General features: G+C 40.7%; 3 protein-coding genes, 1 long non-coding RNA gene and 2 pseudogenes across 4 annotated transcripts; 2 read left to right on the top strand and 4 right to left on the bottom strand.

Moving 5' to 3' along the window:
* Positions 1–7,558: 7,558 nt before the first annotated feature.
* LOC134204044 (uncharacterized) lies at positions 7,559–8,201 on the bottom strand. Its single transcript, XR_009977760.1, has 3 exons — positions 8,156–8,201; positions 8,033–8,097; positions 7,559–7,971 (listed from the first exon to the last, which is right to left on the bottom strand). It is a non-coding gene; the product is annotated as an uncharacterized LOC134204044 (long non-coding RNA).
* Positions 8,202–10,583: 2,382 nt separating this feature from the next.
* On the top strand, positions 10,584–30,240 carry LOC134204042 (uncharacterized; annotated as a pseudogene).
* Positions 30,241–30,280: 40 nt separating this feature from the next.
* On the bottom strand, positions 30,281–31,222 carry LOC134204043 (uncharacterized; annotated as a pseudogene).
* A 132-nt stretch (positions 31,223–31,354) lies between these two features.
* Positions 31,355–32,565, bottom strand: LOC134204040 (N-acylneuraminate cytidylyltransferase-like). Its single transcript, XM_062678871.1, has 2 exons — positions 32,346–32,565; positions 31,355–32,283 (listed from the first exon to the last, which is right to left on the bottom strand). Exons 1-2 carry the CDS (start codon positions 32,510–32,512, stop codon positions 31,581–31,583), a joined length of 870 nt encoding a protein of 289 aa, XP_062534855.1. The 5' UTR covers positions 32,513–32,565; the 3' UTR covers positions 31,355–31,580.
* A 20,764-nt stretch (positions 32,566–53,329) lies between these two features.
* On the top strand, positions 53,330–54,442 carry LOC134204037 (uncharacterized). The gene is made up of 2 exons (XM_062678868.1): positions 53,330–53,889; positions 53,951–54,442. Exons 1-2 carry the CDS (start codon positions 53,539–53,541, stop codon positions 54,317–54,319), a joined length of 720 nt encoding a protein of 239 aa, XP_062534852.1. The 5' UTR covers positions 53,330–53,538; the 3' UTR covers positions 54,320–54,442.
* A 5,397-nt stretch (positions 54,443–59,839) lies between these two features.
* On the bottom strand, positions 59,840–60,715 carry LOC134204039 (uncharacterized). The gene is made up of 2 exons (XM_062678870.1): positions 60,120–60,715; positions 59,840–60,047 (listed from the first exon to the last, which is right to left on the bottom strand). Exons 1-2 carry the CDS (start codon positions 60,638–60,640, stop codon positions 59,840–59,842), a joined length of 729 nt encoding a protein of 242 aa, XP_062534854.1. The 5' UTR covers positions 60,641–60,715.
* Positions 60,716–65,497: the final 4,782 nt, after the last annotated feature.

The following is a 65,497-nucleotide window of genomic DNA, read 5'->3' as shown; positions in this document are numbered from 1 at the left end:
TTGCAAGTCGCAAGTCGCTCACATATATTGAAAGAAAGTTGAACCTGGTCAACTTTTGTCAAGGCAGAGTTTCTCGATTAACTTATCTGATCCCAACCCAGCATAACACGATATTGCGGTTTTCTGGCATATGTTGCCAGGCTATTATATCGTACAAACATGAGCGGTAATTTGACTAATTGGTTCATCAAATGTTCAACAATGATCTTGACCTATGAATACTAACAGCAATCACTGCGTTTCCACGTAACGAATTAGTTGATCATCATGATTTATTGAGTCATTACTGTCACTGAGTATCAGTTTCTTAGAAACATTTTAATACACGGTCATTACGGTCAAGCCTTCACTAACGGTCATTCCAATCCATCTAAAAAAGTACTCACTTTTCGCATGGCACATCGGTTCATCGTGAATAAATATTCCCAGCATATGATTAATGGCCTCCTCGAAACGGTCCTCCGGTAAATCCTGCACCACGTAGTTCACCAGCTGGTCGCTGTCCACATCCTTAGCGCGGAAGGTGTGCCACACCGAAGGAAACGGAACACTCGCCGGTCTCGTCCAAACCATCCTCGTCGATCTCGCACTACTTTTCCGCAATACCTACCACAAAAAAAATCTACGGAAAGAAAGAAAGAGTCCGCTTTGGCTACGAGTCAAGCTGATAATGGCGATAGCGGAACCGTGCCCGGTGTTGTCAATAGAACAAGTGCTAATATTTGGCGGTTGTATTTCAGTCGTGATGGAGAGCTCCGCAAACACCAGCGTACGTGCCTAGTTAGTATAGCGCCCTGCATTAGCGGCGAACGAATGGAAATAAACCAGCATCATCAGCGCTATCATCAATTGTAGCGTCATCACGCTGGCGAGGGAGCTTGGATGATTGATAAGACAACGCTTAGGGACTGCAAGTGAGAGTGTTTCAATGTGTTGATTGAAGATGCGCGCAGCCGCCGTAGGGGCCGTACTGTTATTTAGAGAATAAGATTCTGTTCGTATGATTGAGATTCTTGATTACATCAATGATGGTATACCAATCTCTAACAAACTTGTTGAGACACTTTTTTCATTTTTTTTATTTGATGGTCCAAGCACCGTTGGGCGAAATTTTAGTTGTCCATTAATATGCTGTTAACTTGCTTGAAACACGAACTAATTCTATCCGATTTTATTCCATCAGTTGATTATAATTGCGCAGATATGTATTTTTTCTAGACCTCAAGTAAGGTCAGTTTCTTTACCACACATTTGGTTTGACTGATAGTGGCCAGACATGCAAAACCCCGTTACTGTTGAGGACAATTAATTAAATGAGATAGTACTAATAATAGTTTTATGACAGGTGAAGTTTTCCAAAAAAGCCCCCAATTTACTATAAAAAGTTGTTAGTTAGGTTAACTGTCAACTTGCAGTTGAATAGAGGTTAAATGCTCTCCCAGACTTAAGAGATTTTATCGCCGCGACAACTAGTCGCCGCAAATCTATCGTCAGATCGCTGTCGGTAATGTCCCATTTACGATTCCATACCAACCGCGAAAGAATCGCAGGCGCCAAGCGATAGGTATTTGAGAGAACCTTAAATATTAAATACTACTAAAAGAAGAAGCGATTTCTAATTTCATACTTAACTGGGACATTGCCGCCCCGCAAATAAAAATTCATTGAGGACTTCCACTGCGAAAATTCTAGGTCAAGATACCATTTTGGATTCTTATTCTTATGAAATATAGGGCTGCTTAACGATGAGTTGACTTCTAGAAAGGAGCTCTGGTTCGTTCAAGTTCTTATCTCACACTTCCAAAGGTCGACTGATAACAAAAGACCAACAGCTAAGGGTTGCGTACTAAGCTTATAATGCAGTCTGGATTCCGTTGTCCTTCTGTTCTGACATCAGATAGAGTAAGAAGGTGCATGTGTTTGAGGAGGTGTGTTTGAAAGCGCGACTGCCTGGTGTCCAGCGATAAAGGTAACGCGATCCCGGTAGGTAACCAACCTTTTTGGTTTAGTTCACCATTTTCTTTATAACTTTTAAACGCAATGACCGATTGTTATCAAATTAAATAGCAATCAACAAGACTTACCACCTTTCGAATGTAACTTGTTACGAGAAAATCGTTTGAGAGTTACTATATGAAAAGTTGGTTACAATTTTTGCCATGTTTTGTGCACACACGCACGGACATACAGACATTTGCTCAGTTCATCGAGCTGCGCTGATTGGTAAATAACACTATGGATCTACGAGCCTTCTATAAAAAGTTCGCTTTTGGAGTGAAATGATAGCTTTTCGGTATCACTGCAAGGTGAATTATTTGGGTTTTTACATCTTTATTAAAAAGATTTACAGTCCTCAGCTGGCTCATCTGTAGACTAAACCTTTGTTAATCAACCTTATTCTTGTTTATGTACGAACGCGCTTTCGAACAAAATCAAAAAGAGAAACGATTCGAATGAACTACGTTTGGTGCATTAAGGGTGCATAATTAAACTGAAATTAAACTTAAAAGTGACATTTCAAGCTCGCAGAGCAAGATAACTTTTGACAGATATTGAATCATTTTGCATCGATGTCTTATTGGAATTTCTGGGTAGCACCAGGCATTCTTATGACCGGGTTATTTTCGAACTGTCACTTTTAAGTTTAATTCTCCAAATGAATCAGACCCTAAAGAATGTAGTGCCATAATGCTTGAATATCATAAGTTAATCCAGAGGTGAGCAAGGCAATGACTGAAAGCCTCTTAAATAAAGACAATAATAATATTCATAAGTTAATTAATTTGATTTCTTATGTTACAAGCCTTGATGATTGGTGGAAACAGAGATGTTCTACACAGTTGGCAAACAATCTGCTCTTCTATTTTTCACAATTTTTAACAATCACATAAAAATCACTCCATCTATTAGTGGCACTCACTGAATGAATTTTATTTGATTGTTAAAAATTGTGAAAAATAAAAGAGTTGTTTTTTGCCAACTGTGTATGACGTCTCTGGTTGGAATCGACAATTTCAAACTTCAACTTAAAAACCCTAAGTTTATTCCCCAGTGGTAATGACGTATTTATCGAATCTATCTGTTGGATTCAACTAAGTATGGTTCATGCATCGCAAAGCTATTTTCCTATTTCACATTTCATGCAGAAAAGCAGCATGTATCCTATAATTAATTATTCTATTCTTCTATAGAAAGTAGCATGTATCTGCGAGCAAGCCCTACCCTGGTGTGAGTTAGAGTCTAAACAGACCTGACACGACGGCGAGGAAAGGCCAACGCAGAGGCCCAATAAGCCAACTCGAAAATCAACCATTACGAACAAATTACAATTCGAAACAATTAGGAAGGACCCAGGTATTGAAAAATAATCACTGTAAAAAAGTTGGAACATGGAACTACAAAGGCAAACGGTGCGTAATTTTTTTAGGAATTGTTAGCCGAAACACCTTCACTCCTAGCAGAAATATTCACAAAGGTTCCTTGAAGTTGACCTATCCAAGAAATGGAAATCAAAATCGCCCAATTGACCTTTCTCGTTGCAAATGTTGTCTCATTTTATTGTATCAGTCGATTATTTGATTAATTTAAGGTCAATTTTTGCAAAAAAAACATATTTTTTAAACCTTTAGCTATTTTAAAAACCGAAAAAGTGCCGCACAACTGGCCTGATAATGTCTCAAAATCGGAAAAAGGAAAACGGTAGATGGAATAAGGAAGAATAGAGAAAGTATAAAGACGAACGAAGAAGAAGGAAGAATGAAAAAAAGGAAAGAGGAAGAAGTAAGAATAAAATGAAGGAATGAAGAAGGAAAAAGGAGAAATAATGTAAAAGTTAAAAGCTTGAAGAAAAAAGAAAGAAGAAGGAAATATAAAACGGAAGAAGGAAAGAATAGACGGGAAAAAGGAAGAAGGAAAAAGTAAGCAGGGAGAAGGAAAAATAAAAGAGGAATAAAGAGAAAGAAGAAAGAAGGAAGAAGAATGCAGAAAGCAGAAGAAAGAAGGAAGAATGAAATAGGGAGAAGAAAAAAGGCGATGGCAGAAGTAAGAAGGACGAAGAAGGAAGCTAGGCTGAAGAATAAAGGAAGAAAAAAGAAAAGAGGAATAGGGCAAATGAAGAAGTAAGAGAAGAGACGAAAAAAGGACGAGAATAGAGAAGGAAAAAAGGAATTATAAAATTGAACGAAGAAGGAAAAAGGAAGGAGAAATGTAGAGCAGAAAGCAGGATGATAGAAGAAAAAATGAAGAAAGAAGTAGAAGGAAGAAATAAGAAACAGGAAAGAACAAAGAAGGAGGAAAAATATGACGGAAGAAAAAAGAAAAAAAAATGGAAAAAAAGGAAGAAGTAAGCAGGGAGAACGAAAAAGCAAAGAAGAAGCAAGGAAAAGAAGAATGAAGAAAACAGAAGAAAAAAAAGGAATAGGAAGTATGAAGAAGAAGTTATTATTATTTGTATTTAATACAGACGTTTAAACTCTAAAGAAAGAAGAAAGAAGGAAAAAAGACGATAAAGGAGGCAAGAAGGACGAAAGAAGAAGCTAGACGGAAGGAAAAAAGAAGAGGAAAGAAAAAGGAAAAAAGGAATTGAGAAAAGGAAGAAGTAAGAAGGAAAAATGAAAAAGGTACAATGACGAGAAGGACTAAAGAAGAATGAAATAAGGAAGAAGAAAAAGGTATTAATATGAAATAATGAAGAAAAAAATAATAACAAAGAAGGGAAAAAACAAAAAAGAAGAATATTGCGTAGATTCCGCCTTTTTATGCGCAAACATTATTTGCGTGAATATTTTCCCCGTGTCAGACACACAAATGAATAAACACTGTTTGTCCGAGTAAACAAAAACACGTGTGTTCGATGAATAACAACAACAAAAAACAATTACAAAGAAAGCTTGAATGTATTGGCGTGTACGCTGCAAATTCAAAGCAAAACGAAGTTGCGCCAGAGTCTAAAAATTGATGCAACGGGCAATAGGGTAGATATAATTTCTTCATTCATTCTTTTTCCTTCTTCCTTTTCCATCCTTCTTCTTTATTTTTTTTTACTTTTCTCTCCATCTTTCTTTTTTCTTCTTTCGTCTTTCTTCCTTTTTTCTCTTTCATTATTTTTTTTTCTCCTAATTTCTACATTCTACCTTAAATCTATTTTCTGTTTTCTTTATTACTTCTTCTTTTTTTATTTTGTTTCCTTCCTACTTCTTCATTCTTCTTTTTCTTTCATTTTATCTTTTTCCTTCATCCTTCTTGCTTCTTTCATCGTCATTCTTCCTTTCATCTTTTATCTCCCTTCTTCCTTATTGCTCCTTCCTTTTTCCATTGATCTGTTTTCTTCTTCCTCATAATTTTCCTCCATCGTTCTTCTTTCTTCTTTCGTATTTCGCTTTCAAAGAAAGAAATACAAAAGAATAAATAAGAAGGAAGGAAGATGGAGGAGAAAAGAAAAGAAAATAGAACAAAGGAAAAAGGAAGAAATAATAAGGAGGAAAGAAGATACAAGGAGGAAAGAAGATACAAGATGAAAGGAAGAAGGAAGAATGACGATGGAAGAAGCATTAAGGACGAAGGAAGAAGAAAGAAGAAGATGGAAGGGATCAAAATAAGAAAAAAGAAGAAGTATCAAGGAAAAAGGAAAACAGAAAAAAAGAAGAAAAACGGAAAAGGAAAATTGATCTAAGGAAGAAACTTGAAATAGGGAAGAAGAGAGAAGCAAGAAAACCCCAAAAAAGAAGAAGGACGAAGGAAGAAAGAAGAAAGATGAAGGAAACAAGAAAAAGAAGAAGAAAATAGAAAGAAGCAAGAAGGTAGATGCTAGAAGAAAAAAGAACGCAGAAGAAGGATGGAAACCGGAAAAGGGAAGAAGAAAGAAGTGTGAATGAAGAAATTACATCCTTAGTTAGGAGCTATAAACTATGGAAAAAGAAATAATTAAGGATTAAGAAAAGCGGAAAAAGGAAATATAAAGGAAGAAGAAGAAAGATGGGAAGACGGAAAAGGGGAAAGGAAAAAGAAAACATAAAGAAGGAAGAAAAACAAAAGAACATGTAATAAGAAAAAAGGAATATGCAAAAAGAAATAAGGAAGAAGGGAGAAAGAAGTAAAAAGTACGAAGAAGATACAAGAAAGAAAAAATAAAAACGGAAGAAGGGAAAAGTAAGAAGAAAGGAAAATGAATTAACGAAAAGAGAAGAAGAATGAAGGAACGCATTTCATTTTGCATATCTCACTTCTTACTTCTCTGTTCTTTCTGCTAAACTCTCACTCTTAATTTATTTAGCTTACATCTAAACAGATAACACTGAATCAACAATTTTATGCTACAATACACACATCGAGGTCACATCTCTCCATCCTCTATTGCGCCCCATGCTCGCCAAGTGCTTCTGCAGTCTATACCTGGTCAGTCCACATCTCTAGCTGCGCTCTACGCCTTCTTGTACCTGCTGGGTCGGAACCGAACTCCATCTTTGCAGGATTGCTGACCGGCATTCTTGCAACACGCACCTTCCCGGCATTAGCTACCCTCTGGATGCTGCGTTCGCCGTAGAGCTGGGCGATCTCGTGGTTCATACTTCTCCGCCGTCTTCTTGCACAACGCCAAAGATGGCCCTAAGCACGCGTCTCTCGAATACTCCGAGTGCTTGCAAGTCCTCCTCGAGCATGGTCCAAGTTTCATGTCCGTAGAGGACTACCGGTTTTATCAGCGTTTTGTACATGACACATTTTGTGCGGTGTGAATCTGTTTAGGCCACAGTTTCTTCTGGGACCTGTAGTAGGCCTGACTTTATAGTCGCACGAACAGAGCTGTTCGTGACCGGACATTAATTCCCGATATAATTTGCTACTGTGGACTGGTAAAATTGTTCTTATAAAAAAACAGGAAGCTTATGCGCCACCTCGTGAGAGGACTTCCCGCTCAAGTTGATTTGTTGCCCGGTCTGAGACCCACCTAAGTAAGTCCATTGAGAGAAAACCCCTTTAAGAAAGGTTCGAAGAACAATTCCGCCCCTCCACTTTCCTAGCGTCCGACTTACTAGAACTTCACAAAACCAGAACCGAACATTACTCACTCGACCCTAACTTCCCCACTTTCAAGAAGAGCTTTCCCACATAAAGTTTAGCTTATCATCACTGGGAGATTCTGCCACTGTTTCCTAGATGGCGACACCGACTCGAAAGCATGGGAGATCATTCATCAATCCCTCAACTAATAACGAAGACGCGATAAAAGGAAATAGTTCGAATGAATGAATAGCAGCTTGAAGACCATCACGAGAGGGGGGATAGGGTTTACACAGGATGGTAGAAAACGAGGACCATTACAAACATTTCAAATTTATTGCTTATCTACACAGTTTTCATCGTTATTGGCCTATACATCTACCACTACCTATGCGTGCGTGCTCTCTCCCTGTACTCTATCTACCCCCAACATCACATGTGCACATGTAGTTAACTCTACTCACGTAACCGCCTTCTAGCGCCGGCGCGGCATGGTGGGCTCAGCTGAAGATGTCCCTTTGTTCAACGGCTTGGCTTGCTCCTATTGTCCACTAGTTGCTTTTGTCTATCGGCTCGGCTTGCTTCGCTTAGCACAGCGTGGGAATGGTTATTGTTCGCCGGCGTGGGAAGAACGTGACGATGAATTCACCTACCAGAGCGGGTGAGCCTTTCTCGATAACCGATTTCCGTTTTCTCGAGCGATGGACGGTGAATTCCACCGACGATGAACTGTTAATAGGACGATGCTCCAACGTCCGTTGGGCCCGACAGACACGTGGTGGCGGTACACCAGAAGGAGATTTGCCAGTCGGGTGCGTACTCACGTGGACCTCGATGTAGAACGGGCTGGGGCGCGATGTTGACGACGCGGCCCTTCCGGTTCCGGATGGATATGGGCCGGCGGGTTGCCCGTTGACAGTTGTTGGCGGATGCTGTCCGTGTTTCCTAAATCCGAGAGGAAAAGCCGTCGAACGGCTGTGCGACAAATAAAAGGGTTACGAGAGCAACGCCGACTATGAATGCACGACTTTACTACCTTTCTTGCTACCACTTAACACTTAGATAGCACAATATTCTACTCGGGGAAACTGATTGGAATTTCTGCAATGATCAAGAACTATTTAACACTGAACTACTTCCTTTAGATTAACTTTCTCACTCTCAAGATTAAACGGAACGCGGGAAAACTTCCTAATCGTTTCAACTGTCCAGGCAAAGTGAAAAAGAATCTTTGGGCCCTCAGATTAAATAGCCTTGGGAATTGTCTACTTTTGGCAAAGAGTTTAAAGTCGATTTTCATGTTCTTGTTCTGGTTTCTGACTTCTCGCTCCCACCAGTAGTCGCAAAGCGAACTTCCTTGCCCTTATCCCCAATCCGCCAAGGTCTTCCTCCGAACTTGACCTTCGGCTCATCTCTGATCGCGAGCAACCAATTAACTCTCGCGAGAGGGTTAACAACTATTATGTACCACCTCAGGTGTTGTTAAGCGATAGCCTATGCGTAGGCGATTCGTAAAATATGTTTCAAGCGCGCAATATTTAAGACGGTTTATGCTTCTCTTCGGTCGTTCCATGTATCGATGCAAACATTTATCTGTACAAGATGTTTATTTAAATAATATTTACAAATTCTTCTTCGTGTGACGGGCTACCGTTACAACTTCCACAGATGATGTGCCTTCGTATTTACGACTAACATTGTTATCAACATTTAGCAAGGATCCAAGGTAAAAGAATTCATCGACTACCTCGAAAGTATCCCTGTCTATCGTAACACTGTTTCCAAGGAGGCCCTGTCGCGCTCGGTTCCCCCCACTACCATGTGCTTTGTCTTCGATGCATTTACCACCAGTCCAACTTCTGTTGCTTCACGTTTCAGGCTGGTGTACAGTTCCCCCATCTTTGCAGATGTTCGGCCGACAATGTCCATGTCATTCGTGGAACAAATAAACTGACTGAATCTGTTGAAAATCGTACCCCGGCTGTTACATCCGGCTCTCCGCATGACACCTTCTAGTGCAATGTTGACCAACAGGCATGAAAGTTCATCACCTTGTCTTGGTCCCCGGCGCGATTCAAAATTTCGTTAACGAACTGGAATGTTCGCCTGAAATCTTCACAAACTAATTAATGATATGAGTGTATTACTTCTACATGAAGTTAAACGATTTACAATGATAGGGAAATGTTAATATCATCTTCCAAACTTAAACGTACTAGCTAATGGGGGGAAGCCGGGGCTCCACTCACCAGTCCACATCATCATCCTCAAAGTTGACTAGTTGCAATTTCTCAGAAACTGATGAAAAGTGCAATACGAAAAGTCTTAATGAAATTATGATTTTTGATAAGGTGAGTTGAGTGGAGTCCTCCTTATTCTAGCGGTAAGATGCGCGGCTATAAAGCAAGAACAACTGGGTGGCTGGGTTCGATTCCCAGTGCCAATCTTAGGCAGTTTTCGGTTTGAAAATTGTCTCGACATCCCTGGGCATAAGATATCATCGTGTTAGCCTTATGATATACGAATGCAAAATGGTAATCTTGGCTTAGAAACCTCGCGGTTAGAAACTGTGGAAGTGTTGAATGAACACTAAGCAGCGAGGCGGTTATGTCCCTGTGGGGGATATAATGTCAATAAGAAGAAAAATAAGGATGTGAGCTGAGGTATTATAAGGTGCATTAGACTCTAGATTAACAAAACTTAAAGTTGCAACTGTTTGATTAATGTTTATTATAACAAATAGGTTTATCTTACGTTAGACAGTAAAAGTTTAAATTAAAATTATATAAATTCTTCAACGGTACTTTGTCGCATTCGCGTTAACATCGCTATAAATGTATCGATGGAGAGACAATGTCATTGTTATATGACACACACAGGTTCCAATAATCACCGTTGCATGCTTCTCTTCTAATTGTTCAACTAAGTGAGGCGGTTGCGAGCCAAATTGGCGAGGCACATGAGTGGAATCATAATGGGTTTTCCACCACCACTGGCCGAGTCGCTAATAAATCATGTATCTCAGAACCTTTGCATTTGATTCATTTGTGTGCGATTATAGCAGCGACTGCACATAGCAGTCAATCGGTAGAAATTCCGACCAAAACTGAAAAAAATGCGCCCATCGTATTGAAAGTGTCACATTCATATTGCGATTTAATGTATTTTGAAATGAAGTTTCATTCCATAAGGTCTTGATAAAATTGAAACAACGTCTCTAACAATTCTCTTCTGTGTGACGAGTGTAGTATCTCTCTTTATTTCTGAAATAGTTTCACTTTAAGTCAATTAGTTCTTTGAAAAAAAGTTCCCGTGGGACAGCAATAAGGGATAATTAATTTTGTTCAATTGTTGTGCAATATATTTGCTATGATAACATATCGATAATATCGAAATCAATAATGCAACCATTTCCAACAAACATCGCATTTGACCGACTTTTATACCAACCAGTTTAATTACACGGCGGTTTTTCTGTTTTTCGTGTTGACCAGTTTTCCCACAAGAATTCACCTGTGTGCATGTCACAGTGCAAACAGGTTGATTGCATAGATAGCGTGCAATGCCATTTAGTTAGTTATCGTACGCCTCCCGAACTGGCATCAGTTTCGTATCGCCCGTTAGTCCGATAGCAGTCCGTCTCGCGTAGCTAAACCCCGCGCAATGAGCTCCTGGAGTCGCCCTACGGAAATCGAATGGCCTCGCGTTTGGTTGCGCTTCCAGGCGCGCGATTTGGACAGTGACCGCATGGTCGAGTACCGAGTGCAGGATCTGCCGGAGGATCGCGTCCGGGATGCGATCGAGCACATGAAGACGCACTTCCTGCACGATGAACCGATGTGCGGAAGCGGTACAAGGATCCGGACGCGCTGGAGGAGTTCGACCAGATGTGGCAAGATATCGCGCGGAAGCGTGTTGCCATCGTGTGTTTCCGGGAAGGGTCGGACGAAATTGTCGGCCTTAACATGTTGACGGTGGTGTCGAAGGGCGATTCCAAGGAGTTAAAGGTCAGTTTTGTGATCAAATTTTCATTTGCAGCGGTGTACATATCGACAACAATATCAAATTTATCGTAAAAGCGTGCTGTATGTTTGGGCGGATTATCATGATTTATCACATTGTTCAAATATGTTAATTGGAACAATTAAGTGAGGCATCATCTACCACGTATTCATCTACGGAGAGGAACCTTGAACGAAGTGCTATATCGCTAAATGTGCTTACATTTAACGAAAAGACGAATATCTATAGATTAGTAGCTTATAAGTTATGTACATATTATGTAGAGACTTTTGTGACAAATAACTTCTAGGCCAAACGGATTTATCGATGATTTGTTAATGCAACAGCTGAACAAAGCACTAAGAGCACCGATTTTTTTCACACCAATGACTAACTACGCTATAATAATGATTGGTTTACGAAAAACTTGTTGCAAGAAGAACTGTACTAAGAACTAAGCTCCAGACAGTGCATGATTTTTAGCTGGTATACATAATCATCATCATAATTATAATTAGTAGCCATAATTATCATCAAGTCAGCGTTAATGCCTTTGGGAATTTCAAGTTTGAACTAAGTCTTTCTTGTCATTCGCTTCAAGTAGCAAATTATTCTTCTGGTCATTTTTTTTAATTATTTTTTTATTTAACTCATCCAATTCAATAAGTCAATCAGTTGATTTGCTTAGAGTTGTTCTATTAGATCTGTTGACAGATGAAGAAATTAGGTCGTTGATTAAAATTTATTTTTTTCAAGATTTTTTTCGAAAAACTATTGTTATTTTAAAAGTTATATTTTTTCTACAAATTTTGCTGACAAAAGATTTAGATGCAGTATGAGCATCAGTTGAAAAAACTTAATTTCTTATCAGGGATGTTGCCGCCTCACAGATATCCAACGTTTTAAAACTACACAGTCAAAATTTCTAAGAATTTCACGTTATGGAAATATCTGAACCCATATTTTTGTGTTCCATAGCTTAGAATTTTTCTTGTTCTTTTCTTGTATGCAACATTGAATACAACCATGGAGCAATGACAGCCTGTAATTTTAAAATGTAATAAAAAAATGAGTCGAATCGAATGGAGCTTTTTGCCCTTCGCGTATACTAAGTATACGTAAAGGATGGATCACTCCAAAACCGAACTTTTGATAGAAGGCTCGGAGACCCATAGTGTTATATACCAATCGACTCAGCTTGACGAATTGAGGTGATGTCTGTATGTGTGTGTGTATACATAAAATGTGAGACACACATTTTTTTGTACTTATCCTTATCCGGTTTTCTCGCAACAGGTTGCATTCAACGCGGATTGCGGTCTAGTTGTTTCCTATTGAAAATTGGCCTGATCGGTCATTGCGTTCCAAAGTTATTGAAAAAAAAAACATTGTTTTTCTGCCAAGGGTCCCCTTGAAAAAAAATTCAAAACGGAGTTTTTTTCAAAGGTGGCAGCAATGCATTCAAATTACCGCAAATGCATATGAATTGATGTAAAAAGTAAAATCTGTCCCCCTAAAGTGCTATTTCGACCTCTCTTATGCGTTTTTCTGTTTTTTTTTAATGCGCGAGAAAGGCACCACCAACGCTAGGTGGATTGATCTGGGTTTTTACTGTAACATTTACTGTGTAGTACGCCGGGTTGAAGCGCACGGGAGAAAACTTTTTCATCAGCTGTTCGAGAGGCATCAGTCAAGCGCGGGAGCACGTCACGTATCGATGTACAACTTGCCACACCAGGTGGCCCGCCACAAACGGGTCAGTAATTTTGACGAAGTGACGACCTGGACCTGTTTTCTTTCCTGGTATTTGGTGAGTAGCAATGAGTTTAGTCAGGCAATGCTTGAACAGAAGTACGATCGGATGCTTTCCGTCATTAGGAATATGGATGTTGAGCATGAGTCGTGGCACAAATCTCGGTGAAGTTTACAGAGTAGATCATGCGTATAGCTAAAGCCGTGGACTTCCAAACGTGCTTAGCCTGGACTATGCACTTGACAGACAGCCGGTTAACTTGAATGTTCCAGTCCAGTTGAAGTTTTCTCCAGCCATGAAGTACCACTTTCGCTTTAACTACCAATGTGATGAGTTCCGGTGGACCAAACGAAAATATTTACCACTTCATAAGCAAGGAGTACTCCTGCCGCTTCGGTCTCTTGAAGGAAAGAAAGTCAGTAGCTGGTTCTCAGCGTAAGCTGAACGTGGTAAAGGCCGCTTCGTGATCCAAGTCGAGTAGTGTCTCCCGGTGCTCCAGCTGTGTGGCATCCAATAGCTACAGTCTGATTATTGGCTAATCATAAAAGTGGGGCGCAGTTGTATAGGAAAATGCAAACTTCATTCATTATTATTTTATTTATTCAGACTAAGGGCGAAGCGGCCTGTGCAGTATATAAGAGTCTTCTCCATTCGGCTCGCCCGTATAAAAAATACCATTAAAATATCATAAATTTTATTTTTACAACACCATTTGAAACATAGTTTATACCATTGATTATAATGGAATTTTGACAATAAAATCACATGAGAAATAATGGTTTTGCACGATAAAATGAATGGTAAATGGAACTTTTACAATAAAAAAAGGGGGTTGTTATGTATCTTTACAATAAAAAAATCGAAAATTTTCCATACAAAATTTTGAACAACACAATTGATTTTACGGTTCTTCAATGGGATGATTTCGAGCGACAAAATAATAGAAAACATTGTGTTTTAAATGTTTTCAATTACTGTTTCTATTGTTTTACAATAGAAATACAACAGGATTTAGAATACATTATACTCCAACATTACAATAAAAATACAAAACAATTATTTGTTTTACAAAAAAAGAATTACTTTCAATTTAATTTTAAATCAGTTTAAACTTCATTTTCACTCATTCATATCTCGCTTTGCTGTCGGGATTTCCGAACCAAACTTTCTTCCAAAGTTTCATCTGTCAAACTAATTGATGCGTTATTTAGCGCATCTTAAGGCGAATCATCCTAGGACGAATCCAGTGCACTACTTCCGAACTTGGGTAAGTTGCATGTACCTATCTGGAGAAAAATCCAACTTCGGTATAAAAAGCTTACTAACTTCGCTCCGGATAGACCAGGGCTGCCCAACGTACGGCCCGCGGGCCGGATGCGGCCCTTGGCTCCATTTTTTGTGGCCCGCGGCGTGTAAGAAAAAATACCTCATAAACGGCCCGAAAGCTTTTTCATCTGGCTCGAGAAGCTCCTGTTCATTATTTATCAATAAATACTAGGTTATTACTATTTAAAAGAATTAAATGTGGGGAAGCACGGAGTCGAATAATGTAGCACGGGTCAATTTTGCTGTTGATGAGATTTTGGCAACATTCTCTTCTGCCGGTCAAATTCATAGCTTATCATTTTTTTTGTTTCTATTTTTGCTTCTCTGAGGCTTATCATTTTCTTAAGCCTCATATATCATGGCTTTCCTTTCTTTTTTTGCCATTTTTTCGTTTATCCATCTAGTCAGTTGGTGATTTTTCTTACCTATAAGGGAGCAACGACTGCGCCATTGTCGTAGGCTTACAAATCCTCGCTCTTCAATCAACGGAAAATTTGTCTTCAACTCCGAAAATTGGAAAGTGTGCTTACGCTCCAAGAAAGGAACACTGAATGATCATCGTTCCTTTATCCATCAATGTAACCAAAAATACGAATGCTTTTTTCCGCACTTTATTCCCCACACGGATGAAACCTTTCCAGGGCGGAGAACTTGTTAGAGAATACATATCGGCTGTTGTTAACATGGTGTGCTCTAAAGAAAACCCTCCTTCAGTAATGTTAGTTTACGTCGTAAAGCACGGTGAAGAATTAGAGTTCTCACAGAAGACTTGGAAACTTGAAACGCCCCCTTCTTCTGAATCGGGAAGGGAAATAACACGGGCGTTGTGTCACTTAAAAATTAAAGCAATTTGTTGATCAGCCACAAAAGTCAATTTGTGATATTTCTCAGTAAAATTGTAAGTTTTTACCAAGAAAAGATCTATGTGCGAAAACGGTCAATATTCGTGATGTAGCGACGCTCGGTAATAAAAAAAAAATCAACTTTACCTACGCAAGGAAACTTAACCACCACTAATTTCAAATTATGTTGGTAGAAATGGAAGCAGAATACGGATATTTTCTGAGTTAATGCGACGTTCGTAGGCTAACCCGTGGTTCCTTGCTTGAGAGATTTTATTCTCTTCGAAAGGAAATCACATTATTTTTACAAGATAAAGCAAAACCAACGCCCAAGCTGCTTGATCCTGAATGGATGAGCCTTCACAGTAGATGTCATCAAACATCTCAATGACTTAAACATAAGGCTTCAAATCAAGGATCAAGACGTCGAACTTTTATTATCCAAAATGCAAACTATTAAAACAATTTGGCGCAATTGCTTGTCGGAAACTGATACATTTCTCAGATTCTGGTAGAAAACAGTCGAAGCCTTTCAACAGATATTTTCAAGCTCTTTCGGTAATTTTTGAGAACACATTTCCTCAACACCGTTTACTGATATAAATAATGTACTTGGAATGTTTCAAATGAAGATAATTGACCTCCAATGCAGCAACGTGCTCGAATCCAAATTTCAGAAAGACACATCTTTCGTAAAACATTTTCTCTCTCCAGAAGTACACAACTGTTTATCAAGAATGAAAGCAGTAAAAAGTAATTGTTTGCTCGCAAAATTCGATTACTGATTGTGAAATCAATATGCGTCGAGTATTGGGAAGAAGCCAACAATTCCATGTCCTGTTACGTAAAAACAAAAACAAAATAAGCACATGAAAAGGTCGTTCAAACGCAATTAAATCGTGTTTAGCCATTTCTGTAAAACTTAATGCCATTTTGAAGAAAAAAATGTATTTTACTTTGGCTATTTAAAAAGACAGGGCCACCGTCTTCGACCAGAGGTCGCACAGACTGAACACTTAACATCTAGCATGAGACAACGGACAGGACATTTACACAAACACCTAGTGGAACACTGTAGAACCTTTTCGCTTTACGAAAAGCTTTCTCCTTACCGGGGCGGGAATCGAACCCACACTCCACAGCACATGCGGCTAGACGATTGACGTCGCTAACCGCACGGCCACGAAGCCCACAGGTTATTTTGAAAATGTATAAAAAATATGTACCGAATATTTTCTGGCCCGCCAGCAAGTGACCATTTTGAAAACCGGCCCGTGGCTTGAAAAGGTTGGGCAGGCCTGGGATAGACATTACATGTAGTTATAAACCTGTGAAAAATGTAAATTATAAAAGAATGTTAGTTTTATTAGAAAAAGTACGTCGAGAAGAAAAGAAAAAAATACCTGCATCAGTTCTTATTATATCCCGTTGGTGAGATTGGCCAAGCATCAGTATTTCATCATAAGCTTCATTTCTGTAAAGGAACAAGGATACATGTTACCAGGTATTTTTTACAAGGGAGAATGCATTTACACACTTACCCAGCACACGTGCATTGTAGTTGCCAAACTACCACACGGAAGTGTGCTGGAGTGTCGGACTCGACCGTACCGGCAATGCCGACTAAACTCCCTTGGGCTCCACCATCGTTGCCCCCAGGAACTACCTCCCAGTACTACTTCTGGGGGATGGCAGTACTAAACGTACTCGCTCATTCTCGCTCACACAGGCACCCGCCCCATGCGAGTCTTACTTGGGTGCTCACTCTATCGCACCCTCTAACACACCCTACATGCTCTGTTGCACCTCTATCATGCCATGTGGGTCTGACTTGTGCCCCCACCCTTCTCATGCCATGTGGGTCTGACTTGTATGCCCACCCCCTCTCTCATACCGTGTGAGTCTGACTTGTGTGCTCACCCAAACAGTTGATACACGCTCATGCGCTCCATGCTTGCACTCACGCTAACGCTCCTATGAGTCCGACTTGTGTGCTCACCTCTATCATGCCATGTGGGTCTTACTTGTGTGCCCACGCTTCTCATGCCATGTGGGTCTGACTTGTACCTGTCATCAGGTATTATGACGATATTTTTTTTTAACTTGAAACGGCTACGCAATCTGTAAGGATTAAAACAAGGTTTATATTTGTCCAACGTTTCGACACTGGGTTGGTGCCTTCATCAGGGGAAAAATATTATGTTTGTTCCTTGTCTAATGTTTAGTCTTACAATAACTGTCAGGTTTGGAAATTTATGGTATTGTACGTTGAATTGAGGACTGGACCCGACGGTTTGAAATCGCCGGTCCATCTAATCGACGTTGAAATTGTCGGTCGATGAAAGAGTGAGAGAGCTACACGGCATGCCCTTTGAATTGACACTTTCTATTCACTGCTCGCATCGGCGTAAAGCATATGGAAGATCCTTGCACTGTTCCCGCACTTTCATCGCTGTTTGTTTTGATTAATTTTGACAACTGTCCCACGTGCTTTTGCTGCCGACTCTGAGCTCGGCTGGGCGTCGCGACGTGTCGAAGGGTAGAGTACGAAGGTTTTGCAAGTGAAAAATTTGCAAGAAAGTTTGAAATATTTATAAACAGTTTCGATAGACGGAAAATGTGATCTACTTTAAATACATATTGCACATGCATTGTGCCAGGTATTATGCATTTACAATTACATAGCTTCATTTTCAAACAATAATTAAAATATTTGTAATAGCATCTGCATCAGTCGAATGCAAGGACATTCTCCCTAGATTTGAACGGTGATTTGAAACAACCCAAGGCAAAATTTCGTTGGAATCCATCCTTCGACTAAATCCACAATACATTATTTTGGAAACACTTATTTTAACATAGATGACACTACTGGCAACAACACAGATTTTCTTTATCCAGAATATTATTATTTAAAGTCACTCCTGACGGAATCCAAGTTTCAAAGTGCTCGCAGCTGGGAGCCACTCGATATGGAGGCGGCGCACAACTGCCATTTTTGTTGACTTAGCTTTGCTGCGTCACAGCATGCGTGTAATAATAAAATGACAGTTGTGCGTTGCTTCCGTAATCGAGTGGTGTGCCCCGAAAACGTGAGCACTTTGAAACTTGGATTCCGTCAGGAGTGACCTTAAGTTAAAATAACAATAAACAGTCGATCATTCGAAAGGATATTTTTTTTATTTTGTTCGGGATGAACCACTGCATCCATTATGTACATTGAACTTTTGTAGTTGTATTACGATTACCGGTGTAAGCCGTTTGCCAGCCCAGTATCATTACTTAACACCAGGGTTGCCACATATACAGATTTTTCTGTATTTTACAGATTTTTGAGGTGAGGCTGTGACTAAGAATCTGTTTATACAGATATACAGATTTTAGGAAAATTTACAGATTTTACAGATTTCTTGAGTATTTTAGTACCGAAAATTATTGTAAATTACTTTTATGCTACTCTAAAATGATCTTATTAAAAGCCATTTTGATATTTACAAAATCAGAAATGTGATCTCTGGTAGGTTTTGTTCTTAATTGTCAATTGATGCAGATCAATGATTTTGAAATTCGATTTTATTCGATTTTATGGTTAAATTTTGATACATGTGGTCTCAGAAAACGCTCTAATAATAATACTAAAGAATCAGGTCCAATCATTATTTATCATATCTGAAATGCTTTTAAACAGTTTATCAGTGCTTCTTTTCAGGGCTGAATATTAATCCAATAAAGTTGTTGTGCATATGGATCCATGACATATGATATTCGTTAGTGGTCAATTATTAAACCTTGAGAAAGCAAACATTGTTGCTTGTATTCCTTTATTTGTAATCCTTTGAATGAAATATGCAAAAAATTTGCTTAATGTTAACATGTATGACTTGCAGTTCGGCAGAGTATTTCTGGACTGTATCTTTTCAAAACTAACTTGATTAAAAACTATTTTGATTTGGTTCCGATAGGTTCAGAAGGATGCAGATTCGCAATACAGATTTTTTGACTTGAGATACAGATTCAGATTTAAATGTGGCAACCCTGCTTAACACTTTACCGGTCGCTACTGAACTAGGTGACCAAATTTGGCAGCGCGATAACACCGCTGCTATTTGATGAACTATCAAATCTTGCTTAACTTTTCAAAAGGACCTAAGTAACATTTTTTCATGAATTAATTTGAATAGCGCAAATAGCGCAACAGAACAACATAAAAGCTTTTTATTGCAGTACTCAAATTAATTCATGAAAAAAAATGTTACTTAGGTCCTTTTGAAAAGTTAAGCGAGATATGTCAAACGTCACCGGTACGGAATGCAGCCACCAAAATGATAACCGGAAATAGTAACCGATGCGAAAAAGTTTGACTAATCTGAAATGATCTAAAATGACTAATGGCCCAGTTATGATGCTCTAACGCGCTCTAACACTTTAGATACTTACCACGGTACAGAAGCCAGAGTGATTCACCGTTGCCCAGCACCAGAAACTGTAATGAAAAAGGCACTTTCTGCACCATACAGTTTCATTGTTTTCATCTCTTCACTAATTATAAACAAAACTGTACGCGCTCAAATGAATCCAGCCATTCTCCGAGTAAAATGATAAGCAAAAATTTTTGTTCGCTTTAATTTTTTTGAATTCCAATTCTTATTGCATAACTTTTGAAAATATATTACTTGAGAATCGGTATAACATTTTTATTCATTTAATAGGCAAAGCTATTGTAATTTTATTGTTTTCAATTGTTATTTCAGCAAAATAATAAATCCATGAAATATTCCAAAATTATATTAATTCAATTACATTACATCAGATCGTCCAAACTGAATACTTTCATAATTTGTTTAGTTTTTTGATGTGCAATACCAAGCATAAGCGAACAATAAAAATATAATAGAATGTATTGGTAACATTTAAATATATTGTTATGTTAATGTAAGTACAATAAAGATCTTTTACAACCGTGAACATTTTACAATAAGCGTACAATAGTTTGTATTGTTTACCACACAATCTATTGTATTTCAATGGGTTATGTCATTCAAGTTACTGTAAATTTTTATCCGGGCGGTCCATGGCTACACGTCGCCAACCACGCAGTCTACGGAGGGTCCGCAAGTAATTTTCCACCTGATCGATCTTACCTTGCCCGCTGCGCACCTCGCCTTCTTGTGCCCGTTGGATAGTTGTCGAGAACCATTTTCACCGGGTTACTGTCCGACATTCTGGCTACATGCCCGGCCTACCGCAGTCTTCCGATTTTCGCGGTGTGAACGATGGATGGTTCTCCCAGCAGCTCATGCAACTCGTGGTTCATTCGCTTCCCCCACGTACTTATTTATTTATTTATTTCGTCAACCGACGTAGACTAGTACATATACAATATACATGTTTTTCTTTATTTTCTTAATGCTATAAATACGGTATTATAGTGTTTAAAAATAAAAATAGATTGGTTAAGTAGTGTTTAATTTTACGATTTAATGTAATTTTAGATGTGTAGGTTTCGAATTGTGACAAAATAATTATTTAGGTTCTGCCGAGACCTTGTAAAGTCAAAAGTTTCGCATTGTTGATTATAGATGAACATCATCTGATTGAGAGGTCCGATAATATTGCATAATTTGTACGACAGTGATTAATTGAAAATGTATGTCGATGACGCAGTTATCGAGATGGTATGTGGAAATTTAAATTCGATAAAATGTTTGTTGAATCAATACGCTGAGAAACTATATCGGTCATAAATGAAGCCTTTGCAGTTTCACGACGCTCTTTCAAAGATTGAATGTTTATAGGCTTGCAGCGTGCCTCATACGATGGTAGAGGGAATGTTGTCCAACCTAGTTTACGATGAGCAAATAATAGGAATGGTTTTTGTACTGATTCTAATCTTTCTTCGTGTGCTATTGAAAATGGAGACCATACAATGCTGCAATATTCCAGTATCGACCTTACATAAGCAATATATAATGTTTTAATTGTGTATGGGTCATGAAAGTTATAGCAGAAACGTTTTATAAAACCCATCATATTATTTGCTTTATGAATAATGGTGTTGTAATGGTCGATGAATGTTAGTTTGGAGTCTAAGATAATTCCTAAATCCCTAACTCTATCGCACTTCTCTACAACCTGGTTTCCTAATGTAATTGAGAGATTTGATGCTGTTCTTTTTCTGCTGAATGATATAAGGTTACATTTTTTTACATTCAGTTGCAATAGGCTTTTATTGCACCATTCGTAGAATGTGCATATTTCGTTCTGGAATATGTTGAGGTCATTTTTATTCCCTACTAGTCGACCCGGCAGACGTTGTCCTGCATAGTAGGCGAGAATGTGCATTCCGAACTGCCCATGCAAAGTTCGCATAGGAATCACAATTTTAGTTATTCACGGTTTGCTCAACTTTACTCGTAATTTTCTCATTAGGAAATATCATATAAACCCGTCGGAAACTATAACGAATGTTTCTGCTGAAGAAATGAAAAAAATCCATCCAGCCGTTTTCGAGTTATGCGGATACGAACACAGACCATTTCATTTTTATATATAAGATTTCCAAAAAGAGCTTCATGTCATCTGCATAGATTAACACTTTAAGTTTGTCAAGAATGAAGGAAATGTCGTTTACATATATTATGAATAATAGAGGCCCCAAATGAGAGCCCTGGGGGACACCGGAAGTGGCTTGAATGGGTTTTGATCTATTGTTGTTAAATTTTATAATCAATTGGCGATCAGTTAAGTAGGATTCAAGCCATTTGAGTAGTCCCGGCTCAATTCCAGTTTTTTTCAATTTGAATAGAAGCATGGGTATATCTATGCGGTCAAATGCTTTACTGAAGTCAGTATAAAGAGCTTCTACATGGTTTCCTTTATCCATTGCATTCAGGGTATAGTCAACAAATTCAAGAAGATTAGTTGAACTTGAACGCCCTTTACAGAAGCCATGCTGTGCGTCTGTTATTCGGTTTTTTACTTGTTTGAATAATTTTTCGTTTACTATGGCCTCAAAAAGTTTTGGAATGCAAGAGATAATGGCTATTCCACGATAATTACGTATGTCTGATTTTTTCCAGATTTGAAAATGGGTATCAAAAATGAGTTTTTCCATATATTTGGGAATTTTCCTGATTCTAGTGACATATTAAATAGCCAAAATAATGGAGTGGTTAGTTCTACTGCTAGGGTTTTCATAAATATAGGAGGGATTCCATCAGGACCAGGACCTTTCGAAGCATCTAAATTACGTAGGGCCTGCAAAATGTCATGGACATGAAGTTGATTCACTCCAATATCATTTGAAAACTCTGGAAAAATGCAAAATAGTCGCGGTCACGATCATTTTCAGAAAATGTAGAATAGGTTTCCTGGAAAAAATCTGCAAAAGATTGCAGTTCTTTTCCGAGCTATCCCCGCGTTTTCGTCTAGATGCATAATTGATGGAAAGTTATTAGATTTCAGTTTTGTTTTACGTAATTAAAGAAGTTCTTTGGACAGGACTTTATTTCGCTCTCAGTTTTTGAATTGTAATCTTCCAATGCGTTACTGATAGCGTAATTCAATTGATCGCATACGTCCAAGTAATATACTAAATTTTCATTACTGTTATGACTTTTGTAAATTTTGTGTGCTTTTTGCTTGCGATTTCTTAAATTCTTGATTTGCCGGTTATACCAAATTGGGTCTTTATTATTGTTATGACGTCGTTTTCGTTTTAGTGGAGTTTCTTGCGAGATTATGTCAGATAATAATCTGTAAAAAGTGTTAACAGATGCTTCGACATTTTCTTCATTTCTTAAAACTATTTGCCAGTTTACACTACTTAACCTACCTCGAATATTTTCATAGTTCGCTAAATTGTCTAAAGGTCTTTTTTCGATTGAGCTTCGTTGCTCCATTTAGAGGAATTGGGTCGACGCTCCGCAAACAAGTCCATGATTGCATTATTGGTCACGTCTTGCTGGGATTGTCGATTTTGTTGTTGTTGTTGTAGATGTTCTGATGCCTTTTGCCGTTCATTGGAGTCTTGGAAAGATTGTTGTTGCTGTTCTTGTTGTTGATGTTGTTGGTGTTGATGCAGTTCTTGTTGATGTGGAGACAGCTCAGTAGTCGAAACGTCATATAGCTCGTCTGCCAAAGTGTTGTGTAAAGGAGGTGAATTTATTTCTGCACTGTTACTTAAGTTGGAAACAGCAGCAGAAACATGTTTCACTTCATCCAATAATTCATCCAATTTTTTTGATTCAGTGAGGACTAGGGAAGATGGCACCAGGTCGCTTTTGAGGTCATTTATTAGTTGTGGAATAAGGCCCATTGAAATTGTTGTTGTTTCCTTCGCCTCCACTGCTGCTGCTGTAGCTGATTTAACCGCCTTTTTCTACTATGAGGTCGTCCGGAGGAGGTGTGTCCAAAAATGCTGATAGCTTGTTTTTAATTTCTGTAGCGTATGCTCTGTTGTTGTTGGTGACATTGATGACGCCCTGCTCAATGTTGGTAAGCATTGTTTCGACGTGAGCAATCGCCTCATCGTGTGTGTTGTTGAGGTCTCAAAATTTGTGAGCACCTTATGATTGGCCCCTAATGTGTGTTCAATGTTCTCAGAGAAGTTTTTCAGTGCCATTGCTAATTTCTTTAGATTGAGTGCTTGCGCGTTCCTTTCTTGGCAATCATTACAGAGAGGCAGCATAAAAGTGCGTAGCACTTCTTCGTGATTCCTTTGGACGCCTATGCATGCTGCATGAAAGGTGCGTTTGCAGGATCCATAACAGCGCCATAAAAAGTGATTGTCACTTTGCGCACAATTTCTTATTCCACACTTCATGGCACAATTAAACGCGAAATGCGCGCGGGTCAGGTCAGGGTAAAGTTGAACGCGAGGAGAACGCGCGGGTATGTAAAATAAAAAATATTTATCACTTCAAGTTTAAATGTTTAAAAATTGTTAAGACGCCGCGATACGAGTGGCTACACGACGAGAAAAAAAAATAAAATTAAATACTTGCGAAGCGCAACGACACACAACCGTACCGTCCGCTATCAGCACCCCACCATAGATAGTATGCAGCACTTTCCTTTCGAAAATTCCAAGTGCACGTTGGTCCTCCTCGAGCATCGTTTAGGTCTCGTGTCCGTAGAGGATTTCCGGTCTAATGAGCGTTTTGTAGATTGTCAGTTTGGTACGGCGGCGAACTCTATTCGATCGGAGCATCTTGCGGAGTCCAAAGTACGTACGATTTCCAGCCACTATGCGTCTCCGAATTTCTCTGCTGGTATCATTTTCGGCAGTCACCAGTGAGCCCAAGTACACAAATTCTTCTATCACCTCGATTTCGTCACCACCGATAGAAACTCGCGGTGGGTGGCTCACATTGGTGTCAGGCCATTAGGCCGAAGGTCAATAGGCCGAATGGTCATTAGGCCGAACGGTCATTGGGCCGAATGACCATTAGGCCGAATTAGCAAAAATAAGCAAAAAGTGAAAAACGAGAAGTTTTTTCTTCACCTTTTCCCTTCTTCCTTTCCCTTCTTGCATCTTTCTTCTTCTATCTGTCTTCTTCCTTCTCCCTTCTTGCATCCTCCTTCTGCTATCTGTCTTCTTCTTTCTTCTTTCTTCCTTCTCCCTTCTTCCTTCTTCCTTCTTCCTTCTTCTCTTTTCCTTCATTCTTCATTCTTCCTTCTTCCATCTTACTTTTTTACTTTCTTCTTCCTTCCTACTTCTTTCTTCTTACTTCTTCCTTCTTCCTTGTTCTTACTTCTTTCTTCTTCCTTCTTCTTTCTTCCTTCTTCCTTCCTTCTTACTTATTTACTTCCTTCTTCCTTCTTCCTTCTTCATTCTTCCTATTTCCTTCTTCCTTCTTACTTCGTTCTTCCTTCTTCCTTATTTCTTCTTTCTTCTCCTTCTTCCTTCTCTCTTACTTCCTTCTTTCTTCTTCCTTCTTCCTTCTTCTTTTTTTCCTTCTTCCTTCTTTCTTCTTCTCCTTCTTCCTTTTTCCTTCTTCCTTTTTTCTCCTTCCTTCTTCCTTTTTCTTCCTTCCTTGATCCTTCTTCTTTCTTCCTTCTTCCTTTTTCCTTCTTTCTTATTTCTTCTTCCTTCTTCCTTCTTTCTATTTCCTTCTTCCTTCTTCCTTCTTCTTTCTTCCTTCTTCTTTCTTTTTTCTTCTTTCTTCTTTCTTCCTTCTTTCTTCTTCCTTATTCTTTCTTCCTACTTCCTTCTTCCTTCTTCCTACTTCCTTCTTCCTTCTTCCTCCTTCTTTCTTCCTTGATCCTTCTTCCTTCTTCTTTCTTCCTTCTTCTTTTTTCTTTCTTCCTTCTTCCTTCTTCCTTCTTTCTATTTCTTTCTTCCTTCTTCCTTCTTCTTTCTTCCTTCTTTCTTCTTTCTTCTTCCTTCTTCCCTATTCCTTCTTCCTTCTTCCTTCTTCGTTCTTTCTTCTTCTTTCTTCTTCCTTCTTCCTTCTACCTTCTTTCTTCTTCCTTCTTCTATCTTCATTCTTCTTCTATCTTCATTCTTCTTCTATCTTCATTCTTCTTCTATCTTCATTCTTCTTCTATCTTCATTCCTCTTTTATCTTCATTCTTCTTCTATCTTCATTCTTCTTCTATGTTCATTCTTCTTCTATCTTCATTCTTCTTTCTTCCATCTTCCTTTGATCTTCATCTTTCTTTCTTTCTTTCTTCTTTCTTCTTTCTTCTTTCTTCTTTCTTCTTCCTTATTCTTTCTTCCTTCTTACTTTTTTACTTCCTTCTTTCTTCTTCCTTCTCCCATAATCATTCTTCCTACTTCCTTCTTCCTTCTCACTACTTCCTTCTTCCTTCATTCTTCTTCCTCCTTTTCCTTTTTTCTTCTTCCGTTATACTTCATCCTCACATCGCACTACTCACTTCTCACTCCCCTTAGTTCTCATTCGGCCTAATGGCCATTCGGCCAAATGACCATTCAGCCTAATGACCTTTGGCCTAATGACCATTCGGCCTAATGACCTTCGGCCTAATGACCCAGCATCCTCACATTGTCTTCTCTTGAACCTCTTCCTATCATGTACTTCGTCTTCGACGTGTTGATGACTAGTCCGATCCGCTTGGCTTCCCTCTTCAGTCTGATGTAGGCTTCCTCCATCTTCTCAAAGCTACGTGCCATAATATCTATGTCGTCGGCGAAGCCAAATTGCTGGACGGACTTATTGAACATTGTACCACTCGTGTTAATCCCTTCTCTTCTTTTTCCCTCTTCCACAGCGATGTTGAAAAGCAGACACGAAATACCACCACCTTGCCGTAACGCTCTGCGGGTTTCGAAAGGACTCGAGAATGCCCCTGAAACTCGAACTACGCATATCACCCGATCCATCGTCGCTTTGATCAACCTTGTCAGTTTATCCGGAAAACCGTGTTCGTGCATTAGCTGCCATAGCTGGTCCCGATCGATTGTATCATATGCGGCTTTGAAGTATATGAATAGATGATGTGTGGGCACGTTGTATTCGCGGCTTATCGCCCTTTTTGTAGATGGGACACACGACACCTTCCATCCACTCCTGCGGCCGAACCTCATCCTCCCAAACATTGGTAATCAACCAGTGCAGCGCTCTAGCCAGTGCCTCATCACCGTGTTTAAACAGCTCTCCTGGTAGTTGGTCAACTCCAGGGGCTTTGTTGTTTTTCAGCCGGCCGATCTCCCCTGGATTACCTGGAGATCCGGTGCCGGTATAATTATGTCCTGTGCCCGTTCCCCCAGGTCCATCACCATACCGCCATCTTCATCTGCCACATCGCCATTCAGGTGCTCTTCGTAGTGCTGCCGCCACCTTTGGATCACCTCTCGCTCGTTCGTAAGAAGGTTCCCGTTTATGTCCTTACACATATCGGGCTGTGGCACGTGGCCCTTACGTGAACGGTTCAACTTCTCATAGAACTTTCGTGCGTTATTAGCGCGGTACAGTTCCTCCGTCTCTTCACGATCTTCCTGCTGGCGCTTTTTCCTCCGGAAAATCGAGTTTTGTCTGTTCCGCGCCCGTTTGTATCGTGCCTCGTTCGCCCTCGTGCGGTGTTGCAGCAATCTCGCCCATGCTGCATTCTTCTCTTCCACGAACTGCTCACATTCGCCGTCATACCAGTGATTTCTCTGATCCGGGGGCACCGTGCCAAGTGCAGCGGTTGCGGTGCTTCCAATGGCGGGTCGAATATCTCTCCAGCCATCTTCAAGGGACGCTGCGCCTAGCTGCTCTTCCGTTGGGAGTGCCACTTCCAGCTGCTGCGCGTATTCTTGGGCTTTTTTTTCCTTGTTGGGTACATTTTCCACTGCGTCCACTTGGTTGATCTATTCTGGCAGGCCCCTTCTTCTTGAGCTAGTATACCGTCTTGTAGCCGCCTAATGTAAGGCCTCGGCGTCCGACTTCGACGCGTGTTGTACACCGTCGAGAGTTTTGAGCACAGGCATACTGCAACGAGGTAGTGGTCGGATTCAATATTCGTACTGCGGTAAGTGCGGACGTTCGTGATGTAGGAATTTACCGTCGATTAGAACGTGGTCAATTTGGTTTTCCGTTTCTTGGTTAGGTGATCTCCATGTGGCCTTGTGGATATTTTTGCGGGGAAAGAAGGTGCTTCGGACTACCATTCCGCGGGAAGTTTCAAACTTTATGCATCGTTCGCCGTTGTCGTTCGATACGGTATGCAGACTATGCTGTCCGATGACCGGTCAATACATTTCCTCCCTTCCTACCTGTGCGTTCTTGTCACCGATGACGATTTAGAAGTATCGCAGTGGGCATCCATCGTATGTCTGCTCCAGCTGTGCATACAACGCTTCTTTCTCGTCGTCGGGTCTCCCTTCGTGTGGGCAGTGCACGTTGATGATGCTATAGTTGAAGAAACGGCCTTTTATCCTCAGCTTGCACATCCTTGCGTTGATTGACTGCCACCCAATCACACGTTGGCGCATCTCACCCAGCACTATGAAGCCGGTTCCCAGCTCGTTAGTTGTGCCACAGCTTTGGTAGAAGGTAGCCGCTTGATGCCCACTTTTCCACATTTTCTGTACTGTCCAGCAAATCTCCTGTAGTGCCACGACGTCGATTTTGCGTTGATGTAATTCATCGTAGATAATCCTGTCGCAACCTGCGAAACCTAGCGACTTGCAGTTCCATGTTCCAAGCTTCCAAACGTGATCCTTTGTTCGTCGCCTAGGTCGTTACCAATTGTATCGAGTCGTATTATCTTCTATGTCGTTCGTGATGGTTGTTTTTAAAGGCGGCTTATTGGGCCTGCGCAAACCTCCTGTCTCGTCGGAGGGCCGTCGTGTCAGGGATGATTAGCGTTCCACCTAACACCAGGACTTGAGCTTGTGCGCTTCGAGCGAATTCTTTCAAAAATTTCTTCAGGAATTCCATTAGAAAATCCTCTTGAAATTTATTCTGAAACTTTTTCGGAATTTGTTCGGAAATTACTTTAGAGTAAGTAAAAAAATTCGTATGGAATTCATTCGGGAATTCATTTAGAAATTTCTTTAGAAATTGCTTTAGAAATTCTTTCATAAGAATTCCTTCAAAACATATCTTAAAAAATGATTTTAAAGATTTGTTTTGAAGTTCCTTTTTTTCTGAAATTCCTTCAGCAACTCCTGCAAAAAAAATATTCTCCTTGGAAATTCCATTCCTCCGGAAATTCTCTAGTAATTTATTCGAAATTTTCTCTAGGGATTCTCCCGAAAGTTATACAAAGAAATTCTAGGAATTCCAGAAAAAAATATTGTCCGAAAAGAAAAAATGTCCAAATAAGCTCCGAAAGGAATTTCAGAAAGAATTCCTGAAGGTTGGTCTAACATTCCTAGCTTTCTCCAGTAATTGCTTCGGAATTCCTTAAAATATACCGTCAGTTCCTTCAGAAATTATTCTAGAATTCCTTCACAACCACCTTTAGAAATTTCTTCGTGGATCTCTTTAAGAATTTCTGTAGAATTTCCATCCAAAATTCCTTTAGGATTTTAAAAAAAAAATAATTACAATGTTTGTGTTGCGATTGTGTTTTGATATTTAACTCAGTCTTTGATTAAGTTAAACGAGTATGTTATTTACCCTTTAGGAGATACTAATAAAAAAAATCAGAAAAGGAAGACAAGATGGGGGGAGGGGGATGGGTATAGAAGTAAAAATAGCACCACTGCCAGTAGGTACATAGATTTACAAAAACATCAAATGACGCAATTGAAATCAGTTTAGACCAAATAATGGACAAAAAACGACAGTATGTTCCCCCTGAGGAAGACACACTCCCCATGCCGAAACGTCGGGTAGCTATTTATAACAGAAATTGGAAAAAAAAATGGTTGAGCTCTTTTAGTGGATTGTCTTCATCTGTCATTAATAATATTCCATTTAATTCCACCATGTTGTAATCAATACAGTTTCGTATATCGGCTTCAACTGTAAGGCCGCTTTCAGTGTAACGTGGTGGAATTGAATGGAATAGTATTTAAATTTTTAATTTATTTTGAGGAATTTTTGAAGGAAATGCTAAACGTAAAAATAAAATCCTGAAGGAATTTTAGAAGTATTTTCTTATATATCCAAAGAAATTCATGAAATAATTTTCCAGGAACTCATGAAGGAATTTCCGATGCAATTCTTCAAAGGAAATTCAAAAGGAACATCTAGAGGACAAACTTCCAAATGAATTTCTGAAACAACTCTCAGTAGATTTCATAAGTTAATCGCTCGAGAAATTTTCTAAATTACTCCTGGAGGAATTTCCGAAAAAAAAACCTTGAAGTATTCTAAAAAGAATTTCTAGAGGCTTGCTTAAAATATTTCCGGAGGACGTTGGGCTGCATCTTTGTTATGATAATTTTGGGCTTTAAACAATTTCCGATTAGAAACATCCAGAATATCCGTAAAATTAACTTATTTTATGTTTTCGAATATCTTGTCTTTCACAGTTCAAAAGCGCCGGGCTGCAAACGGTGTGCGACTCCTACGTCGGTCTGCTGAAGCAGGCCAACATTTTCGAGAAGTACGGCATCGAGCACTACCTGTCGGCGTGGGGTCTCTCCGTATCGCCAAAGTATCGAGGCCGTGGCGTCGGAACGGAACTCCTCCGGGCGCGGATTCCGATGTGCCGTGCCCTGGGCCTAACGGTGACGGTTACGCTGTTCTCCAACCCCGGATCGCAAATTCCCGCCTCCAAAGTTGGATTCTACGACGAGATCGTGGTGACTTATAAACAGCTGGAGGAGCAAGGTTACCTGTTCCCGGGAGTGCCGTACGAATTGAACAAACTCATGACGATGATTGTCGAATAAATTGTTGATTCAGTATTCTGGCTCAAGAGGCTCTTTATGAAAAAAAAAATTGTTTTATTTTTTTGTTTCACCCCTTTTTATTATTAATCGCTACTACAGATCAATGGGAAATATCACAATATACAATCTACTGCAACATCAGAAAATAGAAATATAGGTATTATGATATAGCAAATAATCTCATCACTTCAATGATTGCTCATCCACTCTACCGTTTTGATTATATCATCATTCTACTTTCAGCACCATTAACTTATTGTATTCAACCGGCACAGCTAATCGATACCCTTGATTAGCCAAATCAACAAATCGTATCACAACTGCATCCTGGAAGCCTACTTTTGCTGCGGGTACTTGTGACCCTGGATGCGAAAAGACCGTTGCACTGAGCTTCAAACCGAATTGGCGACAAAATGGAATCCTCGCCCGAATTATTTCGGTGGAAATTCCTAGTCCCCGGTAGGTGGGATGGACCGACAGACCCCAGGCCGAGAGAAAGCAATCCACTTCGTACGTTTCGAACAGCTTTCCTTGGTCCGTCATGTAAAGCGTAGAGTTTACGAAATCTCTCACTGCAGGGCTCTCGAACTGCAATTGACGTTAATGTGAGATAACTTTCAATTAATACAAAACTCACAACACACTAACCTTCGAGCCGCTACTCGCATCGTCTTCGCGCGATACAACCGTTAGCATATTCAAGCCAACGATCTCATCTTCAGACTTCGACAGATGGGCTCATCTTTCAGAAAATAGGTGCACATGTGCCGGACGGCATCTTCGGCTCGTTCCGGTGGAAGATCCTGAACGCGATAGTTGATCAAACGATCGTCAGCCGCGGTGGGGTCCCTTGCCTGGAACGTGTGCCACGTATGAGGGAAAGGGACATGATCCGGACGGTTCCAAGCGGGCATTCTCAAATCAAGCTCGATTGAGATGTGCAATGCGCTACAGTTGTGACGGAACTGAGGAGAGTCTTTCGATGATGACAAGCAAAAACTAATTCTCTTATCGGTATCTCGTGGAATAAGTAGAGCGATGAAGTTTATAGTAGCGGAAACAACAACTTACCGTAACTTGTTCAATCGTGGTTTGTATAAACAGACGTGTGATTTACAAATAATGATTCTCATCATAGGATGATATGCACTGCACATTTCTTTTAGTGCTACTGTGGGAGAGGAGCCGACAGGTATTCTCGCTAGGTTATTGCGCTCTCCTGTAAAACTATACACTTACTATTTGATTCAGTTTTAAATAGTTGCATCATTAATAATCGAGTGCGCAATACGGTTTCAATATTGATGGAATTGTTGACCATGTGGTCAAAAGAACAAACAAAAGTTGCCTAAACATTATTTGTCATTTATTCCAATATCTTCCTTGCCAACCACAAATCGTAAGGAGTATCGATTTCCATTGCGTCCTTATCGTCTATAACAACCACTTCACAATTGTCATTCTGAAAATAACCTTCCAGTGTAAGTTTCCTTTTTGCAAAATAGAACATCCCCGTCTCCACCAGCTCGCCGTTCCAATCCTGACGTCGTGGACGCCTACCGGGATCAAAATTTAACGCCACCACTTTGCCGTCAATTCCGATCTTCCATCGCAGCTTGAAGCTTCTCGTAACGCTAAAAACACAATCCGCGTCCATAAGCCTGAATCGACGCAAGGCTTCTCTCAAGTACTCAACCCTCAGAAACGGAGAAGTGCACTGCACTAGCGCAACGTTCTGCGCCCACGCATGTTGATCTAAAAATTGTCGCACCGATTCGATGGAGCTGGTATGATCCAAAGCCACTTCCATCGGACGACGGTGAACCCGCACATCACTGCTGTTGGGAAATTCGCGTTCAACAGCCTCGGCAATTCGGTCATCCTCGGTGGAAACCCAAATCGATTGAAATACACCACTTCCGAGGACGGTGTGCAGCGCTCGGCTGAGAAGTGTTCGATGTCCATCGATTACGGCAAGGTTCTTGAGCGGGATTCCACGGGACCCTCCTCGTGCCAGGATCAGTGCTACAACACTGTCGTGTGAGTTGTTTCCTGGCAATGTTGGGCATCTGAAATGAATTCAATGGAAATAATGATACGAGCGCTTTGGAGAGTAACGAGAAAGACTTACGTTGCACTTTCCGCGTGAGCGCACCCGAACACTAGTTGTGAATTGTACAACACCAAAAGCAAAACAAGTCGCATGATATTACTCAAGTCGTTTAGTATTGAGATTGTGTGGTGAAAGATGCTACTTACTGGCGGAAATGGATTATTTGATCTCGTTATTGAGTTCATCACAGTGAAGCTATGCTGTGGTGATTTGAATGAGGGGGAATATTGTTGTATGGTTTTGATTCGTAGCGTGCGTGAACGCGCATGTGCACCATTGCCTATGCTTCGCATGAATTGGTCGGAATCAACGGGTGGCCACTTAAAACGGGAATGATTTCATTACTTGTCCATCAGAACAATAATGCTTTCACAAAACATGACTTTATGTAAATGAATCCGCAGAATTAATCGTTAGAATTGTCGCACACACGCTTTCATTCCAATTTTGTCAACAACATGTCTTCGAAGCAGGAAGTACTGCGGCGCGCTAGTACATTTTTTCAAGCAAACAAAGATCCTGGGTGAAGACCCGGGACGAACGGTTTTTTTTGTCAAATGGCTCGCGTTCAGCACCTGATCGTCGGAATTCCTCGCGGTTTCGTTTGTGCTCAATGGGAATAGCTATATTTTTGCTCTGATACATTTTAAAATAGAATTTTCTGTTCAGATCCGAGTTATTGCTAAAAATAAGTGTGCGCGGGGGTGTTTTTCCTATAATTCAAACATCTCTTCAATATTCTGGACGTGTTCATGCCCAACATTTATCAAATCACCCATCAAACCAACCCAAAAAGATATTTGTAAAAAATTTTAGTCGATTCCGATGTGTTCACCATTTGAGTAGGGCAGGATTGACTGAATTCAGGGCCGCATTCAGGGGTTACAATGGTAGAGTATGGGCTAAAAATTCAATTACAACACAAATTTTACAAATCAGGAGGATTAAATATTTAATTTTCAATTGAAATTAATCTTCTGAAATTCTTATCAGGGCCGCATTTAAGGGTCAAAATGAGGGTGACCAGGGGCCATATCACCAATTGCAATGAAACTGGGCATGCGACTGCTCAAACTTCATGAAAACACATCAGGAGCTCAAAGAACTCTTTTTGAATTTGAAATTGACCTTCTGAAATTTTGACCAGGGCCGGATTCAGGGGTCCAAATGGGGAGAGCAAGGGCCATCTAAACAACAGCAATGCAACTGGGACTGCGATTGCTCAAACATCATGGAAACACATCAGGAGCTCAAAGAAATCTGTATCAAATGGAAATTGATCTTCTGAAATTTAAACCAGGGCCGGATTTAGGAGTGAAAATGGGGAGGGCAGGGGCCATATCACCAATAGCAATGAAACAGGGCATGCGGCTGCTCAAACTTCATGAAAACACATCAGGAGCTCGAAGAATTATGCTCGAACTTCAAATTGTCTTTTCGAAATTTTGACCAGGGCCGGATTCAGGGGTCCAAATGGAGAGAGCAAGAGCCATATCACCAATAGCAATGAAACTGGGCAGTGCGCATACGACTGCTCAAACTTCATGAAAACACATCAGGATCTCAAAGAACTTTGGTTGAATTTGAAATTGACGAAGGAATTCCTGGTGGAACTTCCGAAGGAATTCATGGAGGAACTTCCGAAGGAATTCCTGGTGGAACTTCCGAAGGAATTCCTGGTGGAACTTCCGAAGGAATTCCTGGTGGAACTTCCGAAGGAATTCCTGGTGGAACTTCCGAAGGAATTCCTGGTGGAACTTCTGAAGGAATTCCTGGTGGAACTTCCGAAGGAATTCGAGGTGGAACTTCCGAAACAATTCCTGGTGGAACTTCCGAAGGAATTCCTGGTGGAATTTCCGAAGGAATTCCTGGTGGAACTTCCGAAGGAATTCCTGGTGGAACTTCCGAAGAAATTCCTGGTGGAACTTCCGAAGGAATTCCTGGTGGAACTTCCGAAGGAATTCCTGGTGGAACTTCCGAAGGAATTCCTGGTGGAACTTCCGAAGGAATTCCTGGTGGAACTTCCGAAGGAATTCCTGGTGGAACTTCCGAAGGAATTCCTGGTGAAACTTCCGAAGGAATTCCTGGTAGAACTTCCGAAGGAACTCATGGTGGAACTTCCGAAAAAAATCCTGGTGGAACTTCCGAAAAAAATCCTGGTGGAACTTCCGGAGGAATTCCTGGTGGAACTTCCGAAGGAACTCATGATGGAACTTCCGAAGGAATTCCTGGTGGAACTTCAGAAGGAATTTCTGGTGGAACTTCCGAAGGAATGCCTGGTAGAGCTTCCGAAGGAATTCATGGAGGATCTTCCGAAGGAATTCCTGGTGGAACTTCCCAAGGAATTCCTGATGGAGCTTCCGAAGAAATTTCTGGTTGAACTTCCGGAGGAATTCCTGGGGGAGCTTTCGAAGGAATTCCTGGGGGAGCTTCCGAAGGAATTCCTGGGGGAGCTTCCGAAGGAATTCCTGGGGGAACTTCCGGATGATATCCTGCGGGAACTTCCGAAGGAATTCCTGGTGGAACTTCCGAAAGAATTCCTGGTGGAATTTCCGAAGGAATTTCAGGTGAAATTTCCGAAGGAATTCCCGGAGGAACTCCCGGAGAAATTCCTGGTGGAATTTCCGAAGAAATTCCTGGAGGAACTTCCGTAGGAGTTCATGGAGGAACTTCCGAAGGAATTCCTGGTGGAACTTCCGTAGGAGTTCATGGAGGAACTTCCGAAGGAATTCCTGGTGGAACTTCCGAAGGAATTCCTGGTGGAACTTCAGAAGGAATTCCTGGTGGAACTTCCGAAGGAATTCCTGGAGGAACTTCCGGAGGAATTCATGGAAGAACTTCCGGAGGAACTCATGGAGGAACTTCCGAAGGAATTCATGGAGGAACTTCCGAAGGAATTCATGGAGGAACTTCCGAAGGAATTCATGGAGGAACTTTCGAAGGAATTCATGACCTTCCACAGGAATTCCTGGAGGAACTTCCGAAGGAATTCCTAGAGGAACTTCCGAAGGAATTTCTGAAGGAGCTTCAGAAAGAATTCCTAAAAGAGTTTCCGAAGGAATTCCTAGAGGAGCTTCCGAAGGAATTCCTAGAGGAGCTTCGAAGGAATTCCTGAAGGAAATTCCGGAGGAATTCCCGGAGAAACTTCCGGAGAAATTTTCGGAGAAATTCCCGGAGAAACTTCCGGAGTAATTCATGGAGGAATTTCGGAGGAATTCCTGGAGGAACTTCCGGAGGAACTTCGAAGGAATTCCTGGTGGACCTTCCGCAGGAATCCCTGAATGAACTTCCGAGGGAATTCCTGAAGGAATTTCCAAAAGAATTCCTGGAGGAACTTCCGAAGGAGTTCCTGGAGGAACTTACGAAGGAGCTTCTGGAGGAACTTCCGAAAGAGTTCGTGGAGGAACTTCCGAAGGAATCTCTGGATGAACTTCGAAGGAATTCCTAGAGGTACTTCCGAAGGAATTCCTGGAGGAACTTCCGAAGGAATTCCTGGAGGAACTTCCGAAGGAATTCCTGGAGGAATTTCCGAAGGAATTCCTGGAGGAACTTCCGAAGGAATTCCTGGAGGAACTTCCGAAGGAATTCCTGGAGGAACTTCCGAAGGAATTCCTGGAGGAACTTCCGAAGGAATTCCTGGAGGAACTTCCGAAGGAATTCCTGGAGGAACTTCCGAAGGAATTCCTGGAGGAACTTCCGAAGGAATTCCTGGAGGTTTTCCGAAGGAATTCCTGGAGGAACTTCCGAAGGAATTCCTGGAGGAACTTCCGAAGGAATTCCTGGAGGAACTTCCGAAGGAATTCCTGGTGGAACTTCCGAAGAATCCCTGAAGGAACTTCCGAAGGAATACCTGGAGGAACTTTCGGAGGAATTCCTGGAGGAACTTCCGGAGGAATTCCTGGAGGAACTTCCGTAGGAATTCCTGATGGAACTTCCGAAGGAATTCCTGGAGGAACTTCCGGAGGTATTTCCGGAAGAACTTCCTAAGGAATTCCTGGAGGAACTTCCGAAGGAATTCCTGGAGGAACTTCCGAAGGAATTCCCGGAGGAACTTCCCAAGGAATTCCTGGAGGAACTTCAGAAAGAATTCCTGGAGGAGCTTCCCAAGGAATTCCTGGAGGAACTTCCCAAGAAATTCCTGGAGGAACTTCCCAAGGAATTTCTGAAGGAACTTCCAAAGTAATTCCTGTAGGAACTTCCGCAGGAATTCTTGGAGGAACTTCCGGAGGAATTCCTGGAGGAACTTCCGGAGGAATTCCTGGAGGAACTTCCGGAAGAATTCCTGGAGGAACTTCCGGAGGAATTCCTGGAGGAACTTCCGGAGGAATTCCTGGAGGAACTTCCGGAGGAATTCCTGGAGGAACTTCCGGAGGAATTCCTGGAGGAACTTCCGGTGGAATTCCTGGAGGAACTTCCGGAGGAATTCCTGGAGGAACTTCCGGAGGAATTCCTGGAGGAACTTCCGGAGGAATTCCTGGAGGAACTTCCGGAGGAATTCCTGGAGGAACTTCCGGAGGAATTCCTGGAGGAACTTCCGGAGGAATTCCTGGAGGAACTTCCGGAGGAATTCCTGGAGGAACTTCGGAGGAATTCCTGGAGGAACTTCCGGAGGAATTCCTGGAGGAACTTCCGGAGGAATTCCTGGAGGAACTTCCGGAGGAATTCCTGGAGGAACTTCCGGAGGAATTCCTGGAGGAACTTCCGGAGGAATTCCTGGAGGAACTTCCGGAGGAATTCCTGGAGGAACTTCCGGAGGAATTCCTGGAGGAACTTCCGGAGGAATTCCTGGAGGAACTTCCGGAGGAATTCCTGGAGGAACTTCCGGAGGAATTCCTGGAGGAACTTCCGGAGGAATTCCTGAAGGAACTTCCGGAGGAATTCCTGGAGGAACTTCCGGAGGAATTCCTGGAGGAACTTCCGAAGGAATTCCTGGAGGAACTTCCGAAGGAATTCCTGGAAGAACTTCCGAAGTAATTCCTGAAGGAACTTCCGGAGGAACTCCTGGAGAAACTTCCGAAGGAATTCCTGGAGGAACTTCCGAAGGAATTCCTGGAGGAACTTCCGAAGGAATTCCTGGAGGAACTTCCGAAGGAATTCCTGGAGGAACTTCCGAAGGAATTCCTGGAGGAACTTCCGAAGGAATTCCTGGAGGAACTTCCGGAGGAACTTCCGAAGGAATTCCTGGAGGAACTTCCGAAGGAATTCCTGGAGGAACTTCCGAAGGAATTCCTGGAGGAACTTCCGTAAGAATTCCTAGAGGAGCTTCCGAAAGAATTCCTGGAGGAACTTCCGGAGGAATTCCTGGAGGAACTTACGCAGGAATTCCTGGAGGAACTTCCGGAGGAATTCCTGGAGGAACTTCCGGAGGAATTCTTGGAGGATTTCTGGAATAACTTCCGGCGGAATTTCTGGAATAACTCCTGGCGGAATTCCTGGAGCAACTTCCGGCGGAATTCCTGGAGGAACTTCGGGAGGATTTCCTGGAGGAACTTCCGGAGGAATTCCTGGAGGAATTTCCGGAGGAATTCCTGGAGGAACTTCCGGAGGAATTCCTGGAGGAACTTCCGGAGGAATTCCTGGAGGAACTTCCGGAGGAATTCCTGGAGGAACTTCCGGAGGAATTCCTGGAGGAACTTCCGGAGGAATTCCTGGAGGAACTTCCGGAGGAATTCCTGGAGGAACTTACGGAGGAATTCCTGGAGGAACTTCCGGAGGAATTCCTGGAGGAACTTCCGGAGGAATTCCTGGAGGAACTTCCGGAGGAATTCCTGGAGGAACTTCCGGAGGAATTCCTGGAGGCACGTCCGGAGGGATTCCTGGAGGAACTTCCGGAGGAATTCCTGGAGGAACTTCCGGAGGAATTCCTGGAGGAACTTCCGGAGGAATTCCTGGAGGAACTTCCGGAGGAATTCCTGGAGGAACTTCCGGAGGAATTCCTGGAGGAACTTCCGAGGAATTCCTGGAGGAAATTGCGAAGGAATTCGTGAAGGAACTTCCGGAGGAATTCCTAGAGGAACTTCCGAAGGAATTCCTGGAGGAACTTCCGGAGGAATTCCTGGAGGAACTTCCGGAGAAATTCCTGGAGGAACTTCCGGAGGAATTCCTGGAGGAACTTCCGGAGGAATTCCTGGAGGAACTTCCGGAGGAATTCCTGGAGGAACTTCCGGAGGAATTCCTGGAGGAACTTCCTGGGGAATTTCTGGAGGAACTTCCGGAGGAATTCCTGGAGGAACTTCCGGAGGAATTCCTGGAGGAACTTCCGGAGGAATTCCTGGAGGAACTTCCGGAGGAATTCCTGGAGGAACTTCCGGAGGAATTCCTGGAGGAACTTCCGGAGGAATTCCTGGAGGAACTTCCGGAGGAATTCCTGGAGGAACTTCCGGAGGAATTCCTGGAGGAACTTCCGGAGGAATTCCTGGAGGAACTTCCGGAGGAATTCCTGGAGGAACTTCCGGAGGAATTCCTGGAGGAACTTCCGGAGGAATTCCTGGAGGAACTTCCGGAGGAATTCCTGGAGGAACTTCCGGAGGAATTCCTGGAGGAACTTCCGGAGGAATTCCTGGAGGAACTTCCGGAGGAATTCCTGGAGGAACTTCCGGAGGAATTCCTGGAGGAACTTCGGAGGAATTCCTGGAGGAACTTCCGGAGGAATTCCTGGAGGAACTTCGGAGGAATTCCTGGAGGAACTTCCGGAGGAATTCCTGGAGGAACTTCGGAGGAATTCCTGGAGGAACTTCCGGAGGAATTCCTGGAGGAACTTCCGGAGGAATTCCTGGAGGAACTTCCGGAGGAATTCCTGGAGGAACTTCCGGAGGAATTCCTGGAGGAACTTCCGGAGGAATTCCTGGAGGAACTTCCGAAGGAATTCCTGGAGGAACTTCCGAAGGAATTCCTGGAGAAACTTCCGAAGGAATTCCTGGAGGAACTTCCGAAGGAATTCCTGGAGGAACCTCCGAAGGAATTCCTGGAGGAACTTCCGAAGGAATTCCTGGAGGAACTTCCGAAGGAATTCCTGGAGGAACTTCCGAAGGAATTCCTGGAGGAACTTCCGAAGGAATTCCTGGAGGAACTTCCGAAGGAATTCCTGGAGGAACTTCCGAAGGAATTTCTGGAGGAACTTCCGAAGGAATTCCTGGAGGAACTTCCGAAGGAATTCCTGAAGGAACTTCCGAAGGAACTCCTGAAGGAACTTCCGAAGGAATTCCTGGAGGAACTTCCGGAGAAATTCCTAGAGGAACTTCGAGAGAAATTCTTGCAGGAACGTCCGGATGAATTCCTGGAGGAACTTCCGGAAGAATTAATGGCGGAACTTCCCCAGGAATTCATGAAGGAACTTCCGGAGGAATTCATGAAAGAACTTCTGGAGGAATTCATGGAGGAATTTCTGGAGGAACTTCCGTAGGATTTCCTGGAGGAACTTCCGAATGAATTCCTGGAGGAATTTCCGGATGAATTCCTGGAGGAACTTCTATAGGATTTCCTGGAGGAACTTCCGAATAAATTCCTGGAGGAATTTCCGAATTAATTCCTGGAGGAATTTCCTGAAGGAACTTCCGGAGAAATTCCCGGAGAAAACGGTTGGATTACGACTGTGAATTTTGTAGTTCGATTTTCGGATTGGCTATCAGTCATGATAGTTGACAATTTTATTTCATCGCCGACGTTTCGATCCAGGGATGGGATCTTCTTCAGGGCTCGATGGCAGTCAATTTGTTAGTTATCATTATATTCAAACGGGTGTTCGTCATGAATTTGGTGGAAATTGTTTCTGGCCTCATTGACAAAATATAGCGCACTTCAAAAACGTTTCTGACAATAATTTTGTCACACACTATAGGGGGGGTGTTTTGCAGCCGGAGAATGGGCGATTACTCAAGTTTTGAAAGAATTCCTGGATGAAATTGTGAATAAATTTTTAAGTAAAATTTCAAAGAAATTCCAAAAATTTCTTCCAAGAGTTATGGAAGGATTTCTTGAGGAATTAGTAGAAAAATTCGTTTGGTAAATGGAGAAAATTTTCTAAATTATTCCTGAAGTGGAAAACAATTCTGAAGGACATTAAAAAGAAATTTTCGAGCAAATTTCTGTAGAAATTTCAAGAATGAATACTCAAAGAAATTTCAAAGAAAATCCTGAAAGGTTTTCGGATAGATTTGGCAAAGGTATAACGATATAGATATCACGAGACGATGGGCGAAGCCAGAGTAAACGCGACGTGCGATGCGACGTGACGCGACAGTGCAATTTGACGGCCTGTTGATAATGATTGTTATTCTTTTACGTGATTCGCGCCGCGTCGCACCGCACGTCTCGTCTACTCTGGCGGGCACGGAATGCTTTATCTATTTCCTTCATCCAGCTGACGCGCCACCTCTCGATGGGGATTGAGACTACTGAGCTTTTAATACTAAGTTTTTGCAGTGAGTTCCGCCTTAGATCTTATTCAATTTTTCTGGGCATACGACAAACTACAGTGACTATAATAACAGTGTCGTCAAGTGTCAGAATTGGAACAGAATCATCTGTCAGTTCCATACAAATACGTGTTCCAAACGAGAAGGAGACCTGTCAAACGTGGCACATGACGTTACTCTTCTTGTAGGACTCTACGACAAACGACTCACTCCAGACAGCTAGGTATTGGGGCAGCAGGGACAGCAGGGACAGCATGATGTCCAAGGGCTTGACGACCCCTCCCCAGCTGTCTGCGAGTCAGGGAGAACTGCCTAGGGCGTGGTGGGATTTAGCAGTGGGCTCTGCTAAAACCCCTCCCAAAAAACCACAAGTGCCCGTAAGCGGACTCTATCAAAGCGACTGTGTGCCGCTTCAAAAGCACAAGCCCAGGGAGGGAGTGCCAATTGGCATGTGGAGTGTCCCTACTTCGGTAGGGTAGTGCGTGAGCTGCTTCGGCAGGGAGTGAGTGATCTGTTTGTGCTGAGGCAGGAGTGTCATAGCGTGTCGCCGCCGCTATTGTCACCTCGAAGCGCAGCAGAAGTCTGAGTATGGACTGCACATGCTAAGGTAAGAGTGTCGTAGCGTAGTATCGTTGATTAGTCCCCACATACCGCTATCGACACCTCGAGGCATGGCAGTGGAGTGTTAGAATAAGTTGTGGAGTGTACCTACTTCGGTAGGGTAGCGCGTGAGCTGCTTCGGCAGGGAGTGAGTGATCTGGTTGTGCTGAGGCAGGAGTGTAATAGCGTGTTGCCGCTATTGTCACCTCGAAGCGCAGCAGAAGTCTGAGTATGGACTGCACATGCTGAGGTAGGAGTCGAGGTATCCCATCGACACCTCGAGGCATTGCAGTGGAGTGTTAGAGTGAGCACCCGAAAAGGGTCACATGGAGCGAATGGTCTTTGGAGAAGCTGCTTCGGCGGCAGGGTAGCAGTGGGTTGTACCCACACACCTACAGTTGTGCACATGTGGTGCATGGGGAGTGTCCCTGCTTCGGCAGGGTAGCGTATGGTCTGCTTCGGCAGTGGTGTGATTGATCTGCTCGTGCTGAGGCAGAGTGTCGTAGCGCAATATCTGTAGGCCCAGGCAGTTACCGCTATTGACACCTCGAGGCATGGCAGCGGAGCGTCCGGGAGAGCATCCAAGTAAGACTCAAATGGAGTGAATGGTGTGCGAGCACCCAAGTCAGTCTCGCGTGGGACGAGTGCCTGTGTGAGCGATAATGAGTGAGTACGCTTAGTACTGCCGTCCCCCCAGAAGTAGTACTGCGAGGTAGTTCCTGGGGGAAACGATGGTGGAGCCCAAGGGAGTTTAGTCGGTATTACCGGTATGGTCGAGTCCGACACTCCAGTACACTTCCGTGTGGTAGTTTGGCAACTACAATGCACGTGTACTGGGTTAGTGTGTAAATGCATTCTCCCTTGTAAAAAAAAAAAAAGACTGCTAGGTATATTTTCCGATTTTGCTTTCGGCAAATTCTAAAAATTATACAGAAGTCAAATGCTGCCCGGAGAAACCCATGGGATAAAATGAGAAGGGATGCACCATCAATTGCTCCTTTACAAAGTTCAATATAGGCTTTGTATACGGGTTCTGATCGGTCGTAAGCTATGTAAATAAAAAAAAATCGAAAAATTTGAGAAAAGCCAAGAATGTGCCTGTGATCGGAGTGAAAATTAGTTCAGTCGACAGATCTTTAATACTCCACATAAAACCGATGTTTGCAAATCAATTTGACAAAATATACAAATATTAGGCAAATATAAGGACCCTTCACTACATTTTCGGTCAAACATCGCCCTACAATAGACTAGTGTGCTTTAGGGTCTAGGTAAGCGATTTATGCGATTAACGAAATCCGATAACGTGCCAATTTGTGCAAATCTATTGCGTTGAACAGCGTTATCCCACTGTTCGACGTGGGTGCTTAGGCAGAATCGACAATCCGCCGGTTGTCAGAAATCGAAACACGTGCCATCGATAAAAGTCGCTGGAAAACCCAGGCTAGTAGCGACGACGAGCTTGAGACGATTTTCCTCCCACCGTTGGTACCACCCACCGCGTGACGAGCTTTGGGCTACTTTGCAACCGTAGCGTAAGCAGACAAGACACGTGACTTTCAAGTGGCGCACTTCGCGCCGTAATTGCCGTGACTCCGTGCCGAGTGGACAATCATCGCATCGTTCTGCGCAACATCACCCGTTACCGATAAGCAGTCGTGATTGCTGCTAAGAAATACCACTTCCGACGTCACTCGTTACTGCTGACGTCATACGTTACCGTCCACGCTACAACAGACCGGTGGTGCCACCTGTGAGCCCAGACTAACAGCCTTGCGTAGCCAGCCAACCCACGTTCGACGTTAGGGCGAAAATCCTATTTCCGGCTCGACTAGTCACGTACCGACCCGCGAAATAGCTGAGCTCAAGGAATCGCTCCCTGGCGGGTAGAATGAGACCTACGCTCCCATCGATACCATCGGCACAAAGGATTTAAGGTCAGATCAATTATTTTGTAACCTAGAATTAAGTTTGAAATTTGTATGAATCAAGTTAGCCGATAATGATGACGTCAACTAGAGTAGATCAGGGATCCCAAAGACTGAATAGAATGAGTCATGTACATACTAGCTACCTTAAATTTTGATTTTTTTTGGTTGACGACTCCTTGGAATTGTTGGATGCGGTTCGGTTAATTTTCACCCGTTTAATTGATTGCATCTCTACTGATTGGGTTTGAATTCGCTTTAGATGAAAGGATTTTGAGATTTGGATGTCTTGTGTTGGGAAACTTGAAGTGAGATCGGGTGTTTGAGCCTATCAACCCGCCCTGAAGTTGAGTCTTAAGGCCGGCGCACAATGTATCCGGTCCGGATTGCGGTTGAGTTTGCGGTTTGTGCTAAATTTAATCCGGATTGTTCTAAAACGCTGTCCGCACGCAAAGCCGATGGATAACGCACAATTGATCCGGTTATTTGACATCGAATTAAGTAGTATTTTGATAAAGTTTGTTTTCTGTTCATTTCGATCCGATATACCAGGACCCAATGGATATCACGCGTGCAATCGAGTTATTCCAGCTGTTTCGGCTACACCAAGAGTATCACCCGAACGGAGGTGGTGGGTACACCCATTGCTGGAAAACCGAAAAATGTGGTATTCTACAAAATTAATTTCGAGGTTATGAGGCAACACCCGGAAAAATTTTAACAGGCCACACGGATGACCCCAGAAGCTTTCGATCATTTGCTAGATGTTATCGTGGTTCGATTGCAGAAATATTCTATGAGAGCTTCGCTAATTCCATCTTTTAGGCTATTTTTCACACTCGTGTAAGTAATTCAATTATATTAGAATAGGAACACGAAAAATTATCTATCAACATTCTTTCTGCCCATATCAGGTATCTAGCTCACGGTCCAAGCATACCGTTCATGAGTTGGAGCTTCAAAATAGGAGAATCTACTGCTAGGTCCGATATTTACGAGATGTGCAGAGTCCTCTGGAACACATTAAAGGACGAGTTCTTGCCGCAATTGACTGTTGACAATTGGCTGCAGATAGCGGACGGTTTTTCCCAGTTGTGGGATTTTCCAAATTGCTGTGGAGCAGTTGACGGCAAGCACGTCAATATTCAATTCCCTCCTAACAGTGGGTCCTTGTTTTTTAGCTATAAAGGGCATCACAGTATAAATTTGATGGGAGTGATGCCCACTACAAATTTATTGCTTTTTATTTCGGGCCTACGGGGGAAATAGTGATGGAGGCAGACGCTTGTTTAAAGATGATCTGAACCTTCCACCAGCATCTTAATTGTCCGGGTCTACCGTGGAGCTGCCCTTCTTTTTGGTGGGAGATGCTGCGTTTCCTATAAAGCGCAACTTGATGCGGCCATACCCGGGAAAGATGGTTCCACCGATGCAGGAGAATTTCAATAAGCGCCTTTCACGTGCTAGGCGCACCATTGAAAACACTTTCGGAATTCTAGTCGCGCGTTGGAGGATTTTAAAAAATTCCCTTATTATGGAGCCGCATAATGCTGAAAAAGTCGTGTTAGCAACTGTCGTTCTACACAACTTTTTAATGACTAATAGTTGCTATGCATACTGCCCACCATGCTTTACGGACTCTGTCAATGAGGAAGGGGAAGTCATCAGGCCTGGAGACTGGAGAAACGAGTGCTCTCCACTTGGGGTTAGGGACAAAAGGTCGAAAGACAAAAGCTCGAAAGGACAAAAGGTCGAAAGACAAAACGTCGAAGGGACAAATGGTCGAAAAGGACAAAAGGTCGAAAGGGACAAAAGGTCGAAAGGACAAAACGTCGAACGGGACAAAAGGTCGAAACGGACAGAACGTCGAACGGGACAAAAGGTCGAAAAAAACTAGAGATCAATAAGATCAAAAGGTCGAAATTGACAAGGAACTGAAACGAAGAGAGTCAATCTAGCACAAGAGTTAACCCTACACAGTTAACAAAAACTCTGCTCTTTTATTTTTCACAATTTTTAACAAATAAATAAAATTCATTCAGTGAGTACAACTAATAGATGGATGTTGAATTTTCTAAATGTCAATTCGATCTGTCATAAGGTGTATATTACACGCCGGTGTATTTTCAATGCGTGCGCCTTTTGACAGATCGAAGCGACATTCAGAAAACCTAGATTTTCATCTATTATTTGCACTCATTGAATGAATTTTATTTAATTGCTAAAAATAGTTCAAAATAAAAGAGCAACTTTTTTGCCAACTGTATAGGACAACTCTGTCTCGCGCAATACAAGTTTTATTCATTCCCTAAATCAACAATCTTTTTATCTCTAACAGAACTATGTAGATATTCATAATATTGTTTCATAGTAATTACTCCTTCTTTGAAAATTGCTCATTCTTCAACTTTGAATGATGTGATGAGTGTGTTATTTCTACTTGAAGTTAAATGCATTTCATAAATTCTTTCGGAATACACCCAACTTGTTATCAACTTGTTCTTGATCGACCTTTTGTCCTTTTCGACCTTTTGTCCTTTACGACCTTTTGTCCTTTTCGACCTTTTGTCCTTTTCGACCTTTTGTGCCTTTCGACCTTTTGTCCTTTCGACCTTTTGTCCCTTTCGACGTTTTGTCTTTTCGACCTTTTGTCCTTTCGACCTTTTGTCTTTTCGACCTTTTGTCTTTCGACCTTTTGTCCTTTCGACCTTTTGTCTTTCGACCTTTTGTCATAGATTCCTCCACTTGAAAGCTTGACAGGGCTACACAGAGGAAACAACAGCTCACAAAGAGCATTTGAAGTGAGAAATCTGTTAAGTGAATTTACTCATCCGATTAAACATTAATGGTACGGATTGAGATGGAAGCGAAAAAGAAAACAGTTTCCAATTTGCGGTACAAATCTAGAAAATAAATCAAAATCCGTTTTGAAAAAACCGTTTATGATCATATTGCGCTTCATTTTATTCACGCTGTTCACATTCACATTACAACTTGGACTAATGGGGATTGCATACATTTAACCTCTTTAACACTAACCTTTAAGGCCCAAGTGGCCATATCTAGATTAATTTTTGAATAGGTCGTATGTGCAGAAGAGAAGCTCTCTTTGTTCACGCTCTCTTTCGCTGATAGATAGGCTAAGTATGGATTTTTTGCTACTTTGTTACTTCAGCACGCTAGTCAACGCTCTTTGCATATCCACCAAGAAATCCAAAGTAAACTTTAGTATAGTGTGATAATCGAAAGCAAAAAGAGACTCTCTTTTGCACATGGGACCTATTCTCAAAGCAATCCAGACATATGACCCCAAAAGAAAAATGGTTGCTTAAAATTGGACGGTGGATAAAACTAATCACTGTGTTTAGCAAAACTGTTCAAAATTTACTCCGCTATAAGAACACAATATCAAGCATCATTATATTCCTATAATGATAAACACAAACCTAAAACAATACTGTGTTAGTAACTCGGAAATAGATAGTAATTAACTTTGTCAATTCTTTGACTCATTTAAAGTCAACTTTCACAAAGAAACCATATTTTCGAAGCCTCTAATTATTTTAAATACATAATTGCAAACAAAAATGAAAAAGTAATGCACGCGTGAACCGGCCTAAATGATTGTTCCCCCCACGGTTGGTTACCCGATATTCCCTAACGTTATACAAATTTCAAAAAGTAGTATAGTGAAATTGGAGGGAGTTCACAAATTACGTAACGCAAATTTGGCCAGTTTTGAAACCCCTCCCTCCCCCTCGTAACACTTTTAGTATGGAGGATTTGTGTATGTGTTGTTTATTTATGTGAACCGTAACGCTTGGTCTGACCACCTACTCCCCAACAGCGTTACACACTTAAAATAAATCGCAGATTTCTGTGACAACAGTAGAACTGTTCGGTGAATAATTTTACAGATTTTCGGTTGTTTTGACGGTTGAACAAAAGAAAAATCGCCGAAAATTTGGTGAAATAATTACCGAACAAATCTGCTGTTGAGATCTCGGTGAATTGAAGCAAAATTCACCGAAATCTGTGAAATGATTTAAGTGTGTACGTAATTTGTGACAGTCCCTTACCACAAACTCCAAACAGCAGAATTAAAAATTGTTCTGCTTCTCCATTGGCATTACATCCCCCACTGAGACATTGCCGCCTCGCAGCTTAGTGTTCATTAAGCACTTCCACAGTTATTAACTGCGAGGTTTCTGAGCTAGGTTACCATTTTGCATTCGTATATCATGTGGCTATAACACGATGATACTTTTATGCCCTGGGAAGTCGCGACAATTTCCAATTCGAAAATTTCCTAGACCAGCATCGGGAATCGAACCCAGCCACCCTCAGAATGGTCTTGCTTTGTAGCCGTGCATCATGCCACTTTTACAGCTAAAGAGGGCCCCAATTAAAAATTGTACATGTGCATAAATATACACACGAACAGGCATCATCGAAATTCGTCGAGCTAAGTCGACATAACACTATAAGTATGAGAAAAGTAAAAAGCATAATAGGAGAATAAGTTCAACTATTCATATTCAGTTATATTTGTCTGTTTCCCTTTCAAGTCCAACTTGTTGCTAGCAAATCGATTAAGGATAAATATGTGCTCGAAAAATACGCTGTAAGCAGTTGGAATCAGGTAACCAACAAACTATGAAAATCGGACGACTGCGGTGAGTCGGTCATACAATCATTATGTCGGAAATATCTGAGAAAAAAAATAGTTGTATGATGGGCACAAGAAGGTGAAGTGAGTAGCGAGCAAGTGGTCAGTGGTTATGTGCAGCTATTGGCCAAATATAAAGTAGAGAGGATAACTTATATGTACTAGCCTTACTTCTCTCTAACTGACCTAACTTCTCTCTGGTCTTAGTCTGAATCAATTAATTCTACGGTTGTGCAAAAATAATTTTCATTTTTCTGATATAAGTTTCTCCATTCAGGACAAACATATACTAGGGAAACTGTTCCCGCTTTGGTCACTTAAGTGCCTTATTTGGCAAATCTTTCAAATATTTATCGAAAATAACCGTTTATTTACAGCCTCTCAAAGAGTCCTTTGTTTAGAGATTTATTCGCAAAATTGTCCAAATTATTAGCCATGACCGATACCTGTACACTTACCCTACAACAAGGATTAAATTCAAGCATCTTCTTTTCTAGTTACTTTTTTAATAAAAACTTGGTATCTTATTCTAGTTTTGTTGACAAGAAATAAAAAATTAGCATTTTTTCTCTAGGTATTTCTGTTTTAAAAAATTGAAAGCTTGGTTTCAAATAATTATTTGCAGTGACAAATATTTATCATGTGCCCTTATAAGGGCAATATGTTGGATAGATAGCAAGCTTTATTTTTTTTCAACCGTATATAAGATGTTTAGAATAGCGGCTTCCAAACGATTAGCCTTATCGATCGGCATGGCGGATAGCTTTGCATTCACCGGCTGCGGGAAATGAGTATGCCGCAGTTAAGTTTGTTCGTCCATAAAACGGTCTAAGACCGCAGACATTTTATCATCCAGAACATCCGCCTTGCGTTTCTTGGACATCGAGCTTCGCGGTGGTTCTGGTGTACCTTCTTCTACCTCTAGGTATTCTTCTACCTAGGTTCTGAAACGTGTTAAAAAGTAGAATAAGAGTAAGCATACAAAATGCTATAGATGGTAGAATCTATAGACACGTGTGACAGTTCGTTTGGAGACAGAGGATTTATCTTCGCTCATCTATATATTCCACTATCTATACAAAATACTATTTTCCGAATATAGATACACTTGTAACATGTTATTCAGCTACCTGAAGACACTTTTCAACCTTCGGGGACTCTAGCCGTTGTAAAAAGTACAACACCTTTGAAAAAAGCACGCTTCTCATTCACAACATAGGCGCAACTGCGTGAGTAGTCCAGGACGAAGCGAGTCCCGGAAGGTTAATGTTACAGTGTTAAACTACACGAATTAAAAATGTTGAGTCTAACAAATCAACGAAGATCTAGTATAGAGTGACACAGAAAGTAATATGCAAATTTGCCAGTTGCTTAGTTACCGTCATCGGGGGTGACAATGGGTCTGGGGGTGAGAATAAGTCATCGCTCTCACCGACAATCTGGAGGTCGGGTAACAAAATCCTTCAAAAAGGTTTCTTATATTTTAGTTTTCTTGTTCTCAGATACTTTAAATCTATTCTACATACATTCTTAGTAGTTGAAATAATTACCCATTCTCAGCCCCATTTGACCCATTGTCACCCCCACGACGGTATATCTTCTTCCAGCCATTCAATATGAGGTCTAGGGGTTTTCAATTTCAGCATAATGCTAAGTTTAGACAAGGCAAGTGAATTGAATAAGTCGCTTGAATTGAACGTCTAAAACATCTTCGTTCAATTCTAAACGTGTCTAAACGTAGCATAAACTTGTGGAAGTAAATCAACTGTTTCATAAAATTCATGATAATTTAATCAGCAAGTGAATTGATCTACTCAGTTGAGTTCAATTGACTTGCCAAAAGTTGCACATGTTCAGCTTTCTTTTTGTTCAAGTGAATTGAACGGAGGTGTTTAGACGTTCAATTCATGTGACTTGTTCAATTCACTTGCTTTGTATAAACGCTAATTCCCAAATTACATAAAGTTCCAGAAGGTGGGATGGGATCTGTCGGATCGTTACGGGCTTTGAAATTCTGTGAGAATTATTATAAATATTTTCCACATAAACCGGCGAGTGTATACCACTCCCACAGCTTCGATAAAAAAGCTTTAAAAACAATATTGTATGATGTCTTCAAGAAGCAATGACTAACACATTGGTAAGAAAATGAGGAAAAATCCGAAACACATTAACTTGAATATTTAGTTACAAGTTTTTATATATAATATAAAATCTATACATACGCTATATGTCTATCTATATATATCGACTAACATGGTCCTTCAAAAATTCCATCTGGTCCGAATATTCCCAAGGAGTATAATCCGTAGGCTCTGCTCCTGATCTTTGCGAAACTTCTATCTCTCGACGCTCCTTTGCATACCGATCACGAAGCGTCCTCCACCTTGTTGTCAATGTTTATTACTAAAATTTGGAATCAAAATAAGTTATTATAAACAAAAAAGAAATTGCTGAAAAAAGCCCGACTAAATTTTAGGCAATTCAATTGTGAATTCAATTTGTTCAATGAATTTCCCTTTAAGTGTGTTTAACCCTTTACAGCCAACTAAAAAAGGAAGGCTAATAGAGACCAAGATAACCTGTACATCCTCACAATACCACGGAAGGGATGTTGTGTTAGTGTAAATCGAAGCATACACCAGGATTAAGCATAAAAATAGATGTGGCCTATGCAATGTTTATATATATCTAATGGGATTAAACCCTTGATCTTCTGCACTTTAATGAAAACGTTTACCCTCATGCACTTGCATACTCGCAAACTCACCCATCCATTTCCAATGAGTTTGCCAATTCAGCCCATAATTTATTCCGTGCTGAATTGTTCTTATACGACCGAGAACCTTTGTCATAAAGAACGGGATGCTCACTAACGAAAGATATTATTTTCTCGTTTAAACCTGCTTCTTTGGTGGTTTCCATCTGAAAGACAATTTCACACAAACTTTAGAATCACGATGTAGATTATTTTTAAACATTACTGCAACAACTTAGTTAGTTCCTGAGCAGCTTTTGTAAATATATTAGCTGCAAGCTGTACAAATGAATCAGTACATGATGTTAGAATTGGAAATGTCTCCGTGGTTGGAATTTATCCGGAGGACTGGCTCAAATTTGGCACAATGAATCGACTGCTTTGAGCGTGCTTACAGCGGCACACTAGAAGTTAACTTCCTGAAATCAGTAGGGCGAAAGGCATCTAAGGTTCTATGTCTCAAAATTAAGCACCTTAGTCGAAAAAATATTTGGTAGGCGTAGTAGCGGACACCATCCCTCAAAACAGATACCAAATAGTTTTTCATAAAAAGTTCTAATTTTGAGAAAACCAGCGTTAGATGTCTTTCGCCATCTACAAATTTCTGGCGGTTAACTCTTGCTGGCTATTTTATTGCATATACTATAGCGCCTGAATGTGGCTGCGGCGAGTAGAAAATCAGCCACTGCCAATAATTCATTATTCAAGAGTTCTCTCTCGACTCAGCTGACCACCTTGGGGCTGGTGCTGGAAACCTCGTGGAATCCGAGATTACGACTTAATTGTCTGTGGAAACCTTTGGAGTGCCTTTCACTCGTAATAAACACCCAATTTGGCCACATTTGACCAAGTCACTTCCCGAGATATCTCCGGACACGGAAACAATTTCCGATTCCAACTTATTTAAAAAAACTAGAAACCAGTACGTGTGCAATAATGAAGTGCAAAAATGAAGCAAATCAATCGAAAATTACAAAAACCGGCGATTAATTTCACCTGTCAACATTAAGTTACCTTTGCTAATGTTTATCTAGATGTTGCTGCTACCACAATTTTGTTTATGGAAACCCCTCCGACATCTTCACAGGTAACAATTTTGCATCGCAAAAGAAGAATGATGTTCCGAGCGAGAAACTGACTACACTTGGTTTGTTTACATATTTACGTAAGTATGTCCGCAAAGTTTGGGATCGTTCAAACCGTGCGGATGACTTTGCGGTCGGCTTTGCGTTTGGTACATTTTAGCACCCAACTGCAAACCCGCTCCGGATGCATTCTGCGTTCGTACGTATAATTGCATGCATTTGAACTAGTTGTCAAATTTCCGGATTGCTTTCCGGATCCATTGTGCGCCGGCCTTTAGCCGCGCAAGTAAAAACGCCTCAGCAGCCTCTCTTCAAAGGAATTCAAACAGGAATTTACAATGGAATTTTCAATAAAATTTCCGGAGAAATGCCGATTGGATTTTGCAAAGAAATTCGTAGAACATTAAATTCTTTCGAAACTTTGGTGGGGTCGACTGTAACGTTCAATCATAAATATGAGTAAAACGGCTACGTCGTCTCATCTGATTGAAACGAGTATTATTATTCATCCGACGTTTCAACACGGCTGTAGTGTCTTCTTCAGGAAAAAAGTATTTTTTTCGTTTTTTATCCTTTTTTTGTCGAAAATTCTTTCAAAATTACTTCAAAATTACTTCTGAAGTTCTCCAGAATTAATCAAAATTCTAAGTAAATCAGTTGTTTTTCACAAAACAATTTTGGCGTACATATATAATTAAATTTAAGAGAAATAATCGATTTGGTGAGTCTCGTGCCACATCGTGACCCAGCCAAACTCCGCCAGTGCTCACTACACTAGAAAAGCTTGGCGTTCCATCACGTTATGGCCTTGGGTTCCAATCCTACCTAATGAACCGCGCGGTGCGAGTTAAGATAGGCTCGTTGGAGTCGGAAACATTCTGCATCAACTCGAGAGCTCCACAAGGCAGTAATCTTAGTATTCTGCTTATCTTGATTTCTACAAACGATGTCTCGCTGTTCTTACCTGCCAGCCGCCGGTCATTTTACGAAGATGACAAGGAAATTTAAAAATAATAAAATGTGATACTGGGGACTGCTTCAACATATGGTGCGTTACTTCACAGATTGGTGTTCACGTAATTTGTTGTGCCCAAGTGTCAAAAATGCAACATCATTTTATACCAATATAAAGCAATAAATAAATACAAAATTTCCCTGAATAATGCAAAAATTTTACAATTAATTAAGAATTTTCCACAAAACAAAAATAAACAAAAATTAAGCTTACTTAATTCACTTACTTACTAGGTACTTAGGTCTTTTTTATTGGAAATCTAAAACCATCAATTGGCATTTCCAATCAACCAACAAGTCATATTCAAAACAATGAATCATGCTTGTTTTTCGAACTTGATATGAATCTCTGCATGGCATAATAACAAAACAAACCAGCTCGCTGGATTAGGCATCCTATGTAACAGAGATAAACAACAATTTGGACAAATTTCTCTTCTCCCATGGTGACGATGAATAATCTTTTGGACCTTGCTGCTCAAAACAAATCAGCGCACCAATTTATTGTTTTACGTTCATTATACAGCTGTAACGCAAAACCACTCCAAACACAACCCGAAAACGCAAATTGAATCAAGGCCGTTGGGGATTGTTGATCAACAAAAAGGTAAACCCTTCTCACTCCCGATAAAAAGACCGGCGCGCGATCGGGTTCGGTTTAGTTTCATCGTGAGCGAACAAAACAAAACGTAGCTAATTCCCATCCTACATCGTACCGTGTGCGTGTGATTGGTAACGACACCATGGAGTGGACTCGACCGGCAAAGGTTCTGTTTCCGTCGGTGTGGCATCGATTCCAAGCGAAAGCTCCCATGGCCAAGAAGCAGCTGGCGTGGTATCGGGTGCAGGATCTACCGGAGGATCGGTTCGATGATGCGATTCGCCACATGTGCGACCACTTTGCGCGGGACGAACTGATGAACCAAGCGAAGGGACTGTCGCGGGATTTGGTCGCCATGAGCGATGTGGTGGCGCTGTGGAGAGCGATGCTCCCGGATCGACTGTCTTTGGTGTGCTTTCGGGAGGGATCGGATGAGATTGTGGCGGTTAATATTTTGGATGTGGCTTCCAAATCGGATCAGGATGATCGACGCGTGAGTAGCTTGTTATTGCAAACCGGAAGAAGTGTTATCAATTGACTTAATTGTATTACAGTTCGACAGCGCGATCTTTCAGGCGATCTACGACACCATCGAATACGTATCGAAACGGGCTAATATTTTCGAGCGATATGGTGTTGATCGCTATTTGAATGCGATGGGTTTATCCGTGAATCCAGAATATCGCGGTAGAGGTATTGCAACTGAAATGCTTCGGGCAAGAATCGCTCTCTGCCGCACAGTGGGTCTCAAATTGAGCTCGTCTTGCTTCACCGGGCCCATTTCCCAGACGGCAGCCGTTCGGGCAGGCTTTCAGGAGGACTTTGCAATTACATACGGTGAACTGGCGCGCGTCAATAGAAAGTTTAGCTACCCTGGAATAGAGGAAAACTTTTGTAAATATATGAGCTTGAGAGTTGATTAATTGTAATAAAAGTGTTTAACTGTGGTGGATAACGCGAGATTCGAGTGTGAATTAGTTTAATGATTTTAACCATACCTGATTAAGCACTACATCTAATCAATTAAGCACTACATCTAATCATAATTCAAATAAACTATTCCAACTGGTCAGCGTAGTTTGATAATTCCATTTATGATTTCTAGTCATCTTAACTGATTAATTAGTTCTCATGCCGCGTAAAACATGCAAATATTCCAAAGACTGCGAAGTTTTTGACCCGCTATACTTATTTTATTGAAAGTCATGTTGGCGATCTATTATAAAATAATCAAGCAAGCGATGCAGTATCACAGTAGCTGTCAGTAATTTAGTATAAATATAGGAGGAGCAAATAAAAGACATCGTCGCAGGCGTCACCCATATGAGTTCAGCACAAAAGCTGTGAAAGTTCAGGCTATAGCTTAGTATGGAGATCTCAAGGAAAATGGTCAAGGAAAATTTGATGAAATTACCAAAGTAACTTTGATTAGTCAACGTCATTCAAAATGTAGGCGTAAAATAAATCATTTTCTGTTCTCTTTAGTAAATCAATTTGGCAGAATGTCAACAAGCGTATAAGTAATTGTAGATAATAAATTAAGGAAACCATATATTATACATTTATATGTGTTACAGTTATTGTTACATTATAAATGTTTTACAGTTTTACGGTAGCAGCCTTGACAATTGCATGTACATCAAGTACATTTAAAAAGCTACAGCAAATGCAACGGAACAAGAGGAATGCGAATGCAGATAGAATTCTTGGGAGGCCAGATTTGCTACCGAGTGCTTTGGAAATTACATATCTTTGGTTGGACTGCCGGAGAGATAGGGATATTTGGAGAAGCTCTAATAGGTCTTTTGTGAATTCCTGCTAATGTTTTCTTATTTGCAGTTTGAAGATTTGACCGTAGATTTACAACAAACCGATCATTCAAAACACCCCTATATTCGTGACGTTGTGTGTTCCAATTGCAAACTCGAGTGTGCTTCTAAGTGTATCAGATGGCCAGAGCATTTCGAAAACTCTATCACTTGCTTTTTGATTGCTTTCCTAGTCAAATATTATCGAAAACGACGTGATAGATCATTTCTCGTCAACAGCATCGGCGTGCCGACGTAAATCGGTGTGAACTTATTTTTGAACTTCCATGACCTAAGTAAAAATCCTGGTAGGCTGTCGTAACAAAAAAATATACTTATACTTATATAATTATACAGGGTGTATATATATTAATAAAACTTATTTTTTCCAGTTTATAATCTAATGATTTTTAAAATATGGGCCTAGAATTTAAAAAAAGAATGTTTGGCTAACGGCCAAACAGATATTCAGCCGTTCATGGTAATGGTACATACAGTGGAGATATAAGGAACCCCACAAGAGATATTAAGTTCAAAAATCGATAACAAAGAACAATGCCCAAGTTAACGTTCAGCTAAGATTTATCCAAGAAACCCTTTGAATATTCGCTGCATTTCCGGAATATTACCGACAATTACTCAAGAAATTCTGAGGGGATAACTCCGCATATTTTCACAGAGATTTTTTACAGAGAATGGATCCCAGCATTCCGATAGAAGATTCTTGGAAATGCTTGTAGAAATTTTCGTTCATATTATCCCAGTAATTGCTTCGCCGACTTCTCAAGATTCTTCCGGAAGTTATGCAAGAAATTGTCTGGATAATCCTTTAGGATTTTTTATGAGATTCTTATAGGAAACCATCAAGAAATTTCCCCCGAATTCATCGAGGAATTTCGCGAGATACTCCTGGGCATTCCTCCAGGAATTCCATTGAAATTTCTTTCAAGAGCTCCAACAAGAATTGTCCCAAAAAATCCTTCGAAAATCCCACTTTTTTGGAATACTGTCCGGAATTCCCCCGCATGTTGCCTCGTTCTCCTCGTTTGTCGGGTGAAGATCACTGCGTCCAGATTTTAGGACTATTGTGATAGGCATGTTGCCTCGTCCAGATTTTAGGACTATTGTGACACGCATGTTGCCTCGCAAGTAGCCCAAAGAATTTCCACACCGAAACTTCCTAAGTAACTTCAACATCTGAATTCTTCCTGAAGCTTCCAAAATTTCTTGGGAAGTTCTCTCCAGAAATTCTCCGGACGATTACCCTGGATTCCCTTGCAATTCCTTCCGGAATTCCTGCGGAAGATCCACACCGAAACAAAGGAAAAACGCCGTAACTTTCGCAAAAGTTTCCCCTGCAATTCCTCTGGAAGCTCTTCTTGTAATTCTTCCAGAAGTTCCCCTCGCAATTCCTCAAGAAGTTCCTCTCATAGTTCCTTCAGAAATGTTCACGACATTTTTCCTTTAGAAAAAGAATTGTTCTGTAAATTCTCTCCGGAAATCATGGATAAATTTTCCAAGGATTTCCGGATAAACTCTTTAAGAAATTCTTCCGGAAAATCTTCAAGGAGTTTATCAGAAAAATCTCTCCGGATTGCTCCAGATTTCCTCTGGAACTTTCGACAAAAATATCTATAGGAAATGCCGACTTTAATTTTATCAGAGATACGAGTTTTGCAAGAAAGTCCATGGAGCAGCCAAATGCTTCAGGAAAGCTTCTTTTGTTGGAAATCATAGGTAAAAGATTAGCTTCAACGATTTCGAAGTATTAAATAAATGAAAAAACGGCCCTAATTGCCCTGAAGGATGTCAATTCTCACTATTACGGAATTCTTTCTCCAGTAGTTCGGGGTGTTTGCGCTTCCTTTCTTTCACCAATAATCATTCCTAGGAGAATTCCCGGAAGAACTCCTGCATGAATTTTCAAGAGAATTCCTGGCGGAATTTCCGGAGGAATTCCAGGAATAATTCTCGAAAAAAACGAACAGTGGGTAATGTCTTTGACACAACCGCGAAGTGGACGTAGGACTTGACTTGAACATGCCTTCAAATATACATAATATGTATGTCCTAATCTCTCACATCAACTAATTTGTACAAAATATCAACGATAACAGCCCAAACATTAATATAATAGTTTTCGTGAGCCATTCAGAAAAAAATATCTCAAATACAAAATACATTATATTCCCTTCTTTGGCAAGACCTGTTCATCAAAAAACTACTTCGAACGTGAATATTCAAAAACTTTCCAGGAAGTATCTATCCGGTCACGGACGGGAAGCGGTGGAACTGCCTGTATACTGCCACCAGTTGGTTCAGCAGGGATGCAGACTGTATCTCTGCCTTTCGACTCAAGGGTTTCCAAGTCCGTACAATAGCGACAGAAGGAGAAAATTATTTAACTCTTATAGCATTGAAAAAAAAACTGTTTGTTTCGGTTCAAATAAGTAAGTAAGTTCAAATAAGTAAGCGGTATTTTCAAATAATGATGTATTTCGCGATATGGTATAAAAAAGACTGAATCCTCTGCGAGCGAATGCACTTTTCTTTTACACCTAATTTTGAATTGTCTCTGCTTCCCGATAGGTCGAACAATCAGTGAACGTTTTGTTTTCCCTTCATTATCGATGCGTTCGTGATGGGTTTCTTCTTTTTACTCTTGTTACTTGATGTTGGCGTCTATTTAGTACATCATCGTACAGCATCGTTAGTAGTTGGGGACCGAAATACCCGCAGTCGACTCGGGATTTGATGAAATGTTATTGATAATATTTGGCGTGTTATCTCCGATTTTTATATTTCAAAATGTATTTCATTATATGAGGGATTTGGACATATAAGGTATCTTTGAGCCCCTTTCCCACTGTTCGTTTTGAAATTATTTATAAAAAAAATATTGATGATCTGCTCTTCGCGTATAAAATGTTATCTTTAGAATATTGGATTTGGCACCCAAGTACAATTTCTAACGCGAAGAGTATTGAAAACTTCGACATGGAACTCTTTAGTAAGTCTATTCTAAGTCAGTGATTCTCAGAAGAACCGTTTGCTTTGAAAACATACTCATTAACTCATCCAGGGACAACTGGTTGACCGAGTGAGTTTCTTGCTCGAAACCAAACCCATACAATTTCTTTTATAGCACATTGCAATTCCTTCTCTTGCCTTTCTTCAGCCTGTCTCAGCTCGATGCCAATGCCGCCCGGCCTCGGCTCGACTCTGCGACGCCACAGTGGGATGGTTTTGAAAAAAGTGGGACATTGGTATTTTCGGCGAAACTATTGATTGCAGACCTATGATGTCTTCTAGAGTTTGGTTGTATTTTTTGAGCACTCTATTTTGGGAGAATTTTTTTTATTTTTAAATGGGTGCACCCCGAGAAAAATTTTTTTTTTTATTTTATTGCTAAAATTATTTATATTGTATGGAGGCATTGTAGAAAAGGCAATTTTAAGACACTTTGTCGAAGACACCAAGTTTATATCTCTCAAGCGAACGAAGTTATAGTGGTTCAAAGATAGTTTCCCCTTAAAATTCATTTTTTCGCTCTAACTTTTTTATTTAAATTTTCACATTTTTTCAATGTTCTACAAAGTTGTAGGTATCCTGAAAAACATTTTGTTGTAGAAGAGAGTAAAGCGCTATCTTTTCATTTTATGGAGTTATATTAGTTTTTACAGCTTCTTAACGCTACTTTTAAACGGGTATACCTTTCAGGGTAGCAGGTTGTAGCAGCTGTTCTATATGTCATTAGATTCAGCAACTTTCGCTCTTTCGTTGCATATATGAACTTTAGGTGGATCTAAGTGGATTCATGGAAAGAATCCGTAAAATGCAACCTGACTTAAGGGGATGCATCCCGAGAAAAAAATATTTTTTTTTTTATTCTATTGCTAAAATTATTTATATTGTATGGGGGCATTGTAGAAAAGGCAATTTTAAGACACTTTGTCGACGACACCAAATTTTTATCTCTCAAGCGAACGAAGTTATAGTGGTGCAAAGATAGTTTTCCCTGAAAATTCATGTTTCAGCTATAACTTTTTTATTTAAATTTTCACATTTTTTCAATGTTCTACAAAGTTGTAGTTATCCTAAAACAACATTTTGTTGTAGAAGAGAGTAAAGCGCTATCTTTTCATTTTAAGGAGGTATTTTACAGTTATAAGTTTTTACAGTTTCTTAAAGCTACTTTTAAACGGTCTGTGGATTATAACATATGTTCTTTTTGTCATTTGATTCAACAACACCTAATCATTTGTTAATATATAAACTTCTGATAGATCTAAGGGGATTCAAGAAAATACTTCATATACACTTTTTAGAATATTACTTGTTATTTTTGACCATTTAGCAATTATTCGTGTTACAACATGGGAAAGAGTTGACTAAGATATGGCAGCGCTCATATCACACTGACCTAAGATACAGACTCTGCCCTAGACAGATTTTCACTTCAGGAATAAGAAAGATATATGTACCCGAGAAAATAAAACCATTTCACTAATTGTTCAAATTATGCAACAGAGATGATAACAAGTTTATTTAGCCTTTTTTTAATTTCTTCATTACCAAGACTTCCAGCTGTGTGCTGGCTCGTCTGGTAACATTTCACCGTTGATATTGCTTCAACTATGATAACAGCTCATCATTTTCCTCGCAATCTTCATTGTCTGATGAATAATGTTCCTCATTCAATGTAACATTCGGTTCTTTCAAAAATTTCAATGCCTCTGCTCTGAATGGAGTGCTTTTCCTTTTCGGGGCTTTGTACATAGACGAAATCATTGGATCTGAAGACACCATCAGCCGGTTAAATACGTCTTGATTTGTAGCTACACTGTTATAGAAAGAAAAGATCATAAGATATATGTCTAAAAGTTGATAAATACTAAATTATTCAGATGTGTACCGTGAACACTTTCTTGCTCGGTGTTCTCGATAATTTTTGATGTCCTTGTTGCGGCATTCTTGTGGTTCTTCAGATAGACTTCCGACTGGAACGATCGCGGCCTTTATTATGTCTGCGCCATGAATCAGCACACGGTGAACGCTTGATGGCATTTTGTACCAGCCGTACAGTTTCACATATTGCCGAGCCGTTTCAATGCAATATGTTTGAAACATTTCGGTGTTTACTTCAAACCCCGATGCAATCACTGACAAAATATTCGCAAATTTTTCAACCAGTTTTACATTCAATCCCGTAATTGATGCTGAAAGTGCTGGATCCTGGAAAAATCTTCTGGCAGTGTTCCCGTCATTTGACGTACCGGAACCTTGCTTAGGGACATCAATTATGAGGCCAGTTCGAGTTTTGAATTCTTCTTGGATGTATTTTTTGCGCTTCGCAACGCTTTCCTTTTCATGGGGTTGCTTTGCCTGCCAACAGGTTACGTCTAGTCGGTATGCAATATGCAACAAGCACTCCATGAACCTAATTAATAATAAAATGAACTAATGATTAGACTGAATAAATGTTTTAAATATTGTTACTAATTCACCGAATCAGGCAATGTAGCGGGGACATTGCGAACTGCAACATCTGTTTGCTAAGTTGTTTCTTTTGCATTTTATTTATATTTTCAAACTCCTTGGGTGTAGCTCCGCAAATATAGCACCTTTGGCAGGACAATTCTGAAATAGCAGCACAAACTTTGCCATCCACCATACTGCACACCAAGGTGTGACTGATGTTGATTTTCCTCATTTCAGAATTTTGTGTAGAAGTCGGGATCAATTGCGAAATTTTGGTCATCCACATTTTTCTTTTCCTGTAGAGTAAGCTCTTTGGTTTCCTTGGCAAATCGGATTCTGACTGGACGACAAAATCTTGTGGATGATGATCGAATGTTGTGCCAGATGGACAAGCCTTAACACGCATCTGTATAGGAACCAAAGAAGTGATGAAAATTGAACTGTCATCAAAGTTTTTATTTTCAGTGCATTGTTTGTAGTTCGACTGGCCAGAGGATCCATCGAAGCCCCATTTCGAAATTAGTTCAAGATCCATTAGTTCAGCGTCAGATATAGTTATTAATACTTCATCTTGGAGAACTACAAGCTGATTGGCGGTATGGTCAAGTAGGGCTTGTAGTTTCACTTCAGCTGTCGTTTCAGAAACAGAAATATATTGCTTTGGCGGGATATACTTTTCGCGAGCTTTCATGGGCGCTGGATACGATGGATAGATTTGGAGAACATTACATATTTTATTGTTTTGACGCATGCTAATCCACAACGATTTTGAAAAATTTCCTTCCACATAGAACCTTAATGCTTCCTCATCCGATAGTTTCCGGGCACGCTTAGATGGTGAAATATTTTGCGACTTCCACACTTTTCTCATGCGTGTTGGCCGGGTTGGAGTTGATTGCATGACTTCTGAGAGCAGTTTGGCAGCATCTTCATTGCCTTCACTACGAGCACTCATTTGAGCAGCAAACGATAGTTCAGAAGCAGATCTGTCCTGTCGAAGCTCAGCAACTCGTCTTCTTTTGCTTCTAATAGACAGTTTATCAAAGGGTTTCTTTGATTGAACCTTCCTGGAAGTATGCGAATGAGAAAATACTTGTTCGGACAGCCACGTTCGGTTATTCGCTTGAAAACGAGCTTTGTTCCGCTTGCTATTCTTCCATTTCTGTTGCAGCTGTGAGGAGAACCGGATGACGGTTTGTTTATAGTTCAAAGCAAATCGCTCTGTCCCAATTTCCTTCTCTGCGTACTTCAAAACAACACTGTTCCTTACACCCGGATCGGCTTTAAGCCACACATCACATAGCTCTGATCTGCGAATATCCGACATTGTAACACGTTTTTGAATCACTTTTCGAATTTGTCGAGCAACAGAATAACATCCGGATAAGCGTACAGCGTACACGGGAAAAAATATCGAGGAAAAACAATGTTAAGGACAAGCCTTCTGGAATCCAAAACAAATTTCACTCGCGTTTTCAAGTGCACACCATTCAGTACGGAAGCATCGCACAACTGTCATATTTATTATTTTTCGCATGCTACAACACAGCAAACAGTTGTGTGTTGCTTTCATATTGAATGGAGTGCCCTTGAAAACCCGAGTTAAATTAGTTTTGGATTCCGGGATGCTTGTCCTTAACTAAATTATGCACTGAGAAACTAAGTAATGGACCAAAAAGGTAAGCTCAGGGTTGGAAACAGGCTACTGACACTATTGTTTAGCCCATGGCCAGATCGTAGCCAGGATGTCCCGGGCACATTTTTTTTCACACTGTGTTTCGATAATGACATCGGGCTATGTCTATTGATGATGATCACACCGCGCTTGTCACAGGCTCGGTTGGAATAAAAAAAATCTCCTACTCTCTGTATAAATTTACGATACCGTGAAGGGCTCTTTTCGCAAGCTGTCATGATTCTGATTCTGGAACTGATTCGGAAAACATTACCCCATGATAAATTCTCTTTAAAAAGCTCCAAACGCGGGGGCACTGGTCTGATGATGCATTTCAACTTGTTTTATGCAGCTGTGACATAAAAATATGATCCCTAACATAAAATGAGCGATTTATAATTACTTCTTGGTGGGGGCTGCCTATTCGATTCTGTTTTTTTGCACTTATATACAAGTTTGATGAACTTGTTTTCAAGGCTTGTGATAATTCGAAACAGTTTTTGCTTCTCTTTTGTCGTTGTTCGTTATTTCTAATGCGAGGGATTTCAGCAAACCCTGGGTGGTGTCTTTGACAAAGTGTCTCTACAATGCCTTCATAAGCAACTGAAATACCCCAAACCTATCCATCCTGAAATTACGCACTCTAACATTGAGTCTAATTTATCTAATTTCTTGGTCAATGTCCCTTTCCCCCTTACAAACTGTTAAAAATAATGCTATTTTGTGAATATTATAAAGAGTCTCAGTTCCGTTAGGTGTTAAACACGCTTGCACCTGTCAAATAAATGCAATAGATACAAAAATCCTCCATACAATACAACTAGTTTTGGCAATAGAATAAACTTTTTTTTTACTCGGGGTTAAGTAAGGTTGCATTTTGCGGATTCTTTCTATGAATCCACCTAAAGTTCATATATGTAACAAAATAGCGAGAGTTGCTGAATCTAATGACATATAGAACAGCTGCTACAACCTGCTACCCTGAAAGGTATACCCGTTTAAAAGTAGCGTTAAGAAACTGTAAAAACTTATATAGCTCCTTAAAATGAAAAGATAGCGCTTTACTATCTTCTACAACAAAATGTTGTTTTAGGATAACTACAACTTTGTAGAACATTGAAAAAATGTGAAAATTTAAATAAAAAAGTTATAGCTGAAACATGAATTTTCAGGGAAAACTATCTTTGCACCACTATAATTTCGTTCGCTTGAGAGATAAAAATTTGGTGTCGTCGACAAAGTGTCTTAAAATTGCCTTCTCTACAATGCCCCCATACAATATAAATGATTTTAGCAATAAAATAAAAAAAAAATTTTTTTTCTCGGGATGCATCCCCTTAAGTCAGGTTGCATTTTACGGATTCTTTCCATGAATCCACTTAGATCCACCTAAAGTTCATATATGCAACGAAAGAGCGAGAGTTGCTGAATCTAATGACATATAGAACAGCTGCTACAACCTGCTACCCTGAAAGGTATACCCGTTTAAAAGTAGCGTTAAGAAGCTGTAAAAACTAATATAACTCCATAAAATGAAAAGATAGCGCTTTACTCTCTTCTACAACAAAATGTTTTTTCAGGATACCTACAACTTTGTAGAACATTGAAAAAATGTGAAAATTTAAATAAAAAAGTTAGAGCGAAAAAATGAATTTTAAGGGGAAACTATCTTTGAACCACTATAACTTCGTTCGCTTGAGAGATAGAAACTTGGTGTCTTCGACAAAGTGTCTTAAAATTGCCTTTTCTACAATGCCTCCATACAATATAAATAATTTTAGCAATAAAATAAAAAAATATTTTTTTTTCTCGGGGTGCACCCATTTAAAAATAAAAAAAATCTCCCAAAATAGAGTGCTCAAAAAATACAACCAAACTCTAGAAGACATCATAGGTCTGCAATCAATAGTTTCGCCGAAAATACCAATGTCCCACTTTTTACAAAACCATCCCACTGTGGACGGCTGCCGGTCGGGTCTACAGGGTGAGCTGCTTCTGCATATTCTTCTGCTGCTGTACTGGTTTATGCTTCGGCTGATGCTGGCCCCGACGCTGCCGATCCGAAAAAGCGGATGATGGGTACGATGCTACCTGGCTAAAAGGCTCGAGTGCCAATCTGCTGTCGAATCGATGCTGCTTGCTCCACTTGTCCCAGTCAGAATGAAAGAAAAAAGAATAGCGTTGCGCTATTTTATGCCTTTTCGGCACACCCAGCGGCAGCTCATTCGCTGGAGTCTATACCAATCAGAAGATGCTAAAGGAATGATGCAAGAATGATGCGGTACCCATATTTATAGGTTCCCTTGAGCTCAATGTTTTGCATTGAAAACAGTTTTAGGCCTATTGAAACAATGCTTTCGTATTTACCCGTAATGCTGGGTAGACACTTTTACGCGGTGCGTTACCGGGTAAGATCTACCACGGTTACATTGCCAGCTACAGGCAAATCCTGACCCAACGAATACCTTCCTCATTATCAAACTCCGTGGTACTTATGAGGGTGTCGCTAAGTCGGTGGCCTCTCGTTAAGTAAGTACTACATCAACACTTCCTTCCTCTCCCTAGTTACGGTGAAGATGGGCGTGGCCAGGAGTAGTAATCCTCATGCTTTTGTTATTTTTGTTTAAGACTGGAATCAAGGACCACTCCTCTTCTTGATTTCTGATAGCATTCTAGATAAGGATCTCAAAAGTAAAACATGAGTATCACTAGTGTCCAATCTACGAATTACACCGTAACAATGCTAATGCTAATGCTATGCTAATGCTAATGCTATTGAAACAATGCTTTCGTATCTTATCAAGTATGGACATGAAAGGCATACTCATAATCTGTCGATTTAGAGGTTTACCGTATAAATTCGTTCACTGAGACGAACGAAATTAACGATTAAAATCTTTCAACACAACGTAACGCGGTCGATTTAGAAATTTTGAAATGCCACCCGGTATAGTAAAGAGAGACGTAAGTCCTACGTCAAAATCTCGAAGGAGAATCGTTGGAAGAATTTTCGGGAAAACTCCTGCAGGAGTTTCCGAAAGTATTCCTGGAGGAATTTGTTGATAAAATCATGGCAGAATTCTCGTACAGGATCCATAAGTAAGTAAGTAAGTAAGAATTCTCTAAGGAGTTTCCGG

The sequence above is a fragment of the Armigeres subalbatus genome, unplaced genomic scaffold (assembly GCF_024139115.2).
Source record: "Armigeres subalbatus isolate Guangzhou_Male unplaced genomic scaffold, GZ_Asu_2 Contig363, whole genome shotgun sequence".
NCBI lineage: Eukaryota > Metazoa > Arthropoda > Insecta > Diptera > Culicidae > Armigeres > Armigeres subalbatus.
This window is presented reverse-complemented; position numbering and strand designations above follow the sequence as displayed.

Coding starts and splice junctions, on each gene's coding strand:
- LOC134204037 (XM_062678868.1), top strand. CDS start 53,539: ATGGAGTGGACTCGACCGGCAAAGGTTCTGTTTCCGTCGGTGTGGCAT. Junction 53,890..53,950: donor CGGATCAGGATGATCGACGC/GTGAGTAGCTTG, acceptor ATTGTATTACAG/TTCGACAGCGCGATCTTTCA.
- LOC134204039 (XM_062678870.1), bottom strand. CDS start 60,640: ATGGAGTGCTTGTTGCATATTGCATACCGACTAGACGTAACCTGTTGG. Junction 60,048..60,119: donor CGAGCAAGAAAGTGTTCACG/GTACACATCTGA, acceptor TTTCTATAACAG/TGTAGCTACAAATCAAGACG.
- LOC134204040 (XM_062678871.1), bottom strand. CDS start 32,512: ATGAACTCAATAACGAGATCAAATAATCCATTTCCGCCAGTAAGTAGC. Junction 32,284..32,345: donor GCTCACGCGGAAAGTGCAAC/GTAAGTCTTTCT, acceptor AATTCATTTCAG/ATGCCCAACATTGCCAGGAA.